Source organism: Argiope bruennichi, chromosome 11 (assembly GCF_947563725.1).
Source record: "Argiope bruennichi chromosome 11, qqArgBrue1.1, whole genome shotgun sequence".
NCBI lineage: Eukaryota > Metazoa > Arthropoda > Arachnida > Araneae > Araneidae > Argiope > Argiope bruennichi.
Window position 1 is genome coordinate 100,139,712 of NC_079161.1, and position 72,089 is coordinate 100,211,800.

General features: G+C 29.9%; 1 protein-coding gene across 1 annotated transcript in view; it reads right to left on the reverse strand.

The window, feature by feature from the left end:
* Positions 1–71,213: 71,213 nt before the first annotated feature.
* Positions 71,214–72,089, reverse strand: part of LOC129957229 (TD and POZ domain-containing protein 5-like) — a 4,737-nt gene continuing 3,861 nt past the window's right edge. The window contains exon 2 of the mRNA XM_056069466.1: positions 71,214–71,446. The gene's annotated coding sequence lies outside the window, so the exon portion shown is untranslated. The remainder of the gene's footprint in view (positions 71,447–72,089) is intronic.

Here is a 72,089-nt window from a genome sequence, read left to right on the forward strand (position 1 = left end):
TTTGGTTTGTTTTTAACATCTTAGTGTGCAATTAAATACTTGCTGTTTTAGCGATTTGAGCACTTGATATGATAAACCTTAAAATTATTCACTTGACATTTTTTTCAATCTGTGTATTGATATATGAAGAGATATTAATGGTGCTGCAATTGAATTTTATTAATCTTTGAAACTACGTGGGATGTTTCTTATTCCTTTAGTTAAAATATTTCATTTTTATAAACTAAAAGATGCACCTACTTAAATCATTATGTTTGATTTAAAAGCAAAAGAAGCTGAAATTGGATAAATTAGTAGTTTGTAATTAAGTGGAGGTCTTTCGTGCGTTTCCGGTTCATTTTGTATCTTAATTATGACAAAGAATAAATGCAAGAAGTGAGGATTGTGAGATTTCCTTACAAATATTAATATGGCAAGTGAAAATAAGGGATGCTCAGTTTCGAAAAATCACATTTGTGCATGAAATACGATCCATTTCAGTGAGAAAAATATTATACAAAACATACCATCTTTCTATTACAAGTGCTAAGAAAATATGGAGTAACAGAAACTTTTTATTCTTTTTGTGTACAGCCGATCACCCTGCCACCATTGAACGAAGCAGTGTCGACAGGATTGTTGGACGACTTCTTTCTTTGGCATAACCCGTCCATAATACCGGCCGATTAAGCGAACTGTCATTTTCATCAAATCGTTTGACTCCCCCCCCCCACGCAGCCACAAAGGGGTCAATATCTGACCTTCCTCCTCGTCTTTCTGTACATTATCCTATTAAACGCGTAGGGGGCCATCACTTACTGAAAATCTCCTCGAAATTCTCCATATTCCTCCAAATTCTCTGTCCACAACTAAAGAAATCGAAACCCTTTAAAACTTTCAAATAGCTCGTGAAAAAACTGACAATTTTTAAGATCCTATCATTATCTGGTGCCATCAGTAATGTATTTAACACATCCTTTTCGAATTTCAGATTCTTTCTTAATTCCGAGTATGCCTTCCATTAAATAATGATATAGGATTAACTGAAATTATTGGGGCCCAGAGTGACTCTAGGAATGCAATGCTGTTTAAAAAAATGGATGTGTTTGATGAAGGGGCAGTCTGAAAAGAAATTTGGTGAATTGCCTTCTTTTTCTTAAATGAAATTTATAACAAACTATATTTCGTTCTCTTATTATAAGACATTATTCATGGAGCCATTTACCCAGATAGCTTGCTCAGAAGTGAGCATTCTGTATTTTTAAAGGTCAAAGGCTTTTAAAAATAATCTGGAAAGAGATAAAAATGCTTCGCTTATTTATTTCATTAATAATTATTAAACAAATTGGGAAGCATCCCTTGTGGTTATGAAGAAATAAAAGCCCATAATCAAGACTGGTTCTTTTTTTTTCTTGAATCTCTCAGTTCTTTTGAAAACCAGAAGCTTTTAAATGCATCGTAACATTATCTGAATCTCTACCCTAATTAGCATTGAATGAGTACTAGCACATTTTTTTAAGTATTCCGAATGAATGCAGAGTACTCAGTTTCTATGCAAATTCGAGCTGGCTCAACTTTGAACTAAAGTTTTAAGAGAAGAAAACTTTTATTTTCCTTTTGGAACATTTTGCTTATTTCCTTCAGCAAGCTTGTCGCATTTTCTTTTAAGAAAGTAAGTGAAGTAGTTCTTAAAACTTAGCTATATAACTTTTACTTGCTGAAAGCTTCGAGATCAACGAAGCTATTGACAAAGACTTTGGCAAAATAAAAATTGGGAAAAAGATTTGATGGTCAAACTTTGAAACATGTGAACTTTCAACTCATGAAAGAAAGTAATGTGGAAAAGTTTAGAAATGTTCTTAAAATGACAAGTATTTGAAACTGAATAAGAAAAGCTAGTTATAAAGTAAAATATGGGTGCGATCTGATTTGAGATTTCACAATATTTCTGTTGTAATTCCTCTTAATTTTTCCTGGATGATAATTCTTTCTTCAAAAAGATTCACTTTATTAATATTTTAGGTCTGTATTTATAATAATAATTATTATTTTAAATTTCATAATAATAAAGTAATATAAATCTTGTTCAGTGAATCCATTTACTATATATTTCGTATATATTATTTTAACAAAGATGGACTTTTTTATCGATTTCACTTTCACTTTTTGATGAATTAGAATTATAAAATTCTGTATATGAATGCGTTCTTCGGAAAAATATAAGTTTTAGATGTCTTCAGTATTAAGGTATGAATTAATCTATTATAAAATTAATTGAATCACAATCTAATAATGACTTTGAGAAAATTAATTTCAAATTATATAGCAATGGTTTAAGAAGAACGTTAGAGTATAAAGGAGAGCAAATCTATACTTATAATAAAGCTCAATATGTGTGTATGTGTGTTGGCCCTCTATAGGCCAGACGGTTTGACTTACAGCTCTGGAATTTGGTACACTTATACTTTGGAGGTCGGAAATGTACACATCGGAGCGAGTTTTTTGGAATTTTTAATTAGAATTTTAATTAATTAGAAATTAGGCGAAATTTCGGCGTTTTTCCGCAATAACTTCCAGAAATATAATCGCATAAAAATGATTTTTACATTAAGTTAAAGTGTAAAAAAAATATATCTTTTCAATGACACTACTATTTTAACGAAAAGGTAAAATTACTATTTTAATGAGTTTTTAAGAAATAATTTAACCATATTTTTCAATAGTTTATTTCGTACAAAGTAAAAATAAAATTTAAGCTGAACGTGCATGTTACACTCCAATGGGAAAAATTAACTTTTTTCAACGCGTTGTCATCTATTAACAAACGCTCAAATTAGAAAGTAGGTTAACAATCATTGCAAATTAAATATATAAAACTTTAATTTTTCACATGTTCTCGAGTGTGAATAAAATGAAAAAAAATATGAAATATGATATTTTTTGAAAAATAAATACAAGGAATACAATTTTCTATGATATTTTACAATACCTATATTTCTAATTCAATTAAACAGTTTTATTTAATGCAAATAGGGTTTGATATGTACAAAATATCTATTCTAATAAGAGCCCAGCAGCTAATTTATAAGCCTTTAGTAATAGATAAACATCTACTAACAATTGGTTTAAATGAAATAAATAATTATATTTTATGCAAATTGAGTCAATAAATGATGATGAATTAAATTTTTACATATATCCTCTGCCCTGTAAATCATATTTAACAAAATATTATTGAGTCGGTTTTATTTAAACAAAAAGATTTGTACTCCAATCAACTAAAGCTGACCGATTTATGAAAATTTAAATATCACGATTCTATAAAAACGGGCGATTTTAAATTACTTCATCGACTATCTCAAAGAAGCAAATAATCTCCCACAGTTTCTGAGAGTGATTGGCCTAGATTATAAAAATATTGATTGTTGTTCTAAAATTGCAATATTCAAAACTTAATAAATCGGTCAGATATGATACGCAGAGGTTAGATATGTTTATTTATTTCTTAGAAAGTTGAAATGTCTAGAAAATTTTGTAGAATATGAATCCTTAGGACCAAAAGATTGTCTAAAAGTTAAATTTTATGATTTTTGAAGCATATTTATAGACCGTAAAAAAATAAAAGGTTAGTATTGACATCATTTAAATTCTTTTGAAAAATAAATCTAAAAATTTAATTTTGCAATGAATTTTATTGAATAATTCTTTTTACATTAGGAATTATGAAAATTATTCTGTAGTGCATATAAAACTTCAATGACGAACGACTCTGCTTTCAGTTCTTATATTTTTCTTAAGGACATGTTTGAATTCAGTAAAAAAACGTCTTTATATTAATTGTAGTTTCATCATATCCACTTTAATTTGAAATTGAATTTTACTGGAGCTGATAGAAATTTAGAGAGAGATGCGAAATACAATGAACAGAACGGTTTAAGACTTACATAATAGTATAAGAGAATTATATGACTATCAAAATGTGTAGCTTATAAATATTTTGCTGAAAACTCTATTATGAGACCAAGTTACATAAAATATTACTTGAACATTGAGCGGCAGTAATATCGGCGAAACAGTTGGTCGTCAAAGGCGGTTAGTAAAAAATAATATTTAAGAGAAAACTGTATGATTGTTCTAATAGGTAAAATACTATTTTTATGAAAAATATATCGGTAAGCATTAAAACGTAAATGTGAGAAAAGCTAAAGCAATATTATATGATAACTAAGGTCCAATAAGTATTACAATTCATTGAAAGATGAAAACTGAATGAATTATTATTAATTTACAACTACGAACTCAAATGATTTTTCAGATCTTCTTTAAATGTCACTATAAATTATAGAAATATAAAAAAGAATTGTTTAACACATCACTTCCAACCTTTTACTGGGAGATACTTTTAATCCACTATGTTCCACCGAAGATCGTATTTTTATTTTAAAAAATTATATTTGGCAGTAAAAATGTATAATATTTTAATTATATTTGAACTGAAAGATTTTTTAACTAGATTATGCCACTGTATTATCTCAGAGAAGCTTCATTTTGATTGCTTCTAGCGTTAAATTCCTTTTCTATATATTTGTATTGTAAAGAATTTTCTAGGTCTAATTCACTTCCATTTTATGTGAATTCACAGATTATGTTAATAATATTTCCATTTAACTCGATGATAATATTCAGTATTATAAAAAAGACGTTCCATTTGTTTAGATTTAAACTCAATTTGAATTTGCATTGAGTGAATAATAATTTCAATTCGATGATTTATAGAAATAGGGAAAAAAAGTTTTGGGTGAACAATTCCATTTGAAATAAAGCAGCAGTGTAACCGCGTGACTTATTATACCACAGATTTAATATAACCATATCTAACACCCATATTCATAAGAGAATAAAAAATTTCTTGAAACCAATAAGGAATATTTTCAACATTTTTTTCTATATCAGTCAAGAACATGTGTTCTCATGTTCATTCTAAAAACGAAAAGAAAAGTCAGAACCATTTGTTATTATTTGCAAACAGTTCGATTTTGTTTCCTGTTGTCGAATTTATAAAGTTGAGATGTTTGGCGTAGCTTGTTAAGAATGGAAATATTTTCTAAATGGTTTTCGTGAATCTCTATTATTTTTTATTTACGTATGCATTGGTTTTGGAGTTCTTGGAAGTCTCCTTGACATCATTCTTCTTTTGGACGTTTCTTCCTAAATCTGAAAGAAATATCTCCAATAAGTGAAAAAAAATGATTGAAAAATTCAACTAAAAAAATCGAAAAAACTCTCATACATGTTCTTATTTATTTGGGTGTTTCTTCTTTTCACGACTAGATTTTTTTCCTGAATAGAAATGCTGCTGACTAGCATTGGGATAAAAAAAATAAGGGAAGCAGAATTTTGGGGAGAAAGTCACAAGCTCTGCTAGTAAGTTTTCATTTGGTTGAAAGGGCGGTTCCAGAAAGGAGAAAGGAGAAGAAAAAAAAAAAAAAATAGAAACGCTCGCGCGCGCGTGTGTGTGTATACATATTTTAGAGCAGTTACGTGGCCGAAGAAACTTTTGAAATTTTAACTTCGATTTATGTCACCCCGACGAAAGCCTTAATTTAAGTACAAAGAATAAGCTATAAGAACTATGTCAGTCTAGATTGCAACGCAAGAGCAAAAGAGACCTACATTTTTTCCTTCAATCATTTTACTATGAGAAATTGATAGGGATTTCTTTAACATGTGTCGATTTAAGAGGGAATTTTAGGTGTCTTTAACAGAATGTGGTAAGCAGTAGGGATATTCACTCGAAGCGTGAGAACCTGCTAAATACATTAGTTTTCTAGAGCGTGTGTTAAAAAAATAAAAAGTGGAACTGGATCAAGAAATAAGAGAATATTTTAGAATGAAGTTAATAAGGGTTAAATTATGATGAATTATTTTAAATTATCAGGAAATAAATGGAAATTTAAATCAGATGAATTAGATGTAGAAGAATCTCTCTCTCTCTCTCTCTCTCTCTCTCACACACACACACACACACACACACATTCACACACACACACACATACACACATTCACCCACACACACACACAGAAACACACACACACACACACACACACACACACATATATATATATATATATATATATATATATATATATATATATTATATAACATTAATTCATCTAACATTCTACATCTATCATGTGTAAATTATTAACAAAAAATGAAATATTTTAAAGATAATAGCTAGACAATCTGTCGTGTCTGATTGAAAATATTATATATTAGATTATCTGATCTTACAGAAATCGAATGATAACAATAGAAGGTATATTTGAATTGCATGTGTCAAAATCTAAAGACACGTAGAGATAAATCTTCTGTAATCAACCCATTAAGACGCTGACTCACCCCAATATGTGTTGTGAAGTTTGCTCACTACTGCTTAAACAATTTAGATGATAAAATCTTCTTCGTTTTGCTAGATAAGAATACTACAAAGATCGATGGAACTTGCCCCATTCTGCCTGGGTATGAAATGTGGAAATCATTCAAATTTATTTTTTAAAATAATGATCTGATTAGCATGATATGAATTTTTCGTCTTGGTACTGTTTTCATGAAATTTGATATGCATGCCTTTCATCAAAGCCTTTCATGCCTTTCAAAGAATATTTATCTGCATGATTGCAGATAAATATTCTTTTATTAATTCATTAAGTTTATAATTATCTCTAATGGACATTGATTAGTATGCTCAAAACTTTAAGACAAACTGAAAGAACTTTATTGAAATTCAACAAACAGTTTTAACTTTTTATAGTGAAGAACAATAAATTATAATTTAAACTGTAATGATAAATGAGACTTAACTCAAGATGTAATAAATTTGAATAGTTCAAACAATGAAATTCGCCTTATATGTTTTATCTTTTAGGGATTTTTATAGAGCTTGGCACTTGTCTCTCCCATTCGCCATCTCAAAGTGTTACGGTCGTGCCTATGTGCGATGCATGCATCGAATGACTGTTTTTTTCAAACTCATAAACTAATTTGCATCGTTCAAAGGTTTTTTAATATAGTCTAAAAATAGCATGTAATCCACAGAAAGCGCAAGCCATTATTTGAATTCTTATATGAATAAAAAAAGATAGCATCATTCTGAAATAGAAAGTGTCAGCAATAGAAGATGAATGAGAAAGAAGAGAAAATAACACAGACTAGAGGGTCATTTTAAAATTATTTAATAAAATTTTGAATTTCATGAATAATATCAAAACTATAATAATGCGTAACAGGCCATTCTATTTTTTATTTTAATAACTTCATTTTTACCTTCCTAGAAAATTTTAATATATCCCGTTGCCCTTTTGTTGAAATATAATCTCCGTTTCTTAAAACAATAAATTTTAAAAAATCCATTGGAAATTTCATCCTTATTAGCCTCACCACAGCAGAAGATAATTTTCTGAAATTCTTTTAGAACTAATGGAGAGGTCTCTCCAAAACGTTCTTGCATATTCTCTAATAAAGAAAACGTTTCTTTGTATGTTTTTTTTTTTCCAACCGATTGAAAACAATCTTGATTCGGAATTGCATTTGAAGACTTAAAAGGACATATTCAATTTGATATATTTAACTCAATGCCTTTTTGAGTTATCGCGTTTGCAAGCTTCTAAGAGAAATGAACGACAGGTGTTCAACCACTTGCTGGATTTGACTCAAACTTTAATGGGTGTCTGCAGTATACATATTAAATATGCGTACCGAATTCTATCTATCAAGCTGCCTTCGATTTGTAATGATCGTGTTCACTTACATTCGATCAACCGGAGATATAAAGGATTTCGTTCTAAATTTGCCAGAAATCTACAAGTTTGGTGCAAACTCTAATTTAATATTAAATTTCATTCGTTTGGCTCGAAGTATTTGTGAGTTGTCTATGTCATAGATAGACCAAAATAATGCAAAAATTTGTTTTAGTGAGGTCTAAAACGTGGAGATTTATCCAAATCTGGAGTTTGAAGTTTTCAAGGATATATTAAAATTAAGTTGATAGGAAAATCAAATAAACCATATAAAAAAAGAATCCGGCCTGAAGATTTTTTCAAGGATCACCCTCAGGCAGGGATTAAAAAAAAAGGGATTTTTTCTGTGAGGGAATGCAGACAAGAAAGTCCAATAATGATTCCTCGTGACCCGAAAATCCCCTGAAATTAGGCCCAAGAGATATACCATTTTAACTGAAAGGACAATACAAAACAACAAATTAGAAGAAAATAACCACTAATAAGTAATAAAAACAATAACAAAATAACAATAAACACTTAAAACACTTAAACCACTAAAGAAAAACAAAAAGGAAAGGCATAGCAGCAGCAGGCAAGGAAATTGTAAGCTATCGATTGTGATTCCCGCTTTTTAAAAACACAAAGCTAACGTATTAAAGGTAAAGGAAGTTTTTCTGTGAGGGAATGCAGACAAGAAAGTCCAATAATGATTCCTCGTGACCCGAAAATCCCCTGAAATTAGGCCCAAGAGATATATCATTTTAACAGAAAGGACAATACAAAACAACAAATTAGAAGAAAATAACCACTAATAAGTAAAAAAAAAAACAATAACAAAATAACAATAAACACTTAAAACACTGAAACCACTAAAGAAAAACAAAAAGGAAAGGCATAACAGCAGCAGGCAAGGAAATTATAAGCTATCGATTGTGATTCCCGCTTTTTAAAAACACAAAGCTAACGTATTAAAGGTAAATAATAATAAATAAAATAAATAATAATAATTATTATTATAATATATATATATATATAAATATATATATATATTGTACGAGACTGTAAAATGGCCTGAAATTTAAATAAATGAAGAGATTCATTTGAAACTTACATCCTCATATATTTAATCCTTAAATAAAATGAGTTGAAACTTATATGTGGCAAATGCAGTAGTACTTTGTAGTAATGCGTCATAAGGTAGTGTTCTTTAAACGCCTGCTTAAAAGAATATTGGTCTAGTCTATTTTTGCAACTACTGTTAACATTTATCAGCTTTTATTCATAACAAATGCAAACAGCGGAAAGCTTGTAATTACTGTTAGATTCCCTGAAACTCTGAATATAACATATTTGCTTCTCTTTCTTTCATTAGTTGCCCATAGAAAATTTAGCCATCTTTTTTTATGTCGTTAGAATTTTAGAATTTTATTTCAGGAAAACGTCATTTATTCTAAAAGGGGAAAAATTTTCCAATAAATGAAAAAATATTCACGAAAAATTCAACAAAAAAAAAAAAATCCAAATGACGAACCTTATATTTTCTCATCTATATAGAGTATTTTTTTTTCTAGAAAAAAATGTCTTTTTGAGTATTGATTTTGAGTATATTATTGATTATAAAAACTACGAAAGAATTACCACAAAAATAGCAGACATCAGTGACATTTCAATGCACGTATGAATCTGTATGCAATATAGAAAAGCAGTTTTTTTCTTCTAGATCTAGAAAAACTACAACAAAACACAGTTCATCTAGAGAAGTCGAATGCTTTTATTTCATTACTTTAGATTTCGTCTGTGTTCCGTTGAGAACTATTCTTTTTTAAAGTTTGATTGTAAATAGACTTAAGTAAATAGTATAAAAAAAGGAGCAGACTTCAAATTCAATCCAGATACATAGATTATTTGTCACGGAGCTTTGAACACCAGACCAGGCAAAGAAGCTAGACGCTCTATCTATGGTTACAGAAAAAATGGCACAAACGAAATATCAAATTAGAATGAAAATGTTATACAAAACAAAATTATGGCGCAGACATGAGACGCCGTCGGAGAAGGAAAAAAACACCTCCAGTCTTATATAAGAAAAAAAAATACTGAAACATATTTACCTTTAAGTGAATCTTTTGATTCGTGAAATTTTTCAAGATGTAAAATATTGGATTTTTTTTAGAGAAAAATGGAATGAGTTTTAGATTTGATAGCAAACTTTCTAGATTTGTTTAGTGACAGTAAAGATTCTAACAAAAATGGATTCTTAATGAATTTTGACACATTTGTAACAGAGAAGACGTTTTATAACAATTTTATTTCATGTTTTATTTATAAAATTTTGTATGCATTCGTAAATATATTCTGTATATTATTTTAAATAATTTTTAGAAATTTAAATTCTATTAATTTACTTTAAAATGCTAAATATTGTTGAATAATTATAAATTCTTGAAATGGTCTAAATGTACTGCTTTTCCACCAACTAATAGACGAGCATGTGTAGTGCCAACCAATTTAATTTTGTGTTCCATCTGACTTAATATTCATCAATGCATTTGTGCAACGTAATTCTAGTGGAAGAAGACGTCCGACTTAATTAAATATATAATTACAAAATTTTTTAACAGAAAATAATGAGCGCTATTATAATTTTTTTTTTATTTTGCCCCCAAGGATATAAATTTAATACAAATGAAAGTTAGATATTATATATTTTGAAAAATACAGAATATTAACTTTTATTTAGTTTGAAAGTTAGAACAATATTAACTTTATATTTTGAAAATTTCGAAATAGAACTGCATTATACTTTTCATGGCTAGATAAAAATGATGAAGGAATAGGATTAATGGAATTTATTGAGCAAATAATTAATCTCCACTTTCTTTTTAGAAAGGTAAAAAATATACCCCAGTGTTATAGACTATAAGAAAGAATTATTGTTGGTTAAAACCGAAAACCTCAGTCGCTTAATGAAAAAAAGGTTTAACTGAAAAGTGTGCTCGTTTCAAAGTACTATAAGAGTTATATTCATTTGAAAATTGAAATTTAACCAGCGTTGTTAAATAACAAGTCTCATTTTCGAGTACAAATTCAAATGATAAGTAATGTCTAAGAAATGATGATGAATATTCAAAATTATAACTACTTTGTTAAATTACATGCCGATATTTGATATACTTGAACATAAAGTGAATCAACAATCAACGGCAGTAATACTTGCAATGTACTGTACAGTGTAAGTGTCTTGATCTGTTATGAACAACATCAAATCAGTCATTAGATTCTGATAGGTATTTCTTTACACGTGTCAATTTAGATCAGGTAAATTTAGATATATTTTAAAAGAATTTGTTTAGACTGGCTGATTATTATCCTTTCACTAGGGGCGTGAGAACCGCTGATTTAAACATTTTTACAGAGCTCGTGTCATAAAAAAAGGTAATTTATGTATACGTAAAAAAGGTGGAATTGGATCAGGAAATAAGAGAACATTTTAGAATGAAGTTGATATGGGCTAAATTAAAATTAAACTTTACAAGTTAATTAGGATTTAATTTAGATTAGTAATATATATATATATATATATATATATATAAGATTTTTGAAATTTATCATTTAAAATAAATAAAGGTAAGGATGCATTTTTTGAATTTCGATATCAGTCGCTTAAAAGACAGCTGAAATGTTATTTATTAAAATTTCAATCAGTTAATGAGTCAAAAATATTCTTCAAAAATAATGTACATGGGTTACACAAGAAAAGTGTAGTAAGAAGGTATAAAAGTAAATTATTTATCAAAAGAATTAAATAAAGTTAAAGAGTGAAGTTACGTATTTAGCAATTTAATTGAAATATCGTTTCATGCTTCACAGTTTCAATAAATCTTTCTTTTAGAAGTATGAAATAAGAAATTTACTTCTCAAAAAATTCCTAAGAGGAAAAAAAAAAAAAAAAAAAAAATAGTAATTTCTATTTTAAAATTAAAACATAACAACAGAAATTTTAATTAGTATATACATTGTCTTACATATTTATTTAAGCTTTAAAGGTATACTTTCATGCACATTTCATATAATTTTTTTCCTAATAAATAGAAAAAAATGACAAAAAATTTTGCTGTTTCAAAATAGTAGGGGTTATAATCTACTCTTTAATATTCTAGATGGATTGAGGAAATATTTTTCTCGACTTATGCTCTTTAGCACCTACATGAAGCATTTTTCAAAAGGATATAAGTGATGTATAATTTTAATCCTTAATTTTCTGAAATACGCAAGGCAAAAGTTTATACCTAATATTCCTTATAAATATATTGTTGTAGTTTAAAGTTAGAAAAACTTTTTTCTTCATTTCTACTTTTTCTTATATAAAGTCTCTCCGGTGGGGGGCACCTCGAAATGAGAATGAGAAACTTCTGGCATGGTGGTTGGTTCTCGTCAACCTCGAGGGTGTACGAAAAGGCGGGGATCTGTCTCCTCCTTTCGATGACGGGGCGTACTTCCATAGAGAAGGTTTGGGCAGCGATGGCCGTTAGGATTCAACCACAATTCCCGACAGTGTTATTTATGCGGCGGTCATTCAGTTTTATTTATTCGTGTGCTTTCGGGCGGGTTGGAGAGTCAGTGATATGACTTTTCTTGGAATTCTCATTTCCTTTCCTTTATACAAAGGACAAACTAAAATATATGTCTTCGAGATTTGATGAATTTCTGAATTCTTAGAATTCTCAAAGTATTAAAAACTTAAGAATAATGTATGTCTTTATGTCCTTCTGTCCATGTGTATGTGAACACGATAAACGAGAAACTAGATGAGCTAGACGAACAGAGTTTTTATCTGAGGTCTTAAACTCAAATGATCTATCTTTGGAATAAATCTGTATCAAAGAGATGGACATTTAGAACCAATTTTTATAACTTTAATTACCATTTCAAGTGGAATAAAGTCTTTCTTTTCTCAAATTCACTATTGGGGCAAATGAGTTAGCTTTAATCAAAGTGAAACCATCAATAATCAATTTTCAAACATACAAAAAATCTTTTCTTGGTTCTAGACGTTCAACATTATTAACGATTTTCCTCAAATGCTTGGTGTGATAGTTTTGAAAACTCTTTGATTGGTCCTATTTTGTACAGTAAATTGCTTAATGGTTACTCCTTTTACAGTATTTCTACAGATCCGATTTATTAGTAATAAGTTACTCTCATAAGTAACATATTTTATTATCGAAGCACAGTCATTTATTAAGCCTATCATTACTCTAGTCATCTGTTTTGTCCGGAGGTTAAGAACCTTGAGTTCAAGAACTCCGTGACATCTCAAATGGCAAATCGATACTCCTCTCAAATGTAATCTGAAATAGATGGCACATCTTATCACCATCTGTCAAATGCAAGTCCTTAGTTCAATTCCTTACAGATGAATTGGCTTACAAGGACCTGTTGAATGTTTTCAGTATCACATGATTACACTCCTACTGATTTTTTTTTATTCAAGCCTTAAAAAAACGTTCAACTGCGTATAACACACTTTCTGTCGACGAAACAGATCTTTAGACATAGATTGAGAGATCTTTTCAGAGACAAGAGAAAGATTGGATCGCATGTATGCAATTTTTTTTTTTTTTAAAGAACTCGCTTTTTTTAGATGTAGAAGCCATTCATTTTGCAAATGCATTATGATTCCACCTTTTAAATAATCCTGATGTGAAATTTATTCCTTAAAATGTCTATGAAAAACTTGTTTAAACACAGGTCTGAAATATGAAAAAAATGGTATGAATCAAAATTTTGCCTTTTAATTTCTCGGAAAATTTAATAGGTGAAATAAATGAAAAATTTTATGCACTGACAGATAAGTTTCGCTTTTATGTACTGATGTAATCTGATACTGATTTTATGTACTGATGTAATCTGATACTGATTTTATGTACTGATGTACTGATTTTATGTACTGATAAAATCGCTTTTTGACATTTTTTATGAGCCCGTGTAAAAATATAATTTTTGCAACTTTTAACCTCAACGTTTGAAAAAGCCAATGTATTTTCATGCATTTGAGTATTTATTTGATGAAACTTTTGAAAATCGGAAGTATGTGCCTAATTGCAATAGTTAAGGAAATTTCTAATTCTTACATCTTTTGAGGACATCCTGTCTATCTGTACAACACTTTAACTATGTATTTTTGAGAACATGATAATTAGAATGATTTTAATTAATTTTAATAGGCCTAACATATGTTGTAAGGGGGCAAATATGCCCACAGACTGGCCAATCATCTCAAAGGAGGATAAAAGCGGTGAAAGAAGGGGGGGGATTTTCTTTTCCTCATAAGTTATTTTAATAAATAGAAACAAATACGATAAATTACCATCTCAATAAAACATAAACTTTGAATAGCTGCAATTGCTGGAACATTAGGAGTTGGAAAATGAGTTTCAAACATTTCATCGTATTTTTCACATGATTTATATTACCAATTATGGATAAAAATTCAACTACATTTCCTTCTTTTTTTTTACTTTGAAATTATTTGGACATAAATCTAATAGCTGAAAATAATAGCAAAAGAGAAATTTGGGCTTTACAGTATTCTGAAATCTGAACTCGAATGATCTTAAAAATGAGAGGGTTAGTCTGGCTGTCCTTCGCTGTCTGTCTCGTTATTGAGAGATTGTCTTATCCGCCTCGTTATTTTTACACTGTATTAAAAATGAAGCGTTGTAACCTTAGTATAAGTGCATTAAAAAAAACAGATGACACATTATTTTTTTTTTCAACTAAGCTGAGGAAATCAGTTTTTTTTCCAACTAAACAGATAAAATCAGTTTTTTTTCAACTGAAATATCCAACAGTGCAACAGATATGGTCTTAGTTAAAATATTAATTTAGAAAAGCAGACGCTTTTTTTCTGTGTATAGTTGAAAAATAAAAAAAGGTAGTTCTTAACTTTTTTAAAAAAAATCGCTATTTTCAGATTCAAATGAAAGAACAATTGCAAACCATGATTCATTTCTTTAAATATGTTTAAATGGAATGTTGTAAATGTTTAGTTCTTGCTGGTAATACATTCTTTGGACATTCGTTTAAAAATGACTTTAAAGCGCTCCAATAATATATTTTAGACTGAAACAAAGTTGTTTGTGTTTTAATTTTATAATATTTGTTAACTTAATGTTGTTTATTTTGCAATAAATAATGAATTCAGCGATAACAATTAAATAAAAAACTATTGTAAGCCATAATTGTATATTATTGCCAAATTTAAAGCCAAATCAATACATAAAAAGTACACAATCGACTCCTTTCGAATTCAAATAAATTAAAACCAAAAGGTAAACACATATTGGAAGGACACAAAAATGTCCAGAAACGTAAAATTTCCATTTTTTTTTCAATGAGGCATTCACCTACTTTATTATTTCTTCTGTGAATTTTAAATTAACTTAAATGTATTTAAAACCATACAGAAATACATATTCATATCATAATGGAGATGGAGACCCGTATATATACTTTGCAATTGAAATATCAAAAAGCACATTGAATGCGTTTCACAAAAAGCGGGATGGGTCTTCCAATAACTTTTCTGCATACTCTTCTTATTAAGATGAATTTGTCTTTAAGGTATGCTTTTGAGATGGGATTGAAACCAAAATTCAACACAAAACTATAATTGTAGTCAGAAAATCACATACCAAATTGAAAAACTCTGAGTCTGTTTTATGATTTATCAATTTTAAATGTTTATGAAAGAACTAGCAAACAGATATTCCACCCCTTGCTGGATTTAGCTGAAAATTTGATATGTGTCTACAATACAGAATTTGAATCTGTGTGCTGAATTTCACCCATCTAGCTTTCTTCATGTTGCAGTTATAGTGTTAATTTATATCCGTGCAGCAAGGCTGTTAGACTATCTCTGAATAGATTTTGCACAACATTGGTCAGAAAGCTGCAAAGGCTATAAAAAATATCATCCGTCTAGCGCAAATATATGTATATATAAATATATGATAATTATAATATTTTTGGTATACTTGGTATACGAGAAAGTAATAAGTGATATACGGAAGAGCCGACTATTCTTTCTATCGATTGTAATTGAGAGAAAAGTAGTGTAATATTAGTTTTCTGTTTCTTCATCTATAATGAAAAAAGCAACTTCACAAACTGATTCGTCCATTTGTATATTCACTATAATGAGTTGACTTTAGAGCGATAACTATAATTTTGAATAATATTTCCTTTTTGAAGCCATATTTGAATCTTTTTTCATAACCAGGAGTTTTTAATCTTCCAGTTCCTTTGATATGCGTAAGAAAGCAGCAACACCAAAAGATTAACCCCCATCCTATGCGTGGGAAAAATTTTAAGTTTTTCTAATAAGCGGAAATGGGCAGCCCTTACTCAAATGAAACTTGATTCTTTCCAAAACGAAAAGTTTTACGGATCAAGAAGAATTTTTTCTCTCTTTTCCAAATGTTACTTACTTTCTTGGAGCTCTAACGCATTTCCTAAAAGTACTTCAGGAAAGAAATGTAATTACTTGAAGGTAACTTTTCTTGGGTGAAAATTCTCAGTTCAAACTGATTTGACGCCAACTAAAAATGTTGGCGAATAACTTGAAAAATGCGTTTCTGCTTTGAGATGTGTGAGAGAACTAAATATGCAGCCAATGAAAAAAAAAATAGAAGAAAAGAAAAAATAAAGCAGTTAGATGGAAAATATCATAACCATGCATTAACTCTGATTTCAAATTCAGTGATGTCCAGTTACTTTGATGCTATCGAAGTATGTGAGCATATTTTTAAAAATATCTATAAATTTAGATTCAAATTGATTTAATTTACAAACAAAAAAATGTGTTTTAGCAGCAATTAATTTATTATCGGAAAGCTGAAATTAATCACTTATCTAAATAAAATAAATATTATCGAAGATTGTAATACATAACGTTCAGTGTTTTCGTTATTTATGGGTACGAAAACAAATGGTTGAAAATAATTGACAATTAAAAGAATTTCATTTATTGATCGAATGAAAAATATTTTCCTAAATATATTGACTATAAATTATTAATAAGTAAAGAATTTAAATTTTCTTCATTTTATAATTTTTCTGATTTTAGTTAATGTAGAGTTACTATTAACTATGAGGAAGACAAAATTATATTAAATGATTACTTTTTGCACATATATTTTTGGTTATTATTAAGATTAATAACGATTTTATCTATAAGTTAACCTTATCATGATATTTCTGAGTTTGAACTTTTAAACACGTTTTCTTTATTTAAATCTTTTTTTTCAAAATAATGTCTATTACAAATTGTTAAAAGTAAGCATACATTTGATTTAAATTCTCTGAATTTTTTTTCCAAAAACTTAAACTAATCTAATTCACAGCATTAAGGATCTATTTGTAAAAATATTGATAAGAAAAAAAAATTAAAACTAATAAAAGTTTTTAAAAATTCATATTTGCAAAAAAAGAAAATCAACTCATATTTTTTTGGAATTTTTTTTTCAAAATTGGGTATTTAGAATTAAATCCTTAATTATACCAAGTTCATCATGAGCATTTTTCAAAAGAAAAATGATGAGCAAAGATTGAAAATTAAAGGAGAAGAAATGCTTAAAAATTTTTTTAGCTTTACATTTCTAAACAGGAAAAATATTTTACAAATGTCTGTTAAAGCATAATTTTTATCCACCCATAGGAAAACAAAGAAATTTTGTCAAAACTGTACAAAAATGTTTGGGTCATTCTGTGTCCTTTAAAGACTAGTTTACATATAAAATCTTTAATCGAAACTTTTATTAAACAGTATTTTCTGCAACCTACGTTGCAGAAATGAGCTGAAATGATGCTGAAAGCAGCTCATTTTATAATAAGTAGACACAGTGTGATCTTTAAAATTCTTTACTAAATTATTCAACAGCTGGAATGATGCATTATTTCATGACTGAAATGATATATTATGTATGATGAATTGAGAACATTCCATATGTTTCTGCAGCTTATGGAAGAATTAAAGATTGGATCTCAGTTCCCTACAAATAACATTTGAATCTCTCCTGTTTTGGAGGTGTCGCTTTTAGAAGAAGTCTTGCATTATTTTTCGTTTCAACTAGAGTGAAAAGAAATGTATTGCTAGAGTGAATGAAATACATACTAGAGTGACGCGTTTTATATTTTGAGGCTTGTCATATATAATATTAAATTCTGTTTGTTAATCTGAAAAAAAAAAGTTTTTTTTTAATGCTGAATTTGATTTTTATCTAATTAAAGCATTAGAGCTAAATTAGAGCAAAAGATAAAACTTTTTTTTCATAGAAATGTTTGCAATTATAATATGTTTGGAAAACTACTGTAATAATAAATTATAATAATCATCATATAACTCATGATCAACTATTAAAAGACACTTGCGTACCGTTGTAAATTAATATAGCTAATCTAAAATTTATGATAAAGGATTATTATAAGTACAACAATGTTGTTATCGGTATCGAATCAATTGATTGATCGTACAAACCTGATACGATAATAATGATACAATTGTACTATTTTACAGTGCATGTAAGCGTAATATTGGGTTAACTTGCATTGTTATATATACAAATATATTAATTGGCCATTAAAACTAAATGTGATTGGTTGTTATTCGCATCCGGAAGCATTATTCTAGTGTATATTGTAATTGGTTGTCATATCACATTAATGTTTGTAGTCTTCTTTTTTTGTCTTTGTTATCTGCAAGAAATATAACATAATCTTTTTTTTTAATTTCTTTAGTAAATATTTTTCTTATATTTTAACTCTCTGGTGTTTAAATTATGCTAAATGAAACTCAGTATACCAAAATGTGATACCTTTAAAAATGTGGTACAGTCGTTAGCAAAAAAAATTGAACACCTTAGTATTTTTTTTATTTATTATCGCATCGTCACAAAAAATATTGTTAGATAGAAATGGTTCAAATGGAGATCTACTTGGTTTGTCAAGATAGACAAGGAAAGAGGAAGAAGACATAATGAATAACAAAGTGATATTGTTTCTTTCCTTCTTTTTTTTTTTTCGACAATTGTACGTTACTATAAAATATTATTTTGTTCAAGACTCAACTGAACATCCCAGTAGCAAAGAAACACAGAACATCTAATCACAGAACATACAAAGTTTGAGGCGCATGCAGTTTTTAGATATTTGTCGCCGGCGTCCTGGCATAGGGGTAGCGCGTCTTCCCCGTGATCTGGGCGTCCCGGGTTCGAGTCCCGGTTTGGGCATGGTTGTTCTTCTATTGTTCTATCTGTGAGATGTGTGAATGTGCCCTCCTGTAAAAAGGGGTTGTGCAAGCGAATGAGTGATGCGTGAGTGGCAAAGTCGTACTCTTGGCCCTAGTTGGCGCTGCTATAAAAAATAAGAGACGTTCCCCCTCAGGCTTAAATCGCTGTCTTCGTAACAGTGGGCTTGTCAGTGGCAAGTGCCATAAGAAACAAACAAACAAACAGATATTTGTAAGTTGATGGAAGCAAAATTTATCGTTGAATGCAGGAAGTTTTTATAGGTTAAACATTTTAAGCAGCCAAATGAAACCATCATAGGGTGATAAAAATAGACGAATGGATCTGAAGAATGATTAGAAGTAAAAAAAGCTGAACAAGGCCTTAATACATGGATAACAACTGCTCAAAAGTCCAGCCAACTCGATATTTCATTTATCCGGAGCTTAAAAAAATTTAGGATAAAATCGCTTTGCTGATCAAAAAGATTTGCAAATCGTCGTTCTAGAATAATTCAAGAAAATTCTCAAACCGCAGTATACTGAGATATATGTTTCAATATTTCGTGGGATTATCTAGATCAGGGACGGTGAACCTTTATGAATCAGAGTTCGATTTTTTTTCTAAAGAAATGTTTAATGAGGTATAGATATGTCATCAAATAATTTTGAATTGTGATTATTGGAAATATAATAAAACTTAGTACTAACAGCACAAAACTCTTTATATACTACGAAAAAATACATTTTGCATTATATAGTAGTAAGTGTTTTGATTATGCGTATAATTCAAACTAAAGTAACATTCGTGTGACTTCTGATGTTGCAGATTAGATGACAAATCATTTAATTTATATTAGGGTTGTAAGATGTTACTTTTAGCAAAATTCATGCTGAATTGGAGTCATCTGACAAACAGTTTCTAATCGAGGCTTTAATGTTATTCATCTCTGAAAATGATGACTCGCAGGCATAGGTAAATGAAATATGATTAAAATAGCCCGAGCCAGCTTTTTCAAACAGTTAAATGTGTCTGAAATCGAATTCCATCCTTCCAAAATTTCGCTATTGGCATTTTTACATATATTGCTTGTTAATCTTTCTGTTTCAATCCATTCCAACTTTTTCTTTGTTTCAATAAATTTTTGAATCCCTATTGAACTAGACTGGAATTCAGTAAGTTGCATTTCAAATTCTTCAATTTCAAACCAATCGAATTGGGACAAGTTCGGTTTATCAAATGAAGTCACATCAGGGTAAATAATAAACTTGAGCGTTTCTGATAATTCTTTGAACTGAGAAAATCTCGATGAAAATTCCATGATTGAAGAATCAATTATAGAAATAAAGTCCTCAATAACTTTTTCTTCGTCTAAGTTCTCATGTACATCTAAATCTTTGATTTTTTTCAAATTTAGGAAATACTTGTAGTTTCTTGTAATAACAACGTTTCTGAAAACATGCATTTTAGCATCAAAAACGCGAATGAAATACTCCATGACGATAATTGTTTTATTTGTGTCTTGAAGCTTTACGCTCAATTCATTGAAACGCTGACGCATGTCTGTAAAAAACATTAATTTTGAAAGCCACATAACATCCAACAACTGTGGGTACTGTTCTATTTCCCCCCTCATTTTGCAGAAATAGTCTGATTTCTTCCAAACAGTCAACAAATCTTTGAAATTTGTTTCCTCGGCTCAACCAATGAACTATTATACATTAATAAGCCATTATACACCGAGTTAACTTCATCCAACAAACCTCAAACTTTTGCTTATTTAATGCCTGCGATGATATGAGGTTGACTATTTTTGTCACTAACGCCATTACATTAACAAGAGATATTAAACCACTCGTTCATAATACTTCATAGGTAACTTTGTTAGTTTGAACTAAAATGCAAACCGTTTTGATCAGTGGCATGCCCAAACTATTGTGTCGCGTGTCATCAAAGGCACCGCGAGCCATTGGTTCGCCATCCCTGTTCTAGAGAAATAGTCAAACGTATGCTATTTTTTTTAAATGAATTTCTTGATTTACGTAATTTAGTGTAAAGTAAGCTCTTTACCTTTATTATTTGTCCTATATTAACCACATAACTGTTTTATTTTCTTTATTATCAAATAAGATGACACCTTCTATTTTGGGAATATTTTCTTATTTTGATTCAAATATTAATCCATTGAATACTTGGCATCTATTTAATCGAAGTAATTTTAATATTGAATTATAATCGTTATGAATGGTTTATTTTTTGCTTACAACTATCAAAATTCGATGAATCGATATATGTATGACACTCGGGAGAAACAGTTAAGCGGTTTAAGAAATGAAGAAAAAAGGATCTACTATTTTTTATTTATCAATTAATAATTGAATTTCCACCACAATTTTTCCTTACTCATATTATGTTCTTAGAATTTTTCTATAAAGTAAAAATACAAAAAAGATTGCCAACTTTAAATATATGAAGAAAAAAACTTATAGAATTCTTTTAAATAGGGAAGATTGCCTTAATATTTAAAATGTTCAAATACAGATTGTGCAGTTCCTTTATAATAATAAAACTTACATACTTTATGTTTTCTAATATTTATTTATCATATAATAATTATAATTCAACTATTAAAAATAAATTAATATAATAAAAATTCAATTTTCTAAAATTTAACTCTCGCATAAGCAATAGTTTTTCTTCAGTACACTTAAATTCATTTACCTTCTGCGAGTTTCCTTTCCTTTCCTTTCTATTCCCAAAGTTCTAGAATTTAAAACAGAATTGAAGTGGGGTTAATTATGTTCCCTGGAAGGAAGTTCAGAATTTTCCATGTTCTTTTTTAAAGAACTTCATGAACAAGAAAAGAACGTAAAAAATTTCCCTCTAAATATAATAGATTTTCAAAAAACAAAAACAAAAAGAAACTGCTTTTTAATCTGAAGAATATTTTAAGAAGGATTCATCTCGCACTTTGCATCTAATATGTTTGAAATGTTTTTTTTTTAATAAAATAGTTTTTTGAACGCAATAACTTATTGCATTCATGTTAATGAATCATGTAATATGATTAAATATATAAGAGATAAATTTTAAGAATATATGTTGCTAGATATTCTTATTGTTGAAGAAATAAATTGGTCTCAAATTAAATTTATGTATTTTAGAATATTTTAATCTATTTCAGGTTTTAGGGATTAAAAAGTTTCACATGTGTCTGTTTTCTTTTCTTTTTTCTTTTTTTTTTTCTTCTTACTGTAAGATATGATTTTCTTGGTCCAAGGCCAACTGTATACAGAATAAGATTTAAAATGCACCTTAATTGATATTTTTTTAAATGAAACTAATACATTTAATAAGGTAATAAAATACCTTATTCAATCAATTAGTTTCAATCAAAGAGATAAATTGAAGTTAAAAATATATCTGAAATAAGATTCAAAGCTAATTCCGGTGCATATTGTTTCTGTGATTTTGATTTGATAGTTCTGGCAACTTGGCGGTCAGATTTAAATCTAACTGCTAGTTTGGAAAATGGAAAGACAAAGCAAAGCTTGTCTCTTCAGATAAGAGGAAATTTCCAGGCAATTTGATCAACTGACTCTAAGATGCGGGCACTTGCACTGAAGATAAGTTTTAGAGTTGGTCGATCAACGTATGTGGCCTCGCTTAGTGAGATCTGCGAGAGCTGAAATTCTTGCAATTAATTATATAGTTCGAGATCTATTGCAATTGTGTTTTGAATCATATACGCTTATTTATTCATACGTATGAATAGTTATTCAATTTTTTGCTGAAGATTTTTTTTTAAATTTAAATAGTTTTCAATTCAAGGAACCTGCTTCATGATATGCGTCGCCCTTACCATGCGAAAATCCTGTATGTTGTAAAAATATGTGAGTTATACAGAGTTCTTTAAGCACAGAGAAGAAATCAAACAAATGCTGTTTCAAACAACTTTTCACAAAGATTTTTGTAAAATAGACAGGAAGAAGAATTCATAATATTTATCGTAAATTCACACACACACACACAAAATAATATAAAAAGACGAAAAGTATCACTTTAAAATATAACAATAGAAAAAATAAATAAAGAAAACTGGAAAAAAGAAGAAATGCGAGTAAAACATATGAAAAAAAGGGGGAATTACAAATTCGAAGTGAATACGTAAATGTTATAATTCAAGAAACGCTGTGGAATCATGAATCAATGGTAAAAGTGGAAACAGAATATGAATCCTGGTGAACGAAGCATGAATTTGTTTTTCAAAAAATCTTTTTTGCGATCCATAATGAGCAAATTAATACATTCTTTTCTCACTTTTAATATTGGTTTGCAATATGTATTTATAACAAAAACAGAGGAAGCGAATACAAGAACGGTATTTGCGAAAATCAACAACATCCAAGCAGTAGAATGCTATCAAATAATCGTAACAATGAAAGGAATTCTAAAGAATTCTTTATTTTTGATATTTTACTTTATTTAAAAGTCTTTAAATACAAAAAAATTTAAAAATGCTTGATTTTTTAAAGAAAGAAAAAAATCACTTTCTTATATATTAGACATGGACCCTTTTTGTTAATATTCGATTTCTTCAAAATTAAATTGCTCCAAAAAGTTTGTATGATATATTTTAAAAACTTTATAATGTCTGTCTACCAGCTAAATTTCTTTGGAAATCATCGACTGATTAACGAAAACTTTTTTTCTGGTAAATTTAATTCGTTGGAATTAATTAAATCTTAAGCTTTTATTAAAAAAATAGTCACTTTATGAAAAGTAATTTTGTTGGTTTACCGTCCATATTATAAACAGAAGAGAAGTTGGCAAAATAACATTTATAAGTGAATGCGATTTTTCGATTAAAGTCTTTTAACCATACCAATATTTCAATTGCACATTTTGCAAACTGTTTTAGTAGCATCTTCAAAAAAAAACTTTTACAGAAAATCTTAACAAATCCAAGGAAGAAATTCATGGGTAAGATTGAACGCTGTTCGCAAAGAGACGAGAAGTAACTTTTTCCTGAAGAAAAAGGAAAGACAATATTTTAATCAGTACTGGTATTTTTTAATTTGCAAAATAACTGAGATTGCCCGGAGTAGGAAAAAATGAGTTACAAAATATAATTTTGTGAAAGTGAATACTTTATGATTACAATTATTAATGAAAATAATCAAATCAAAATAATTGGCTCTTCTCCGTTAACACCATATTAGTGCCAACGTGATAAAACATGAAAGACATTATTATTTTTTGACGGTTATTATTATTTTTGTAAGTTTTTTTTAAAAATCTTATGATGAAATTTTATTTCATTTTTTTTAGCATTTGAGGCAACTGGAGTCGGCATTTTAGTTTAACCATGTGCTATTAAAAAAACTATGAAATTTTTTTATATTCATATGGCATATTTATTGTGTATTATTATAATGATGCATACACCAAATGTATTAGCTAACATTATTTTTAAATTTTATTTGCTATCTTACATTTTTCATTTTATTTTATTGCTTCACTCTTCTGTTGTTCTGTAACTAGTGCCATGTGTGACTGGTGAAACGTACTTACAGAATGTCTATCCTTCCTATATATATAACAAAATCCAACGGATATATATTAGGATTATATATATATATATATATATATATATATATATATATATATATATATATATATATATATATATATGCACAAATTCTCAATGAATGTCTTCTTGATGGTGTGGTGGATACATCCTAACATGGAAAGAAATTAAATGTGTTGTATCATGGTATCATCATGCAACGGATTACAGTGACGAATTCTTTCAGGATGATTACGCCTACGGCTTTAAAACTATCCAATACTTTCATGAAACCAAACTAGATTATATATAAATAATTCTGAATTCATGAGCAAGGGAAAATGAATCATTTTCACAATGAGAAAGCCTTTTTTTTAAAACAAAATTAAGGCAGTTAAGTACAAGCCTGAAAATAATGTTCAATTTTTAATGTATACAGAAAATGCTAAAAAAATCATTATGTTTAGAGAAAAGGGCAATTAAACAAAAATCCTGTTTACGTCAAGTGAAACAGCATTCCATAATTCATGAATTCTTCTGAAATCGGGAACTTGTAACCGGAGGTTTTAAAGAAAGATTATTTTTGTGCTTTAATATGTTGCTCTTAACTGGAAATTTTTTTCTCAGATCTCCGAATAGATTTTTTTTCTTTCTTTTTTTTTTTTCGGAATGCTCTTCTATTTAAAGAACTATCCGCTTTTGTAGTTAATCTTCTTTTACTTTTTCTTCCAAAGGGTTTCTAATATAGTGAAGTAAATAAACCTAATTGTGTTTGGTCCGTTTAAACAGAAAGTTAAAGAGAAAGAAACGGGATTGTATCCAAAAAAAATTATTTCTTACTAGTTGTCTTTGGCTGCATAATATTACATTTTTTCCGAGTTCCATGCATCAGGGTTTTTATATTCTTATAACTTGCGTTATCAAAGATAATTAATTATATTGTTACAAAAGACCAGTCCTGTGAGATGTCCTACAAGTTTTCTAGCAGATATCAATGCTTTTTTAAATAAGAAAAATATAAAACACAGGCAGCAGAATACTACCGATGCGCACACAGAGATAATGCGTACATAAATTATCAGCAGACACAGGTATACATTAATGAACAGAAAAACTAGAGATCCTGATTCGCTCTCAACTCTAATAAGACAGAATTCATTTCAGTGATTATTACGATTTCAGCTCAGGAAGTTTTTATGTTTTTTTAACGAGGCTTTGAATGTTCTAAAAGAAATTCGGGTCACAAATATTAATACAGTAATTAATCACTGAAATTCCCACATACTCGAATATCTTCATTTTTGACACTAAATTCATCATCAGTTCACCAAATAGTCACCAGTTTATCGCCAAAGTGGTGGGATCATTTATATGGTATGCTATAAAAATATCTGTAAAATTTTTCTTCTCTATTAGACTAATTTCTCAGACTACTAACTATTAAGACTAATTTCACAAGGAAGCAATATTACATGTTGTAAGCAATATATACATCAAATAATAATGTTATGCAACTATCCAAACGTAATCGATTTCTTCCAAACATTTCTCTTAATACAATTTAAAATATGAAAATAATTCAAAAACTAAAGGCAGTATTTAAAAAATTATTTTGTTTTTTATTTTTAAGAATTACATTTCTCATTTTTTCACATATGTCCCTTTGAAGGCAATATGCTTTTGGTATCTTGCAAATAGTTCTTAAATCCACGAAGACAACTTTAATTATAATTGCCACATTTGTTAAAGACAGAATTTGACTTCAATCGAGTGCCTGGCATCTCCTCTATCAAAAGAATAAAGAAGAAATAATACGATGGAGAAAAACCAAGTCTATATGGAATATGTGAGAAAAAAATCAACTGATGTTGTCTATGCATGTCAGAGTTTCATTAACGTTTCTGATCTCATCATCTTTGACTCACTGTAATATTTAGTATATCATTATGGATTAGCCATATAATAATCATTATTATCAGTCGTAACTTAATTTATTGGCATTTGCATTATGTAGATAACGCTCCATGAGATGCTGCTCCTTCGCATTTTAAAGCAACAATAACACCTATTATCTCGGACCCCTTGGAGCACTAATTTGAGGCCTATTCCCTATATTCAGGCCAACCTGAAGACACCAGATCATCCCTGAACTGGTGTTTTCAGGTTGTTCATCTTCGACCATTTGGATGAGAAGTTGCGTGGTCGTCGGCTATCAAATGATTAATTAAAGCAGATGCTGTAGACGTATCTTTCTAAGCAACTGAAGATATTCTTTGTGGACTGAGGGAAGTAATTGAATAAAACCAAATGAGACTTTACATAGAAAAGATAACATACAAAAGTGATGAATATACTTTTTGAATGCAAATCAAAATATTACATGAAAATTGTCCAAATTATCTTATTTACTTTTGTGCTTATGTTGTAACGCATTTTTGCACTGATATGGAATTTTTCAATGAATCGTCATCGAAAAAATTTCAGAACAAATTAAGGATGCATTATGCCTGGATATCTAGGACACAGGACAATCGCACCTTATCTTCCTGTCTGTGCAAACATCTAAACTATTAATAAATGGCAGGAAATTGATTATTACATGAACACATGCACAAATGGCACACGGTGAAAGAAATCAAGGCGAATAAAAGATCTACTTTATTGAATGGAATAATGAAATTTGTAAGCCATTTTAAAGAAACTGTGAGGCTGGAATATCGTCCGAGAAGTGGAGGCCCATCTTGCAGTGCGGATCACGTCCCTGTTATTCAAAGTGTCATGGGGAATTTGGCAGCCGAGACAGCAATGAGGAATAGCTTTACACGTGAAGCTGAGAGAGTAACTAGGATTCTGGACACTTCGATCTAACATACTCTACACGGAATATTGAAACTGCATCCGTATAAAAAAACATGTACATCACCAATTATTACATGCAGATCGCATTCGAAGACAAGCCATTGAAACGTGAACACTTCCACAAATACAGCGTGATCCACAATGGTTGCTGAACATCATGTGGGCAGATGAAGCCCATTTTTCTATGCATAGTGTTGTCAACATGCAAAACAGTCATATCAAACTCTCATGAGTACACTACTGTTCTATTCTGAATAGAGTTGTCATGTATCCAATTGAAAAACCTGTTCCATTACTGCAGAAAGTTATCTTACGCTTTTTCGAGACTGTTTTGTGCCTACCTTCAGCAAGACATGCGTTACCTGCCATCACTTCATGAAGGACGATGCCTTATCTCAAGTTTCTCGTTCCGTCAAAACGTTCCTCCAAGATACATTCATTGAGGACCGAGTGATAAGCCGAAAATGCAAGATTAAATGGCAGTTACGATCACCGGACTTTACTCCAGAGGACTTTTAGGTTCTGGGGATAACTAAAATTTCGAGCCTGTCGGGACTGTCCAGCTGCTTTGGTGTAACTGAAAGATGCCATTCAACGGATCGTCAGCAGCATCGATGCCGACATGCTACTCGCAGTTGAAATATCTGCAGTTACGAGCCTCATTTGCTAAATACCTTGTGGTGGTGGTTATGTTGAACATCTTTAGATTAAAGATAAAATACGCTGTGTTCTGTTTTTCTGATTTGTATGAACCATCTCAGTTTGACGCATTAACGCCATTTATTTTCATTTTAGAATCACTTTTTAATGGAAAAAAATCCAAAGATTCCTTGAAGATGTTCCCTAAAACCGCAAATTTTTTCGAGTATTATTTTTATTATGATTTCTTTTAAGTTTCAACGAATTTTTAGAGCACCCTTTACAATATAAACACGGCGAAATTACAGGAGAACCACCTATTTTTTTTTCTTTGATAGTAAAGTAAAAATTATCGAAGTAAGTTTCATCGCATGAAGTTTACAACTTAATCCTGAATTCTCTTTTCCCTTCAAACTTAAAATTTAAAGAAATGATTTAAGACCAAACATGCGGGAAACCCTCTAAAGAAATGCTGTTTCACACAGATTTAGACAAAAATAAGAATTTTTCAGATATTCATACAATTATCATGAATATCATTACTTGCTATAACGTTCTTTTTTACATGTGTCCTCCTTTACCATCTGCTTGGCTCAGCATATAAAAATATGGCTTTTGTGTCAATAAGTTGCGCAGACCAACAAATACATTTGCACTTCATATAAAAATGAATATATGCCTTCTGAATAGATAATAGATTGTTGAAAAGAGTAAGTGGCGTTCGTTCCCTGTGAACTTCTCTGTAGGTAAACGTTTCTTCTCAATCATTCGGCTTCACATGAAACACACTGTAGGCAACTGCTCAATCCCCTCGTCTGATACCGAAGAGATACATACGAACGACTCTCCTTTAGTTTAATAGTCCATTGAAATTGCCGAAAGTAAAATTATTACTAGGGCCAATTTAAATTTGCAGCGTGTGAGTCGCATCCCTCAATCTCCTGTTTATCTGTGAGAATTGATCTGACGCTGTCTGGTTCAATTACTAGTAATTGGTGGTAGAATGACTGAAGATCGGTCATTTGCATGGGATTCGGTTGCTGCAACACTCGTGGCATTAAAATGGACAGATAAAAGTATCTTTGTAAATACCTTCAAGATAAACTGTTGTTGTAATCCTGAGACACTAGTAAAGGTGCAGGTACGAAAAATAATAACCTGTTGATATTATACTGAACACCTTTTGAAATTTAAAATGCAATGCTTACTTCTTCCTTAATTTTCTATCTATATCTATTTTCTATCTATCTATCTTCCTTATTTGTCGATTTCTTATTTAAATAGTATATCTTGCTGTGAAATATAATAGAATACATTCTGAAGTTTCAGTGATATACAGTACTGTGAGAATTAATTGGGACAAGCACAAAAATTTTCGCAAATGTTGTTTAATTAGTATAGGTTAATTTACATGCACAGTATAGCAATCTAATGAAAAATATGTCCTCCTCTAGCTTGATTTTCCAACCTTAACTGCTGCAGCAATATCCCTCACAGTCATAGAAGTATGCTGACTAAGGGTAACAATTCTAGTCCTTTTCCTGGGAGTGATATCCGCTTTTTTTAATATACGTCAGAAGGAGACAATTCACTCAAGCGACCACCTCTTACAGCAACTGAAGGTAAGAATTTTGGCCATGTCATGATCACGTGGTCAAACCGGTTTAGACTAATCAAGAGCAGACTCGCGTTCTAAGAAAATGCTGTTGAAAATGGTTTGAGGCAAAAAATCTCTGAGAAAGGAACAATTTTCTTAAAAATTCTATTTGTTCTAAATAATTCGTTCAGTACTGTATTATTGCATTCACTAATAAATATGACGGAATTCGTTTGATGAGTAAACAGCCTAAAATGGAAGGCTGGAGGAGACATTGTTTTATTATTTTCCCTAATATGCAGATTTTTTGAGACACATGGCTTTAGTTTTTTCAGTGTCTTACTAGAAAGAGCACTTTATGTGTTTCAAGAAAGGATTTAATAAACTTTTAAAAGAACCTGTAATGTATTTTATTATATTTCACGGCAAGATATACTACTTAGAAGTAAATTACACAAGGAATAAAATAGTATTGTATTTTAAATTTCAAAATTTGTTCAGTATGATATCAACAGGTTATAATTTTTCGTAAAAGTGAACGCAAAGGAAGGAAAATCAAAAAGTTTAAGAATCGCAGAAACGTTAAGAAATTTAAAACGATATCTTTTAAGTGTGTAACTTACATAGTGGTTGAAGAAACAGGAAAATATATAAGATATGGGCTTTTCAATGACTAAATAAATCATTGATGAATGCAAAGGTTGAGTCATAAATGCATAGTTTTGATGTCAAAATTTCATTTCGTCAAATGAACTTTCTTCGTAAAATAATGAGTAAGTATATTCTTCAGGATAAAAAAGGTATTTAAAAATAAATCGAATTTAAATTTGGCTTTAACAAAAAATGGAAATAATAAAATTTTAATAGAAAAAATACTTTGCAAGCAAGATAATTTTTTACATGTTACAGTCAACATTGAGAGCCTCTTAATGATGACTGCCACCTGTACTGAATTAATTACTTATGACAATGACAGTGACTTATGACAATGACAGTGATTTATGACAATGACAGTGACTTATGACAATGACAAATCTTTAAACGTTTCAGAGCAAGTTTTTCAACACCAGTGATTGGGGGTTTGTCGAAGCACCCGATTTCAAAGTATCACGGACGCCTAATATTTACTTAATTAAAACATTGTTGTTGTTGATTTGACCTTATGATCGTGAATATTAACTATTATTTACATGTTATAAATGTGCTAGAAAGGAATGTTTATTAATATTTAGCACAGTGTATTCATACATACAATCACTCCACATCTAATATGCTTTAGTTTAGTTATATAAATGTCCCTGTTTAAAGCACCACTAGGTCTGTTTTGGGACAGACTTAGTAATTTTGAACCATGGTCAGATGAGGAGGATGACACCTGTTCTGGAACCCTTCTCCACGCTTCCATACCACATCAGCTGGAGGGCATTTGGTACCGGCGGATGGAACGTGCACCAGACCCACTTACACGACAGTTCTTCGGTTGAATCGGGTCTCGTACCTGAAACCCTGCGATTCCGAAGCCAGGATCTTATCAGCAGGCCACCACGGCCCGCATCATTTAATATGCATCTATATACATACCGTCTTTCGTGTTACAGCAAAAAAAAAAAAAAGGTTATTTGCTCACCTGTGCGTAACATGTGGTGTGTTCAGCTCCGCTGATCAGGTTCACAGGGCTGCCCTCTTGTTATCACTCACTTTCTTGTAAAATTCTGTTTTCTTTCTTCATTTTGTTAATCTCAGTCGCAAAGTCAGACAATCTTTGTGCCTTTCGTTCATTTTCTTGTAAGTTAAAACAGCATCAATCACTTCTTTTTAATTGCAAATTTCATTCCGAATTTGCAGGCGTTATAAGATCATCCAGTGCTTTTGTCATTCCCTCATTGTGATTCACAAATATATTTTTGAGTTATTTTCATCTGATTTTACTAGAAATCACTCTTCTCTGGTTTTTTTTTTTTTTTTTTTTTTGGTTTTTTTTAATTCATTAGATATCTTGAACTTTTATTTTGCGAAAATTCTTTAAAATCGTTAATAATTTCTGCCGACGCTTTTAAAACCATCACAGATGATAGACGTTCTAGCTTTGGAGAAATTAAGGGAATAAAAATTGAGATAACATGTATTTGAATTGTGTTCTGCAAATCCGCACTTGCAAGGTTTACAATAGCATATACTTATGCATTAAGATGTATAGAAATTATGTATATACATATGTAAAATAGTATATAAACATAACTACGTAATATATGTAAATTAGTTTTGCAGATGCTTGGACAAAAACAAGTCAAATTTGCAATTAACTTCAATTTATTTTTTTCATGGGAGAGAATGATTTGCAAAATATGATGAACCGTTTCTTTTGCACCCAACACACAAGTGGCAATTGTGTATAGTTTTTCCTTTAATGTTTTCACTAAGATATTCCTATAGGAATTTCTTTATCAAGTGTCGATTTATGAAAATGAATATTAGGAATCTTTGAAAGATATGCTGCAGGTGTTTCGGATTTTAATATGTTTGCTTGTAGCATGAGAGTTCGGATTTATTAACTTTTTAAGAGTGCGTGTTAAAAATAATTAAGTAAAAAAGAAGGGTTGGATCTAGAAGTGAGAGAAAATTTTGGAAAAAAAATAATATGTACATATTTAAGATTGAAAATAGAAAATTAATTAAAATTTAAATTAGATTAAGATATATATCTATTATATCTATATATATGTGTGTGTGTATACACACATATTTGTATGTATATATATATAATATGTGTGTGTGTGTGTGTGTGTGTGTATACACACATATTTGTATGCATGTGTGTCTATATATACATATATATACGTGTTTAAATTTTATAGATAATAAGACAATAATATACATTTTTAAATAGAAAATTTATAAAATTATATCAACTTCCAAAATAAGTGATAGGACTAGTGATATAAATAAAAATAATTGAATTATTCAATTACATTTCGAAATACAATTACTTAACTGAAATAAAATTTAAAAAATTCGTTGTTTTCCAAATCTAGCAAACACTTACATTCACAAATGGAATAGAAAAAATTAAAATATTAAAATTCTTCATTAGTTAAGCACAAAGGAGCAAAAAAGAAAAGAAAAAAATAAAGAAAAATGCAATCATCGCCATGTTTCCCTAAATTCGGAATATAAAACGTTTTATCTCATATTCCATGGTAGCCTGTATGAAAAGTGTATCATTTCTTTTATTTTTTTTATTATGTCTCAGCTTTCTTGGCAGTTATACGGGGGAGGTGTTATTCATTTTCAAAAAGAACATATATTTCTTCTAAAAGGACATATAAAGTAAGAAAATATTCATGAAAAATTCATCAGAAAATAAAAATGCAGTGAATCACATTCTCCTATCTATTTAAAGCATTTCTTCCAATATATACAGCATCAAATATTCTTTCGTAAAATATTATTGATTTCAAAAGTTGTGATAAAAAATATCAAAGAAGTCAGAAATACCAGAGGCAATGTTTTTTTTGGAGCGTACGTGCGATTCTTTATACATAAAAAAACCGGCACATGATTTTTTTTCTTCTGAACAATGAAAAGAGGCAACAAAGCATTCAGTATGCAGATGACGGAAGCTCTTACTTCATTACTTTCGATTCCGTCTGTGTTACATCAGCCTCATTTCTTTTTTTTTTTAAATTTTCAAAAGGAAGCAGTCAAAAGTAGAAAAAACGATAAAAGAAAATGGGACAGATTTCGACTTCGGTACTGTATTACGTACATTATTTACCTCGGAGATATAAAAGTGGCAAAAGAAAAATGACCAGACATTTGGCGTTGTTTGAAAAAAAAAGATACAGTGAAATGTCAGTTTGGAATTAAATGTGATACGAAACAAAATTATGATACAGATGTGAAAAGTAGCAAAAAAAAAAAAAAAAAAAAAAAACCTTATTTTAGAAAGGGAGAAAAGATTTTGCATTACATTTTTTTTTGTAAATATTCTAGTTCATTAAAATACTAAAAAAAAGAAAGAAAAGTGATTGATGATTATTAAACTGAAAAAAGAGAATGCTATATTTTTCAATATGTTATTTTTATTGGAAGAAAATGATTTAATGGACAATAAAGGATGTTAGCAAAATGCTTTGCTAATGAATTTGGAATTAAATTTGTCCATATTTGGCATCATTAAATGTTAATCATTTGATAAAAATTATTTACTAAAAGACAACAATAAATACAATGTAAAAATTTTATAAGTGACGACAAATATCTATTAGAAACTGTTTAAAATCCTTTTTTCTTAGAATCATTTTTTTCCATAATCATTTAATCTTTTGGTTATATTATAGTTACCCTGAATTAGTTAATAATTCTATATTATTTACGTTTTCAAATACTGATGGATAAGCCTGTATTTAGTTTACATATTATAGTATGGAAGATGCGTCTCATTTTTAAAAGATTTTCTGCCGGATTTTATTTTTCTACAGGAAACGGTCAGTTGCACTAAACTTCTGTCTTCATATCTACTGTTCGATCCAAACCGAAAGTCTCTTTCTATGACACTTCTTTAAAGTATGAAACAATTTAAAATATGAAAAGGCCGTAAGAGTTCATAAAAGGTAGATACTGTGTTTTTCTAAAATTCTGAAAATCTTTATTGATGCTAACTTAAACTTGGTATATTTTTATTCAATATTTTCGTGGATATCGCTGCCTTATCGACCGACAAAAGGAAACTCATTTGATGCATTTGAAAAGCTTAGAAGTTTTGAAGAAGAAGTTTTTGTAAAACTTCTGTTATTCTGATGATGCACTGCTTATGCGATTTCATACACCTAGATCATTGCAATTTTGAATTACCACGCTCATGTGCGAATAAAGAAATTTATGAGTTGAAAACATTTGTTGAAAATTACATATATTTTGTAAAAAGTCACACTTAATGCATCGTAATAAACGTGTTTTTTTTTTTTTTTTTTTTTTTTAACTGTCGCGTTCTGAGATCGACATGTGTGATTTCAAAAATGTTATTTTTACTCTCAAGCTCCTCTAATTAGTAAATTACTCTAATTTAGCTAAATTTAGAAGTAACATTTTATTAAATGTAATTTTTCTTTGTATATGAAATCTTCAATCTTTTCTATGTTAATGTCAATTATGTTCTTGGAAGAAAGTATAAAATGGTAAAGAGAAAGAACATTCCTTTTTTCAATAATGGAACTTAAGTTTAGTTTAGTTATATTAACGTCCCGTTTCAAGCCAACACTAGTCCTATTTTGAGATGGACAGCGTAATTTTGAACCGCGGTCAGATGAGGAGAACGGCGCCTTGGCTGGCACTCCTCTCTCTGAGCGTCCACACCAGCAAGAGGTTCTGACGGATATGACGTGCACCAGACCCGCTTACACGTCGGTTCTTCGGGTCTGGAACCTGAAACCCCCTGGTTCTGAAGCCAAGACTTTACCACCAGGTCACAGCGGCTATAATAATGGAAGAGATAGGAACTGAAATTTTATTCTTTTTTAAACAGCTTGAGTGTAATTTTGTTTTTCAGTACTTGAATGCGAAATATTCTGGTCACTTTAAGCTTTAGTTCGCACCGTTTGCAAATTTGTCTGAAAAGGCTGCAAGGAATTTATTCATTTCAACCATCCAAGAAAACATAATTCGGAGTTCAGTTCTCTCACCATTCGATAATTCTTACTTCCTGCACGCGGTTCATTTGTGCTACTTTAAAATTCCAGTTTGTAAAAGCATGATGATGGGTGTGACGCTGCTACATATTGTTACGAACCTGTGAGGCGGCTTCACAGCATAGTCAATTCCATAGGAGGTTCCAGAGCTTGGCGACAAACTTGGTGACCATTTGGCGACTTGGCGACGAATTTGGCGACTCTGGCGCCAAAATAGATTATACCCGAAACATCGAGAATTTTCCCGATCCGTCGAGTAGGAATGGAGATACGGCTCGAACGTTCCTGATTGGTTGAGAGGCGTCTAGCCTCGCCTCCTGAGACCTATAAAAGGAAGCAGCCGCAGCTGCCGGGCAGTCGTGAACCGGGACGGTGAATTGAAAAGAAGTCGGAAGCGGCAGAGCAGAGTAGTGTGAACCGGTGGTGAGTCGAGTCGCGAACCAGATCGAAGAGTTGTAGTCGGAAGCAACAGAGTGAAGAGTAGTCGGAATCGACGTGGAAGAACTCGTCTTCCAGGGACTAGCGGAGCAGCGACGGAGTCGAGCTGCTGTGCATGCTGTTGTATGCTGCACGTCTCGGCTGAAGATAATCGTCTTCTGTGCTGTATATAGTTGTCGTCTTTGTGCTGTCCTGTGTGTCTTCGTGTAAATAAACGTCGTTGTTTTATTTTGTACTGCCACCTGCTGATTGAGTGTTCTCCACACCATATAACTCCCACTATCCAAACGAACCCTGGAAATTTCGTAACAATATAATGCAATTTCGGTTGCTAATTTGCAGAAATAAAATATTTTAAGTTGTACTTGTATGCTCAGAAGTTTTGATTTTTCTGTTATTTGTATTCAATGATTTATTTTGCTAAGTAATTTTTGGAGTAATTTATGCAAACATATATGTGCAATGGAACAAAAATTACTTATTTGTCTTACAACTGCCATTATATTTCATTACAAGAATGTTCAATATATATACATATATATGAATAACATTTAAAATATTTTTATTATTGTTTTGCTAATTGTAGTTTGCAGTAAGATTATTATTATTTAATTTCTCTAATAAGGTTTTTATTACCGTTATAGCCTAGAAAATGATTATTATGCTTTTTAGTCATTACAAATTTTATTACTGTGATGATGATTCCACATCTACATTGTATTTTTATTAGGAATATTTTCTTACAAAGGCATTCAAAATGTAATAAAGTAGCGAAACTTATCAAAAATAAATACTCCAATACTACCAAGGTAATAATTCTACAGCTATATAAATTTATTATCTGCCATATTTAATTCTCACTATATAGAGTGATTCTTTTTGCAATACATTAAAAACCAAATGTCATTTCTACAGGATTTAGCCTGGATAAAATATAGAACTCATTTTCTATTTTTTGAATTCAAGAATGAAAAAAAAAAATCCATGAAGTAAAAAGATGTTAATTACTTTCCTTGAAAGAAAGTACAAAAGTTTTTTTTTATTCGTCTTCAAGTGTCTGCTTGCAAAGAAAAAAGGCTTAGCAAAAACCTCAGAATGATGGTTATAGTTAGAAATATAATCTGCTATTAATTTTAAAATTGCCTGAAGGAAAACTCTTTTCATTTTATGCACAACAAAAGTGAGTGGAGAATTCTTTACAATGTTCTACAGATTGTATGTTTTTTCATCCTTGTAAAAATGTGGAAGGACTATGACGAAATTAAATATTTCATGAAAATTCTAAAATCTGTGATTTCCGAGGCTTTGTTATTTAATTTCAGTAGCTAGAAATGAGACAAAAAAAGAAATGAATTAATGCCTGATATATATGTACTTAAATTTAGATTTCACTATCGAACGTTTTATCCGATCCGAAATTTACTGAACTAAGACTTTTGTATTTCAAAATATTTTTGATATAAATATATAATAATTCATTTTAGAATATGTTCCAAAAACGCATTATGTGTTTTTTAAAAAAATATCAAAAAATTGTACACAGCATCATTTGATCTTAAAAAACTATGTTGAATATATGTTAAAACTATGGTAGATATCTATGGTTTTCAAGTCTTATTGAAGAACATACATCTAATGTACTTCTTCCTAATAAACTAGTTTCTTTTTATTCCCTTCTCAAGGCTTACCGCAGAAGAATTCTTCTTCAAAAATTGAAATAATGGTTATAGAAGATTGTTTTATAAAAAATAAAGGTCAGATTTTTGGGCGGATTTGTAAAATCCTTCCTCCGTGATAAAAATAAAGTACATAAGTTAATATATACTTAATAGAAAGTTTTGGGATATCTCTGGACAAAAAAAATTTCGTCAATTCGGAATTGAATTTGGTGCAAATTGTCTTGAATTTATAACATTAAATTCTGGACATTTTTTTTTCAAAACAATGTTGAATTTTTTTCCTATTGAAAAAAACTGGGCTTACTGTAAGTAAATTGTGTCATACAGTAACTAGTTTATATATTACTAGTAAACATTTTGCGGACGAAAAGCAATTTTCTAATTTACTCCAGGATTAAATTCACATATGAATAATAAATTATAATATTTAAAAAATGGTAGAAAAGTTTACTGAAAAGTAAATATTTCATTTTCAGCCATACCATTAGTAGAGCACAAAACTTTATCAAAACAGAATCCCCATACGAAATGGTGCAAGCTTTATAAATTTGGATTATTTGATTTAGTTAATTTTCTTAACTTTTCAGTGGCTCTAGACATGAATAACCAGCAGACGATTTATTCTAAATGGCAAAAGCAGGAATCTTTTTTTTAACGTGACAGGAAACAATCAACTCCATTTCCTTATCATGTCGTTCAATGACGTGCAATTTGCTTAGTCCAGGACCTTTCAGCTCTTTTCTTGCATCTACGCGGCATTTATTCCGTATAGATTGGAAAGTGAATAAATCTGTATAAAGAAAAAGGCATGCTAATTTCCATTTAGTCGAAACAATAGACATTTTAATTTGTCTCTTATTATCTCTCTCAACTAGAAAAATGTGACTTATCGGTTAAAAGTGACAATGACTAACGTGTTTAAAATATAGCAATAGCAAGGCACAAGCATGGTATGAGGTGCTTATTTTGAATGAATATTTATTATGCTTCTGGTATTTCATTTTAAGATGACAGGTAGATTTAAAATTCAAACTTTGTATTGCAAGCAAGATCTTGTTGAGGTAACAATAAAAGCATTTGCTGCTTTACAAGAAATTAGATGAAACGAGAAATTTTCATTTTCTTTTTCAATGATATCTGAACCTTTATACGAATCTGTCCATATCTGAATATTCTCGATCAGTCCATGCCATGCGGGGGCTTTCTAAAATCGATTTTCAATGCAAAAAACCGGTCACAATTGGCATTGCTTAGAAAATAAAACTCGACAATAATTTCCATTAGTCTTCCGCTTCATATAATGTCTTAAAATGGGAATTGGGAGGCGAAATAAAGATACAATAGTTTGACAGATGGTGCATATATTATCCAACAGTCTGTAGATGGTGCATGACTTTATTCCTGACACAGAAATAAAATTAAAAACATAAAATCCACTAATGATCCAAATTATATGAGGGAATGGGAGATTTCCCGTATACTTCTAAATATTTAGAAGAACGTTGGAAAATAAATGCATCGTTGAGGAATTGGGACAGTTCTTCGTATTTAAAGGAATATGTAAAAGTCTTTGAATTAAGGAAGCATCTGAAAGTGGAAAGTCATGACTTAAGGCACACTACTAATGGTACCAGAAAATCTTATAACTTAGAAAGACACAATGTTGAAAATAGAATTATTTTTGCTAACTATTTAAATAGGTTTGTCTTTATTTGTTGAGGAAGGCACATTTGGGGGAATATAAAGAATTTTGAGAGGATTTTCTCAAAGTGGTGGTCTGCTCCTCATAAAACAGGATGATAGGTACATGGTGATGAGGAAGGATGCCAGAGGTTGACCACTTTGTCGCTATGGGCCAACAGCTTCGAAGACGATCCAGTTTGGCGAATTTACCACTGATATGGATGGATTATGATAAAGACAGCAATCGGCCAAAAAAATACTGTCAATGCTACTTTTTCAGTAGTGACTGAGTAGTCGGTTGTACACATGAAGAAGAAGTCTTCTTTTCCTTTCTGTACATTGCTTTAGAGGCAGACGCTTTGAATTGAAGGAGAAAGAGAAAGTTCTTTTTGAATAATATTCACCGTTAGACAGCTGATCATCAAATAAAATGGAATGAATCTTTGAGAAATGCGAGTGAAGTGGATAGATTGAGAAATACAGTGGCCCAGCGGGACGTCACTGTATTGTCGTGGCGTGGAATGACCGTTTTGGTTGAAACGGATTAACTTCCTGAACTTCCTAAACAGCGATTAATCGGTGGAATTGGTTTTCGAACATGGAATCTTCTGGTTTAGATTTTACTTTCAGTTGACCCAAACTCGGATCAGATTATTATCGTCAGAGATCCTGGTGTCTTCTGATGCAGGTCGAGATTTTACTATCAGGTGACCCAAATCCGGGTCAAATTATTATTAACAGTGATTCTGAACAGCTCTCCATAATGGAATCGATTTTAGACAGAATACAATTAAAAAAATATTTTCTGTATGAGCTGCTGCCTATAAGCATTTCCACAAGTAGACGCTTTTAAATTAACACCTTTCTATTTCAAACTGGTTGTTGATAACAAAAATGTGTGGTAAAAAATACTAAACATATCTAAATTTATAATTGCACATCATAGATTTCTTCTTGATTTGTTGGTGATTTGAAAATCGAAAGCATTGCAATCTCATGAAATAGTTGTGGCAAAAAGAAGTGAAAATTTGAAAACATAATTTCAATGCAAATTCTTCCTGACTTATATCTAATGCATAATATTAAGCTATATTCTTTTCATAAACATTTCACAATAATTTCTTTGTGGTAATTTTTCACATATTACTCATGATTAAGCAAATGCCTTGTTAATAGTTTTTTTCTATCAGACATATACATCTTAAAAAATAGATGTTTACTATTTAGGAATGCCTTTTACAACCGTATGGAAATTTCTAAGGTTCTCTTAGAATAAACAAAATAACATTCGCATTCTATGTTCTTGCTGTGGTCTGTCTCAGAAGAAATCCCTCCAACTGTCCGATGCCGCTGGTTGCACTTTAGGAAGCGCGGTGCCGTGTTATTTATTCTGAAGGCTTGATCCATCTCTTTCCTAATCTGAGGAATTGCCTGGCCCGAGAAAGAAGAACGCTCTTCCATTAAAGCTTGTCTCCTTGCCAAAAGGGGGCGCTATCTAGGGTTTTATAAATGACACGAGGGATCTAGCGACTATTGTCTATTGGTTTTGTGTCTATTTTTTTTCTTGTTATTTCTTCAGCATTTTGCCCCTTTCATTGTGGTTTCAATTATTATTAATGGACAGACAACTAGATTATAATTATAAAACTTATTTTATATAATATTCATTGAATAAAATATAATAAATTCTTTTAAACTTTTTTTCTATGTGTTTTAATATTGTCGCAAAAGAAAGATTTGAGCATAGTCAGTATGGTTCAGAGGACGAGCTAGAAAAGCTCACGGTCAAGGGCTCGAACCCCAGCCAAGTCGTATAAAGGTTGTACTTCAATTTAAATTTCTTATTATTCATTTATTAATGTTCTAGAACTTTCTATAACCTTTTTTATAATTCTAGATTATTTAGTAAATGTATAAAGTCTGAGTTCCACAAGCAGTGGGATCAATTCTTCGCCTGCATGTTACAAGTTGCTTAAAGCCAATAAACTTGATAGAGTGTTACTTTGTGACTTGTAATTCTTTGCATCTTCATGACAGTATTATATATATGCGTTTTTGAATGTAAGAATTAACATCTTTTTAGAACGAAGTTTCTTTTTTTCTTTTTGAATTGTATGGCATACACAATCCGAGAAACTTACAATTATCTACACAGAGAACTGAAAAACGAAGATATTAGAATTTAGTTTCCTGATGGATCTACTCTTACCATTTGCCTATTTGCATAGGAAATCATATGTATAACAGTATTAGAAAGTATATATATATATATATATATATATATATATATTAGTTTTTGTCATTCTCAAAATCAAACTTTATTTCGTGAGTTAGAAGTGGTCTTTAACCTTTTCCACGTCATCTATGTGCGTCATACCAGCATCACATTATCGTTTTTTTAATATTATAAGCAAAATTTAAATCATTCAGAGATACTATATTTCGATGCAAATATCTTTTATTATCCAAAATTGTTTCAAATGCTCTGTGAATGCTTAATTGAATCAGTAGAACATACCGAAAAAATTATGCTCTTTTATTTTATAGTGAAAAGAACATAATAGTTCACGAGCGGAAACTATTGTTTATATCTAAAGCAAAATTGAATTAAAAAAACTATAAAAATTTATTTTATAATATTTTAAGATAAACACAATTTAATGAATCTTCAGTTTATTTCCAAAACTCGCCAATCTCAGGGAAATAAAATGCTTTGTAAACTGTTTATATTTAACATAAATTGGTCAAAGGCAACTTTAAAATGTATATATTTGCAAAGAACAATATAAATTGTTCATTTAGTCTGTCTGCACAGATATGCAAATTTGAACTACGAACACTAACACACCAAAGGACCCTAGATTGAATAATATTCAAAATTCAACAATTAAAAAAAATCTTTAAAAAATATATAAAAATAAAACAATGCTAAATATGAAAGTTATCCTGGTGAAAATTAATATTTGCTCTCTTATGCACAATTTTATAATTAATTGCTAAACAACAATAAACAAAAACCATATAAACGTATTAATCTTGTGAATATAACAGTAAAAGGCAACAACTCGCAAAATATGCAAAGGCAGATGCAGCTAGCACCCCGAAAACAGAATATTCACTTTAAACTGGAAAATGAAGGTGAAAATATTACAATACGATAGTAATATGAAAAAATTGTATATATATTATATACTGTGGCTAAATAAGAACAAGGAAAAAAATGGGCGTATGTAAATGTTGGTTTATAATTTTAGCATATTAACATCGTATAATAATTTCTCAGATCATTTCTAAAGTTTAGTTATATTAACGTCCCGTTTGAAGCGACACTAGGGCTATTTTGGGATGGACCTCGTCATTTTGAACCGCGGTCAGATGACGAGGACGACACCTGAGTTGGCACCCCCTCCCTCTCCACTCCGCACCAGCGAGAGGACGTTTGGTCAAGACGAATTTAACGTGCAACAGACCCCCTTACACGACGGTTCTTCGGTGGAATAGGGTCTCGAACCTGAAACCCTCCAGTTCCAAAGCCGAGACCTTACCACCAGGCCACCACGGCGCCAGATCATTTTAAAATAGAGCTATACATTTTAATTTTTACTTATATATCAAGACGTATATAAACCAAATTCAAAATTAGATTAGATCATATTAGATATATTTTTAGAACATTATTAATTTAGTGAATATATGAAGGAAAAGTTTAATGTGGAACTAAACCATATTAAGAAAATTTATAACATTATAAAACAATACACACCCTGATTAGCTTTAGTTCATTATCCCTATAATGCTTTCACCAGTCATTTTCTAGTAAGACTGTTTTAAAATTTAAACTCATGAATCAATTTTGATGATAATTAATATTATTTTTGCCACACGAATCATCATTTTTATGTACTGCAGTACATGAAATAGTAAAATTTAGTCAATTTAAACAATAAATGTCACAAAAGTGCAAAAAATTAATACATAATTTTTCAGTCAAAGCAAAGTAGTTCTTAAATATAGAAATTGTGGTGGAATGAAGATCATTATGGTCCTTTCAGTGGAAGCAACAGGACGTATGTTTTCGGGCACATTTCTTTAATGATCATATTTCACACAAAGCAAACACAAAAAGACAAGACAAGACATTAAAGCGCGCACCTAAACAGAACAGCATCACATCTTATTCTTTACAATCGCAATTCTTTACAATGAATTCTGGGATGCGTAACTAATCAGGCATCGCCATCTATTGTCCAAAAGAGAAAATAGAGTAATGCAACTGCTACAAAATAAAATAAAAGTGGTTCCAGACATGTGAAATGATAAACAATTGAGTGTTTTCAACGTTTTCAAGCATTAAACGAACTTTGAAAAAATACAAGCGTTGGACAGTTTATGGCAGACTGGGATAACGCATAACCACTAAGTACATTGGCACATATTTTCCAAAAAAAATGTTGATCATTTTGTCAGGTGTGTCTGCCTTGAATGAGTCCTTACCCATAAAATGTTAAAGCAATCATCGGTTTCATGGAACACATCGACATCAGCACGGTATTAGTCATATAGCTCACTTTACACTAATGTGAAGCACAAGCAAATCCTAAGAAACATTTCTGCTGATCAAACTTATTAGAGGTTCGGAGACAATCCGATATGAGCCAATGGGATGCAGCATTAGACATTTGCAATCAATCTACTTAAAGCCACTCACTCCTTCTCTGGCATTTTATGGTACATTTCAGACACAAATCTCATATGTGCTCGGAACCTAACATTTTTATTCTTCTATTGCTTTTATAATCTCAACTCGATCGAAGGAAAAGAAAATAAGTTTTTTGTCTTTGCAAAAGGATGACAACCTGCATCAGAATATTTCAGTAAGTTGACCACCGCCATCTTATTACTAGATCTTATTGTTCTTAATCTTACCTTAAATTTAAAGCAATTCATTCAAACAAAATTTGTAGAAAACTTTCTTTAAAGTCCTATTTCACACAGAGTTTGATCCATTTAGTATTTTTCAGACATTTATAAAGTTATCAGGAATATTATTACTTATTGTAGCGTAATTTTGCATTTGTATTCTATATAATAATAAACACAACCTCCTGAATAGACAAGAGATCGTCGAAAAGAGTTACTAGAGTCCCTCCATGCTGAACTCTAAATGCAGGTGACCATTCCTTTTCAATTTCTTGGATTCATAGGGAACACAATGCCGACAAACCGTCCAATCCCATCATCTGACACCGACACAAATGTTCCATCTGCCTATGCCTTCACTTAGCTGCCTAATAGTCGATTGAAATCGAATCCCCGCCGGTTGCAAAATTGTTCCGAGCGCCTATTTGAATTTGCAGCGACTGAGTGGCACCCCTTAATCCCTTGTTTATCTGTCAGAGCGGATCTGGCATGGCACGGTGTTGCTCAATTACCGGTAATGGGCGGAAGGCCGACTGAGGACCGGCCATTTGCATGGGATTCGGTTGCTGCAACGCTCTTGACATTAAAATGGACAGATTGAAGCCTCTCCGCTAATGCATTCAAGGTGAACTGTTATTGTAATCCTGAGACACGGGTAATGATTCTCCAATCTTCTGTGTAATGTCTTGAATCTAAGGATTCTGGAGTTTCAGTGATTTGGAATGAATTTACTGTATCATATAGCAGAATTCAGTTGGTTCGAAAGCAGCGTTGCATGGAAGGATGGGAAAAAAGATTGTTTCTTTTTCTCTCTCATCTACTGATTTTTCTGTGTTATGTGGCTTTAGGATTAGCAGTGTCTCAACGGAAAAGAATTATGTAAGGCATTTTAAGAAAAGTTTACATAGTCTAATAAACATCTATACTTATAATAAAGCTCAATATATATATATGTGTGTGTGTGTGTGTGTGTGTGTGTGTGTGTGTGTGTGTGTGTTGGCGCTCTACAGGCCAGACTGTTATATCTACAGCTAACAAATGTATACCTTGGAGGTCTAGAATATGCATCTGGGAGCGACTCTTTTGAATTTTTAATTAGAATTTTCATTAATTAAAAATGAAGCGAAATGTAGACATTTCTCCGCTATAACCTCCGAAAATATTATTGCACAAAAATTATTCCTTACATCAAGTTAAAGTTCAAAAAATTATCTTTTCAATGATACCAACGCTTTAAAATATAAATTAAATTTCTATTTTTAACAAATTTTTTTAAAAAAATATTTCAACCATATTTTTCAACAATTTATTTATCTCAAAATAAAATTTAACCTGCACGTGCAAGTGACGAGTCGATGGGAAAAAATTAGCCTTTATCAATGTGTTGCCATCATATTGACAGAAGCTCAAATTCAAAAAATAAATCAAATATTATTGCAAATTAAACATAAAAGTGTCATTTCCAGCACGTATCTCTAGAAAATGATATAAATTTAAAAAAAAAAACTCCAATAAAGTTACATAAAGCAAAAACATTTAAATTTAATCCTGAAAATTTATAATCATTTAAGAAAATATGAGAGAAATAAAATGGACATCATTGAATAGTAAATTTTTTATCTGTATAATAAAGTGTAAAATGTTTTCCTGTGATAATACGCTCCGACGTTATTGTAGAGAAATTTTAATATTTAGATCAATTTTAAATTAATAAAAGAATTTAAATCTACTATTGTAAATATCGTGTTATTATGTGAGAACGCTAATATTTTTTTTTAAATCATTGTTTGTCTTAATTAATTTAAGTCATAAACCAGCCAGTTTAAACTGGTTTGAAGCAATCACGTGACTATGAGATTACACATGCATCGATATTTAGAAAATGAGGGTGGTTTTGTTTTTCCCATTTTAAAATTGTTCGGGCTCCAAAACTTTTTCATGCCCCCCCCCCTTTTTTTTTTTACTGAAATTGGTGTTTGGCCGCATCATTAAAAGCCGCATCATACTCTTGTTTTCAACTTTCCTATTGAATTTGCATTTGTTGAAAGATCATCCAATTCAATTTTCCGATAGTGATTTATGATTCATTATTTAACTTCTGTTTAGTCCAATAAATGAAAATCTTTCCTCGCCAATTTCTTTGAGGCTCCGAGCAATTTTTTTTTGTTTTATATTTAATCAGCGAAAATCTATTAAAATAACTATTTTTTTCTGATAATTCATTGTAGATAGCATGTATTTGTAAACAGGTGTTCATAAAATCCATACTAAGCGAGGCGTTCTTGCAGCATATATATATATATATATATATATATATATATATATATGCATGTATTATAAAAGAATAAAAGAAAAGATTTAAATTATTTAGTTACATTTTGGGATTCAATTACATTATTCTAATAATATTTAATAAATACGTTTTTTCTCAAATCCAGCCAGTCCGATATTCATAATCACAAGTAAAAATATTATAATACGAAAAATATTTACAAATTATTTCCAAACAAAAAAGAAAGCAAAAGAGGGAAAATACAACTGTCACCATTTCTATCCCCTTCCCTTCTAAATTCAAATTGTTAAACATCTGATACCATTTTCTCTTGGATTCTTGTTCAAAAAGTAAACACATGTCTTTTCACAAGAGTCTCAGATTTCACGGCAGTTTCAAGGAAAAATGCTATTTATTTACGAAAGGGAAAGATATTTCATCAAATAGGAAGAAAATGTCCATGAAAAATTCTTCAAAAAAAATTAGATTGATGAGCATCACATTCGTCACTCTTCTTTAAATCATCTCTTCCATTTTGTAGAGCATCAAATATTTTTTTTGCAAAATATCATTGATTTCAAAATTTACGATTAAAAAAAAAACTTTTGAAGAAGTCTTGAAGAGCACTGTGAATGTTTTTCTGATGTGTCTCAGATTCTTTAAGCATAAAAAAAACCGAGAAATGATGCAGCAAAGCATTCAGTATGCAGACGATGAAAGATCTGACTTCATTACTTTCGACTCTGCTCTGTTACATGAGTCCCATTTTCTTTTAACATTTTAAAAGAAGTAGTCAAAAGGATAAAAAAGATAGAAGAAAAAGGAACAGTGCTATATTGCGGAGATTATTTACTTCTGAGATTGAATTTTGAAAAAGAAAAATGGCTAGACAATTTTTCTGGTTTGATAAAAAAAAAAAATGACGCAGTGAAATGTCAGTTCTAAATGAATTGGAGTACGAAATAAAATCATGACATATAACTCTTCAAAGCAAGAAAAAAAAACACCAACTATATTTAAGGAAAGAAGAAAGAAAATTTGATACATGCTTGCTTTATACAAATCTTCTACTTCATTAAAAGGTTTTTTAAAATATAACGATGTTCGATTTTATTTAATTGAAGAAATATAAAGAAATTTTTTAAATGTTATCTACATTGGTACGAGATGGTTTAATGAGTAGTAAATACATTAGCCATCTGTCTAATAACTAAATTTTTTTGCTAAACATTTATTAAATAATTCTTTTATGAAATGTATTTACTGCAAGGCAATAAAATAATGCTATAATTGAGGGAAATATCTTTAAACATCTCTACAAAGTCCTTTTTCATCTGAATGTATAATCATTTTATCTTCTCCTTACATTACAGCAACTGTGAATTAGTGAGCACGTCTTTACTATTTGTGAAAACATGTATTAACTTTACAGTATTACAATATGGGAGCTTGTCTTATTAACTGCAACCTTGTTCTGGATTTTACAAATGGTTTTGAATCAATTTCTCAATTTAAAATGAAGACTTCACACTTTACACTTTACTATTCTTTTTACACTTTATTCTTTTTCTTTCTAAAAAAGAAGACGTTGTGAGCGCTCATAAAAGATAAGTACTATTCTTAAAAGAAATGAAGATTTAATCAAAACATTTAGAGAAACAAAAGAGAAAAAAAGGAATATATTTTTATCTCCAAAAACAGTTGCAGAAAAAGTACTTATTTATTGAAAAATGAGTTCAACATTTATACAATTTTGATAAAATGAATATAGATAAATATTAGAAAGAGTATGATGACGGACACTTGCATTACTTACTATATTATTTATAATTTAAACAGTACAAAAGAATAAACTAAGAAATAAAACCAAACGATTTTCATCCTACAGATTCAATTATTTCAGCGTAGAAGTGACTTACAGCTGTTTTTATATTTTTGTTTATTTTCTTTTTTAGCAATTCATTTCGATAGTTTGTGGTTCGTTGAAAGACAACTTCATCAATTTTGCATATTTGATGAATAGAAGATTTGCAATTCTCTAATTTTGCTTCGTACTTGCCAAAGAATTGAATGCCTCTTTTTAAAACTTTAATAAAGTTTGTCATTGATTTTTCCTCTAATTTAAGTAAACAAACGGCAGAATAATCTTTAATAATGCTGTTATTGCATTGTTTTCAACATCTCTATTTTCAATGTTAAAACGATTTCAAGTCTTTATTTTTCAAATAATTCAAGTTTTCAAAATCTAAATATATATTTTACCAGTTACCTTTTCATTTCTTAAGTCAGATCTTTGTTCCTTCCAAATTGGGGTCTCGGCTTAGGAATTACATACTGAATATGAGACTCAGTAAATTTTATGTCATTTTTTGCGTCATTTGCTTAATGCTTCCACCATAACTTCTTGTTTCAACCTACATAAATTTGTAGCATTTTAGAAGCTATAATAGCAGGTTCCTCCAAGCATAATTTGTCCATGAATATATTATTGCAAATGGACTAAACTACTGTAATAACATATTTTGGACCCAAACTCATACTATTAAATTAAATTGCATCGAAATTGCTAGTAATCTGATGTTGGTATGGCTTAAGATGTTACACTATTTCAATTTCACATGTATGCATCCATTCCAGAATAGCCCATCGAGTCACTGTTTTAAATAAATAGCTTGATAATTACAATAGAATAATATATAAAAAAAGAAATGTTCACGGAAAATCTGAATCATCTTTACCACGGAGATGAGTATTCTTTAATATACTCAGATATGCAATACATTAAGGACAATTCCTAAGGTTTCAATAGGCCCTTTCTTTTGGAGGTACATCCCATCATCGGAATGCAGGTAATTCCAACTTCCAATATTATTTTATTCCCTGAATATGTGAGAAGCTGCTTATTTATACACCAGCTTCTCATCGACGACCACATGATCACCACCTACGACGGTATATAAGACAAATAAAATTTGGATGTTTAAACTACGTTCGTATTTTAAATCAGAAAAAAGAAAGATTATTTCTCGAATTAGGTGGCATGCGATTCAATGGATGATGTGGTCAGGTAAGTTTGCATATAAAGTTGTATTATTTGAATCGATTTTATTTTTACATGTGCATAGTGAATATAATTAGACAATGAACAATATCAATCGCTAGTTTTAGGAAATGTGAAATAACAAAGCTTGGATTTTTGTCAAAGTTTAATGTTTTCAGAAACATTTTGTTGTGGGAATTATGAATGTCACTTTATACATAAGAAATCCAATTAAAAATGAATGCAAACTACATTCCCGGACAAAACAGCCGTTAGATGTTTTTATTAACTGTGTAAGGAAGAGAAATATTTATCTCATTATTATTAGAAATTAAAAACAAAAAAAAATTATTTCCCTTTTCTTTTGCTACAAAATATAAAGCAAAAAATATTAATTACGGTTTATCACATACGCTGTATTTTCTAAAGATTTTTGCGAATACATATTTTAAAATTTATCTTCATTTTTAAAAAAATATGCTTGCAGTTATAAAATTGCGAGAAATTTTATCATCCATTAAATTTTCTTAAGAATTTAGAAAAAAAAAAGGACATTCCAGGAATTAAAAGTTTTGCTTCCGCTATATATAAAATACTTTCTAAAAACATTTCGCTCCACAAAATATTAATAATTAATTTTCGAAGCTCTCCAAGATTAACAAAATATTTTTGTTAAATTGTATAAGAAAATTATTTTAGAGTAATCTTATTTATAGAACTGAATAATTTTAAAGCAGAATCAATTATTTTTTAAACCTGTCTTTACATTGCAAGGAGAGGGCACTGGGTTGAAATCTGAGATTGGAAAGAGATTTAGTATAATGATGGTATACATTTAGAATGTTCATTCATAAAAATATTAAAACGCAATGGTCAGTCAGTTTGGAGAAAATGGCCCTCACATTTTTGTTAAAGCTTATATACTTATAACTTGACTCCCGCTGCGATGATCCCGATGGTTTATTAAATTTAAACAATTTTATTTTGTTTAAAAAATGCATCTGTATTTATAATTTTAAAATATTATTTTTTTATTATGTATTTAAATAATAAATATTTATTTTGGATGAAAAAAATTAAAAACATATTAATTAAGAGTATTTGTAAATTTTGAATTGAATAAAAGATTAAGAAAGAAAAAAAAAATCCTAGCCACATTCGAACCCAGACCTTCCGCATACGAGACGTTTACCTAGACAACCATGCCATCGGGATCATCGAGACGGGAGTCAACTTATCAGTATATAAGCTTTACCAAAAGTTTGAAGACCATTTTCTCGAAATGGACTGACCATTGTGTTTTAATATTTTTTATGAATGAACATTCTAAGTGTATACTATCATTTTACTAAATCTCATCCCGATCTCAGAATTTAACCCAGTTTCCTCCCCTTGTTGGACCTATGTCTACAAAGAAAGATGCCTGCAGATTTCAAGATTACCGACAAGTTCTTAATAAATCTCTATATTTCAGAATTGTCTTTCAGAGTTAGAAAAAAATTAGTTCTAAAATTGTGCCAGTTTATCTGTTTAACTTAAGGGCATGAAAATTTAGGAAGAGGGTTAGTTAATGACTGGACGCTATTTGAAAATAATTACAAAAATTTAAATGTATAAAATTTTAATGAAATCTATTTAAGAGATGGTTGCTCATCCGTCGAAATGCAAACGAGTATAATAATTGAAAATTCTAAAAAGCATGGGAAAATGCAATTGATAACTGGTTCTTACATCAAAAGTGTACACCTCGGTCAAATTTGAACCAAATCCATCAATTTCCTCTGTTTATTTGTTATTCTTCTTTGTTTTGCATTCTTTTCTATTCTTTTTTTGTTTTTTCTTCTGTTTATTTGTTATTTGTTTCTCACGATAAATTAGAACTACAACGAGAATCTGGAAGATTGTTTTGCAGCTAATAAGTTAGTTGTGTAATGAAAACAAAGTTCACAAAACTCCTGTCGATTATCTTTGTGTAAAATTGTTAGGGTTATTCCCAGTTCCTTTATATTATCCCTTTCGGTATTTAATTGCAAATAATTGCACTTTCATACCTAAATAAAAAAAATAAAAAGAAAGCAAAAATTAATCTTTATTCTTTGACAAGCTTGACTTTCAGAAATCTAAAGCCAGTTGAATTTCCAGAGTTTTCTTGCCTTTCCGTCTATTTCAAATAAACAAAATCCGGTACACAGTCATTTAAAAACAGACTTTAAAAGGGAAAACAGCACATTAAGAAGAAGAAAAAAGAAAGGTGAATTAATGCATTTTTCCTGTTGTAAGATTTAATTTTATGAAGTTCAAATGAGCGAATGAAATACAACAAGCGATTTATTAAAACGAATAGCGACTACAAAAAATAATGAAAACAGAAACAAAACGATGGAACAAAAAACAATTACAGTAACAATTGCAGCCAATTTTTTATATCAATTAAAATTACATTTAAACATCTTCTTTCATAAGTATTAACAAAATTATAACTACACGTCTGCTTTTATCAGTATTAGCATAATTACAACTACACGCCTGCTTTTATAAGTATTAACAAAATTACACCTACATGTCTGCTTTTGTGAGTATTAACAAAAAAACAAATATACGTCTGCTCTTCTCTGTATTAGCATAATTACAACTACACGTCTGCTTTTATAGGTATTAAGAAAATTAAACGAATGATATGGTTGGTATGGTGATAGTGATGATTATCTCTCGATGAAGATCCAATATCTCTATCTTAAGTTCACAAAATAATCTAAAAAGACAGTTATCGACTAAGAAAATTGATCAATTTTCCTAGGACTTCAGCATGCTCTAGATTTCAAATATTTTCTATTATCTCCAGAATGCTTGTTTAAGATAAGAAAAGAACGAAGTTTTAACCAAAAATCGTGGTTCTTAGTTTCTGAAAAACATATTCACGACAAACATATGCATTTCCTGGTTGTGTTTCGAAAAAGGAAATGATGGAGATGCTCATCTGTAAGCACTTCTTTTATATTGGTAAGAGTTAAGATAAATAAATTGGAAGGAAGAATAAATATCAAGCAAATGTAAAACTGATGTGAAAATATTTTCTTCGGTAAAACAAAATTTTTATTTTAATTTTGTAGATTTTTTGCTAGTTTTTTAAGAGTGGCAACCATGCTATTATTATAGGAACATGTAGTCCTGAAGTAAAATAGAAAAATTAAAATAAAATTTTATGAGAATTTTTTAAGTCTTACAAGTTTTCTCTAATTTTGGCAGTTTATAAAACAAATCTTTAAGGCAACTATTTACAATTCTTAAGAGTTTCCATTTACCATGTCTGCGAGGGTTGTAGCCTTCATTACAATGCTAAACCGGAAGTGTAACAACTTCAATTATGATATTTTTTACTTTATATATATAATGTATATATAAAGTACACAGCATATATAGTATATTCTATACATACTATATATGCTGTGTACTTTAGTATACAGAAAGTATAGTAATCGTACAAAGAAAGTATAGTAATAGTTAAAAAATTCGATCTCGAGATTTTGACCAATCTCCACTACTTCACTTTAGATCTTCCTGAGTTTGAAAAACACATGTTTGGAAAATGTCCGTCTGTCTGTTTATGACAAAGATAACTCAAAAACGCCATGCGCTAAACCGATGAAATTTGCTATACAGGCTTAAAACCAAGTTTGTAGATTTTTATCACATTTTGAGCAAAATCTTTTCAGATGAAGTCTGTCTGTCCTGGTGTTCGAATATAAGTTAACGCGATAATAACAAAACGAAGTTAATTATTAAAAAGTTAGATATATAAAATTCAGTACACAGATTTAGCATATTTATTATGGACGCCAACCAAATTTTGTGCACAAATCGAAAACGTCAGATGACTGTCTGTCGCTCGGTTCTTTCAGAAGCATGGAAACACGATAATTCCAAAATATAATGAGTTAAATACATCGTATTTGGTACATGATCATTTTTGGTATCATTTTGCTGCTTTAAGAGGAATTTTATGTTAAATTTTTGTTTTAATCTGTTTTGAAGAACGCGTGTGAACCCAAATTCGATTTTTGGATAGTTAGACCTCATGCCAAGATTACCAAAAAACTCGCCAAGGATGACACAACAGATTGAGTAAAAACGCCAAATTCACGCCAAAGGTTAATATTTCGTAACTGTTGTATGTTATTGCTATGCAAGGCGTTTTTTGGGATAATGCTTTTATTAGAGAGCATGAGAGAAAGATGTGGGGAGATCAAAACATTCCATAAAGCTGCTGTTCCATTAAAGCAAAACTTCATTAAACTAAAAAAAAAAAAAAAAAAAAAAAAAAACAATAAATTTTGTTTCTCAGGAATTAATAAATATTGGCTTCGACTAATTATATTATGTTGCATTCGAAACAGAAAAGAAACAGTTACGCAGAACAGGATCACCAAATCTTAAAGAGATTCCAAGCCTTATTCCGTAACTCATAATAATTAGGTCAGCTCAAGCGATCACCGCAATTTTAAATAAATATTTTGACATATGCTTTGAGAGAAGTGATTTACTCTTCTAATCTATTCATTCCAAAGACATCTGAAACGCTTTATCTTTCCAGTTCTTTCATATATGCTAGAAGTAAATGATACCAAAAGTTTATCTTCCATCATTAGCTACAGAGTATAATTTTAAAGCGTTCCGAATGAAGTCCGAACGCGCAGCCTTTATGCAAATTAAAGTTGACTCTCCCCAAAAAGGAATGTTTTACGAGACAAGAAAGATCGTCATTTTTCTCTTTTCCTCATCTTGCTTATTTAGTCAGAATCCTAATGTATCATCTAAAAATGTTTCAGTAGATAAATGTAATTTTTTGAAGGCAGCTTTTCTAGGGTGAAGAGCCTCATTCGAATCTGCTTTGGAATTCTCCGGAATAATTTAAAAGATGTGTTTTCTGCATTGCATTGAGTGAGAGAACGAAATATGTAATTAGATTAAAGAAAATTTGTAGAAAAAGAAATTTAGTAAGATATGCTGAAAATGTAATGTTGAAATTGTGGTTTTTCGGGAACAAGGTAAGGGTTTTATCAAGGAAATGTGACTAATGTATTAAAGATTTGCAGAACTGTTTATATCAATAAAACTTCATAACTGTTTTCTTTCAAGAAGTCTAAAGCCATTATTACTTTGATTACTGGTAGCAATGGCTTAGTGTCATAAAATGCAAGAAAATTGTTTGAGGAAAAGAAAAAAGAAAAAAATGTTTAACAAGAAATTCGTATATAAAGATTTAATTTACTCTATGCTTTCCAACTCTCATTAACTTAAAGTGACTGCCTACTTTCGAGACCTTTCTTAAAAAAAAAAAAAAAGTTTAGCTTCCTGATTTTTAATTAAATAGCGCATAAAAATAATAAAAATCTAAAAAAAAAATTGTAAATGCCTTATTTTTTATTAGCTAATTTGAAGTACATTTTAACAAAATGATACCAAAATAGTTAACACTCTATAAAAAATACTGAAGAATAATCATAATTGTCTCTATATACTAAGCATATAACATAGTTATTTTCAAAATGAACTTAAATTTTACGGATTGGTTAAAATGTAAGTATACTATTGAATCGTTCCCCGTTTCCCTCACCTAATAATTGGCATTCTGATCAGAAGTAACATCACCTGTTTCCCCATTCATCGTCAAGTGCCTCCGGATTGCCAAATGGGGGATCCTCTTTACTAGTGGAGTCATTGTGTCTGGTCATTAATTGTATCCAGATAAAGGACAACATATACGAGTTTGGTCGTTTCAGAGAGATCCATCACATCTTTAAGGGAGAGGAACGTCAGAACATCCAGGTGTTAATGTTGTTTCCCATTATGAAGGGATTCCTCACATCTTTCATTAGCAACCGTTGTCATTAAGTATCGATGTCAGGTGAGTTCAGGTGTCACCTGTGAACTGAATACAATCAAATGTATTGGGGAAGGGTCAGCTACAAATATGAATCATTAACGGACATTCCCACGTCAACTGGAGACCATTGAGGGAGCATTGCTGAGCAGCTTTTGGGTGATAAGGAAATCCAGTTCACCAATGAGAAACAAGAGGCGGATATCTGGCGGAAATAAAATGCGGTATGTTTTGGAGAGAAGAAGAGAAGAGCAGTGAGAGCCGCTTTGAGGAGGAGTCGGAGAGATGTGGGTGTTCAAAAGTGTTCCTGATTTTATGAGAAGCTCCGTGTGATTCGGATTTCCGTGTTAAGATCCAAAAAAGATCGGTGGATTTCTGGAATGACCCCTGGAGTAGCCATATGGAGTAGCCAACAACCTGTTCGCGTTTTTTTTTTTTTTTTTTATGTTTATTCTCTGAATTGGAACAGAAACTATTTCATGATTAACTTTCAAATGCTGCGTGAATTTTGTGAATAATATTAACCTAAATGAGAACAAGTTGTTTTTGTGTACATATAAAAGGCTGTAAATAAAATAATTGTTTGTTATGCTATTCTCTTATTTGATTGGTCGGGATCAAGACATGACGCTATGAAGATTTATACGTTACAATATGGATATTATTTTGGATTTCCCAATTATTTTCTAATGTAAAGGGTTTTAAATAAAAAAATATTTTTATGCATATCAAAATTTTTAATTCAATTTATTAAAAACAGTATGCAAAATATTCCCTGAAAATTTCTTTAAATATTTTTAATTAGTATTAGTAAGATTTTATCCATTGAAATTTAAATGTTTCAGTAATAACAATTATTTGGGGGGGGGGGGAGGAAATGAAAATACCATCTGATAAATGGAAAAAAAAAAACATACCAAACTATATAGAAAAGTAATCTGCATGTAACAAATACTAAATAATATAATTCAAAATCTGAACAAAGTAACTGACATCCATCTAGTGAAATGATGGATCCCGCTAAAAGACAGTTTCATAATAAGTATTTCCTTGGATAGCAAATTATTGATAAAATCATTCTGACATTATTTAATCATATTTATAGAGGAAATATGCAACCCAGAAAATACATACCTGTCAAAAATACCAGATTTCTATCTTATATATATATATATATATATATATAAAAGAGAGCATTATTTCCCTTTTATATATATTGTCATGAAGAAAAATTAATTTTATAAAAAAAAATATTTTATTTTAAAAGGTGAAATAATGACCAAAACAAACATGCTCACACGATCGTATTCAAGATAGAAATTGAATAAAACACGATCAAAAACACTAAGGCAAGCGGAATCTCTGAATTTTTTCAAAATGGGCCATTTTTCCATCATTTTTTTCAATGAATCTATCCAATCTTTTAATTTAATTTAATTAATTTTCTCCGAACGATTAATCTTTATCCAACGTACATTAAAGGAATTGCAAAGCAAAGTTAGAAGGTAAGAGTCGAAGTTTTATATCTTTTTTCAAAACTAGTAAAAAAAAAATCATGTTAAAAATAGTTTGGAATGAAAAATGCTTCTCAGGCCCTTATTTTAAGCAATACAAAAATTAAAAGAAAAAAAAAAATTTATATAACGGTTGTTTGTCTTAATGAGACGTTCTTTCGTCTCATTGGATTTGTTCTTTTTAGTCTTTAATTTAAAGACAATGGAAAATTTTGACCTCCCATTATTTTCACACACTTTAAATTCATCTACAAATTCGCTCTAGTTTTTTACATTCTTTATAACAAATCTTCCTTATTAATATCCTAAAACATTTCTCTAATCCTTGTGTTAACGAGATAACAAGACGATATATGTGAGCTCTCGCGCGTTTGCATGTGTGTGGTAATTTTGGAGATTTGGGGGCAATGTGCGGTGATGGTCTACAGAAATTTTCTTTCAGTCGTGTTTTGAGAATTATTGCAATAGTTAGTTATCCTATAAAGAATCTACCTAAAACTGTGCTTAATACTCAAATAATTATATTTCAGTTATTTTTATAATGTTACAAAAGAATTTGTACAAAGCTAAAAAAAATGAATTAAAATACGATCGGAAGGTGATGAGAAGATATGAAAAAAATTTTGGAAATCCTATCCGACTATGGAAAACTTTTTATTTTCATTAAAAACTACTAATTAAATGGTTCAGTGCTGTAACCGACATACAACATGAGCTTACAGATTATTATTTTATTTCAAAATTTAGCAACATTATTGAAACCAATCAGCTCAAACAAAGAGTTAAAAATTAGCATCCATCCTTATTATTATTCAACCTGAATAAATTCTTCACTTATAGCCTTAAGAGCTCCGAATATAGATTATTAAATAAAAAGGTTTGAAGACGATAAAGACGACCAAAAGAAAACGGAGAGAAATATAAATATAATAAATAAAAAAAATTTCTGCCAGAAATCGAAAGGCAATGCGGCTTACAGGTACCAGACATGAAATCAAGTTTTGACAGAATATAGTAATTAGAAAGTTTTATTTACTCTGAAAGTTATTACCTGTAAAATTTTACAGATGCTTTTAAATTATATTCTATTAATCTTGTGCTATGAGTGGCACAAATATATAGTTCAAAAATGTATAAAAACAATGTATAAATGTATAAAAACAAATATCTTCTGAATTTGTAAGTAGTTTGAAAAGACATATGTTTTAGTTCTATAAAATAAGCGTGGCAAAGAGTGGCAAGATTGCGAAAATTTAATTTTTATGAATTCTTCTCAATAGTTTAGTTTAGTTATATCAATGCCCCGTATATTAGAGCAACACTAGGGCTGTTTTGGGACGAACCGTCATTTTGAACTTCGATCAGATGACGAGGACGACACCTGAAATGATACATCCTCTCAAAACTCCGACACCACACCAGCGGGTGGACGTCTAGCCCTGACGGATTTTAGGTGCACTAGAACTGCTTACAGCATCGGCCCGTTTCACCGAAGAACAACGGTTCTTCGGTGAAACGGGCGTTGAGTCTGAAACCCTCCAGCCTAGAAGCCGAGACCTTATCACCAGGTCACCGCGGCCTAGATTCATCTGGAATTTGCCTTTAGATTCGTTTCGTAAATAATTTCAATTCTTCTCGTAATTTTTTTCACAAACATTACATAGAGTTTCCGCTGTGTAAACAAACCCCATATTTCCTGTGAATAAAAGACACCACGATGTTCTTTTTAACGCACGGCTCGTTTTAATACAATAAAAATTCAACATTTTTTGTAATGCCTTTTACAACCGCTTGAACATTTCTAAGGTCCTCTAAGAATAAACAAAGTAACTTTCGCATTCTATGCTCTTGCTGTGGTCTGTCTCAGAAGAAATCCCACCAACAGTCCAATGCCGCTGGTTGCTCTTTAAGAGGCGGCCAGCCGTATTATTTATTCCGAAGGCTTGATCCATCTCTTTCCTAATCTGAGGAATTCCCTGGCCCGAGAAAGAAGAACGCTCTTCCATTAAAGCTTGTCTCTTTGCCAAAAGGGGGCGCTATCTAGTTCTTTGTAAATGACACAAGGGATCTAGCGACTCTAGGCTTTGTGGTTATGTTTTTTTATCCCTCTCTTTCTTATTTGTTAGTCTTTTATACCTTCTATTTGAATTACTTGAGAACTGGTGGTATTTTGTTAATGAAACGTATTTTATTTAGTAAAAAATATTCCCTAACTTGCAAATTATATTTCTCTCTCTCTCTCTCTCTATATATATATATATATAAAATTTTACTATCTTTTCTTCAGTGATTATTTAAATTACTATTGTAAAAAAAAAAAGGTTCATCATAGAAATATTTCTAGTTTTGCCACACTATTAGGCCAATAACAGCAATCCACACTTTCTATTCAATTTTTCTAACCATCATTCATTAGGTCATAGTTTGAGAATAATTATTTTCTCTCATGATTCAGTCTATTTTTTGAGGAGACTTATTACTCATGCCATCTTAGAATCGTAGTCATCTAGAGAAGGTGTCCAATCCTTCTCAAGGAAATATAAGTTAACACAAGTGAATTCATCAAAAGACACAGAAATGGATCCTGGTCATAGAGATTACTTATTGCAATATTTTCCTTATTTATATATATTATTATATGTACACCTGTCAAATGATTATAAAAATTTACAGTAATTCAGGCTCCTCGTTCTTTTCCATTCAAAACATTAACCCTTTGCACTCGAATGGTGCCTCTCACTCACCAATTGACGGTGCATATTTTTTATTTATTTATTTTTTTAATTTTGATTAATTACCTACAGAATAGTCAAAATGACGTAGATTCATTTTTGGGGAAAATTCAAAACAATTATATATATATATAGTAACCAATATAAAGTAAGAAATAGTTAGTTTGAAAACGAAACAAAACAGTTTCGAAATCGCAACTAAAATTTATGACCTATTCAAACCAAAACCAAAAAAGAACTTCATAGTATTTAGAGAGCGCAACTGCAGCTACTTCTAAAACACAGATGAATTGATACAAAAGTATTAAAATCAAGTTAATATGAAAATAAAAAAAAACAAATAAAAATTAAACCAAAAAATATATATAAATGATTTCTCAGGTCACGAGGAATCATTATTAGACTATGTCTGCATTTCCTTTACAGAAAAAATCCCTTTCTTTGAATCCCTGCCTGAGGGTGACCCTTGAAAAAGTCTTCAGGCCGAATTCTTTTTTATATTTTTTTTGGTTTTTTTTCCTATTAACTTGATTTTAATACTTATATATATATATATATATATATATATATATATATATATATATATATATATATATATATATATATATATATATATATATATATATATATATATATATATATATTTGGAGCAATAAACAAGCCCTTGTATTACGTGAATAATTATGCATCAAATTACTTTTTCTATTGCCATGGGTTAATAAAACCTATGAACATTCTTTTCTGAATTCTTGTATATTGATATCAATCCCCTTGTAAACAAAAGTCCAAAGAAAAAATGCTATCTATGAAGAAAAGACAAGGTTTACTGTGAGGCATCTCCTACATGTTAACTATACAGTTTACTAAAATCTAATCCTCGCCGAACATGATAGTGTCGCCAAAGGTAGATTTAAATAGGCGACGATTTAGTTTCACCTCTTAAGCTCCTGTTTATCTGACAGAACGGATTTGGCGCGGTCTTGTTCAATTATAGGTAATTGGCGAAAGCCGGCTGAGGACTGATGATTTGCATCGAATTGGGTTATTGTAGTGCTCGTTCCTGATGTATTGAATTGGCAGCTTCCATAGCTCTCTGCTTATTCATTCCAGTTGGATTGTTGTAAATCTGGAGAAATGGATAACGATTTTTCCATCCTCTATGCAATGCATCCATTCTAAGGGTTCTTAAATTCCTGTGATTTAGTTTCAGATTCTGATACACATCTGACAATATTCATTAAGCAAGGAAGTAACCTAAGATACAAGTTGAAAATTAAATTTGTCTGCAGTAGCCAAGTGTTGACAAATGTGTTGTCACATTAAGCACCCTATAATGACTTTTGTAAAATGTTTGTCAACTTTTTTTATTATTGACTCACTAGAAGATTCAGTTTGATGAATTCGGTTTTTTAATTACCTAGACGAGCGTCATTCCAAAGGAACAAAATTCTTTTGAATGAATTACTTATAAGCTCGAAATGAATGGCAATGAATGCGTTTTGTGACATACTTAAAATTGGAGCGTGAGGTATGTAAATAATGCTCTAAATTCGTTTTACTTTTAGATGAAATTTCATCTGAAAATGTAGTTTGCGGTTTTCCATTGAGATTTATTTAAATGCAAAAGTAAAATTCGACTCAATTTTAAAGTAATGAAATTGTTAAAAATTCAATAAATGTATTGTAAATTCAATATATGTAAAAATTCAATAATACAATATTGCCGCATTGAAGAAAAACAGTCCATCCATGGCCGAATGGTCATGGCACTGGTCTCATGATCAGGAGACCTGGGTTCGAATCCCGCTAAAGACAATGCGATTCACAGTCTGTGTAAATATTTAATTCCTCGATTTTATGTTTTCCTTTATTTCATGTTCCAGAAGATTCTGGACATTTCTTTAGTTTACCAGACAAGTGTTCTGTACTTTTCTTACTGTCTAAAGAAAAGTATTCTGGAACTTTCTCTGCTTGTATAAAAACAGAGGATTTGTCAGTTACTGTATTCTCAGTTCTGAGTTGAGTTAATAAATTGGTTTAGTTCTATCCCTTGTGTGTGTCATTGAGTTCTGTATCATAGTATCAGCGTGACAATATTCGTTCATAATAAAACTTTTATGTATAAATTGAAATGTAAAACTTCTGCAAATCAATTTTTTCACTGAATGTTATTCTAATTTTTTTATTCAATATTGTAGATATTGTCGAATAGGTACTCTAGTGTGGAACTCAATGACACACACAAGAAGTAGAGCTAAACCGATTTATTAACTCAACTCAGAACACAGTGACTGAGAGATCTTCTGCTTTTATACTAGCAGGGAAAGTTCCAGAATAATTTTCTGGAGACAGTAAGAAAAGTCCAGAACACTTGTCTGGTAAACTAAAGAAATGTCCAGAATCTTCTGGAACATGAAATAAAGGAAAACATAAAATCGAGGAATTAAATATTTACACAGACTGTGAATCGCATTGTCTTTAGCGGGAATATAACTTTCGATTTCTTGATTAAGAGACCAGTGCTATGACCATTCGGCCATGCAGAGTCGATTGCCTCATTTCAATGCGGCAATATTATGAATAATCAAGGTTATATAACTATTCAAGTAATAAAAATTAATTTTATCATTCTCTTAATTGCTGTCTAAGACATACAGATATTCAAAAGAAGCATTTAAATCTATAATACAAAAGAGCGCAAAATGACAAAGATCTAGCTCACCTGGAAATGACAGAATAATTGATTACGAAAATTCATCCATGCAAGCATGAAACAATTCAATTTAAATAAAAATATAAGAAACGAAATTCATCGATTATATTTTAATCTATTCAAAATGAAATAATGACAAAAAGAAAATCTAGGTAATGACAAAGGACATTGATGTGTTTTTAAACTGAGATCATTTCTGTATTTGGAGTCGAATTGAAGTTTGAAGGTCAAATTGTTGTATTAAGCATGACCTAATTGGGAGCTAAGTACATTAAATTTCTTAGAAAATCTTAATAAATCAAATCATCTTAGAATATTATTCAATTATGTAAAAAAGTTACAGATCCAAAGAAAGAGAAATGTTTAAACAGCAGAAGAATATTTAAGTCTTATTGGAAGAGATAATAATTTAAATAAATTTTTTTCTGCGTGATTTTAGGGCGGGGATGTTCAGAAATATAAACAGAGATCACTTACTGTAGTTTTCTTCTTAAATTTCCTTCATGTCACAAACTATTTTTCTATACTCAATTGCAGTTAAATTGGCCCTCATTTTAGATAATACACTGAACCCATTACCAATTTCCAGCAAAGCAGAATGCTAGAGGCAACTTCTTAACTCCTTACCAATTTCCTGCACAGCAGAGTGCTAGAGGCAACTACTTAACTCGTTACAAATTTCCAGAACAGCAGAGTGCTAGAGGCAACTTCTTAACTCATTACCAATTTCCTGCACAGCAAAATGCTAGAGGCAACTTCTTAACCCATTACCAATTTCCAGCACAGCAGTATGGGAGAGGCAATTTCTTATAAAATTACCAATTTCCAACAAAGCAGAGTTACTAGAGGCAACTTCTTAACCCATTACCAATTTCCTGCACAGCAGAGTGCTAGAGGCAACTTCTTAGCTCATTACAAATTTCCAGCACAGCAGAGTAGTAGAGGCAATTTCTTATCCAATTATGAATTTCCAGCAAAGCAGAGTGATAGAGGCAACTACTTAAACCATTACCAATTTCCAGCACAACAGAGTGCTAGAGGCAACTTCTTAACCCATTACCAATTTCCAGCACAGCAGTGTGGGAGAGGCAACTTCTTCCACACTTATCTGATTGATTTTATACAGATCGGTTAGGTATTTATTATGAGTTTAGCCAAATATATTAAAACAATCGTTTGATTATGAATATCAGTAACAAGTTTATTCTTGGATTATTTTTTTCCTTAGGTGTTTACAGCTGTAAAATCATAATGCTAGAAAGTGTTGCACATGTAGAAAATATTTCATAATTCATCAGGAAATATTTCCCACATCAGTGGTCTTGGTACTAATTGTAAATCAAGTGGAAGCTCTAGAATCTAATTTAGGTTTTCTTTTAAGTTTATGAATAAATTAAAATAAATTTGAGAATTGCAGATGAATAATTAAAGACCCAATAGCACTAGACACATTTGTTTTAGGGTTTGATGGCAAAGGAAAATATTTGGCTACGAAAGAAAACTCAGTATATGAAGATACCTTACCAATAGGTTGATATTTAATTACTTTGATTTATTTCATCACGGGAGGCATAATTTTCATACAAGGAATAAGCAATGCGTAATTATGTCAGTTTAAATCGCGACACAAGAACAGAAGATATAGAAATGTATCCCTTCAGTGATTTTACTATGAGATTTGAACCTCATAATGAAATTTTCTTTGACACGTGTCGATTTAGGAAAGGGAAATTTATGTATCCTTAAATGAATGCTGTAAGTGTTAAGGATTTTTATCCCTTTACTCGGACCATGAGGAAATGTTGAAGTTATCATTTTTCTAAAGCACGTGTTAAGAATAATTAAATAAAAAGTAGGAATTGGACCAGGAAAAAAGTGTACATTTTAGAATGATGTTAATATATATAAAGTGAGATAAAAATTTGGAAATTAGTTAGTATTTGAATTTTATTTATATATCTATATACTGACATCATTCTAAATTTTTCTCTTATTTCCTGAACCAATTCCTCTATTTTTATTTAATTAATGTTACAGAAGATCTGTAAAAATGCTTAAACTATATTCAACTATACGTTGAATTAACAAACAGTTTAAATTTTCTATTAGTAACATCCTAATTTTCGAAAATAAAACTAAAAATTTAAAACAAAAGATTCCTTATTGTTTCTCTATATCTAACAGGTTACCACACAACTTAAAATTAGCAATAAACAGTAATAATTAAGTAAACTAAAAATATACGTGTAAATTTACAAGCGGAGTTTTCGTTAAGTTTAAATATTTACTTAAATATTTTAAAATATCAAACACAAAAGACTCTTTGAGAAAAGCACATACTTCAGAAAATACATAAAGATTTTTAGTAGCTTCAGCTCAGGCTCGCCAGATATACTTTGCATAATATATAAACAAACATGAATATGATTTTCTAGGTGCGATTTCCTGGTCTTGAAAATTATTAAATTCAATAAATAATTAATAATTTCCCTCTGATAATATGACTGAATTCTCTTTCTGAGCATTACATCAGGGTTGGACATTAAGTCAATAGCGATTGACCGGTGGACCACCAGACATTTTGGGGTGACCAAAAGTCGCGCATATTAAACGAAACATATTTATGGAACACCGACGAAAAATTTCAAAAATATTTCTAACGAGTTATTTAAAAACGGAGGTACATTAATCAAAGAAAAATAATATAATGAAGTAATAAAATTTAACTCCAATTTCGATGAACGTTTTCAAGAATTTACTAGACTAGAACCAATAGTTACATTCATGTGTTACCCATTTGTCAATGTCGATGGGGAAGACATACCTGAAAATATAAATTTTATATTCTTTTCGTCTCTTGAGGAAAACGAAGTTTTTTTCCTTCAAAATGGCTTAATTTTAAAAGCACGTAGTTCAGATCTTAAGAACAACTTTTGGAATCTAATAGACGAAGTAAAATAAACTAATTTAAAAAAAAAGTTGCATATTATTTAACATCTTTTTTTTTGTTCTACCTACCTGTGTGAATCTGTATTTTCAACCATGAATATAATTAAAGGGACACATCGTTCCCGTGTCACAGTCGACCAATTAGAAGCCAGTGCAAGATTAGCAGTTAGTAATTATGTACTGAAGATTGGCGGACAATATGCAGACTACTATAGCTAGGAGAACTAACTTTGGATGAAAATGTTTTACTTTTTAATGTATTTTGAATTGTTTGATATTAAATGCATCATTTGTTATTATAGCTATTTGTAGCTATTATTAATATGTTTGTAGTTATGTAGGTAAGCACATATTCCTTAATTATTATTAAGTTATTATAATTATTATAAGTACTGTAGAAACATTTTTTTAGCTCACAACATCTACACCCCTGGGTGGACCGCAACACTTTGAAAAAATTAGAAGTAGCCCGTGCCCTGGAAAAATCTGCCGACCCTTGCATTACATAAATAATTCTAAAATGTAGTTCAGAAAACTTGGTATCTTAATTTGTATATTAATGTTCGCATTTATTTATTTCTACAAGTGAATTAAAATAAGTCAAACATTTTGCATTCTCTTATTGGTCTCTAAATTCGTATATTGCTGTTTGCATTTATTTATATCTATAAGTCATTCAAAAGGAGTTAAATAGTTTACATTCTCTTATTAAGTGGCAACACAGATTAAATTATTCATCATTTCGCTCCTTAAACTGACCACTTGGATGATCAAGATTTGCTCTGAATTTTCATATTCTTATTTGGTTGCATTTAATACTGATCGTTTGCGGAAAGCCAAATGACTATTTAATCAATAAATACTCTGTAAAATATGATAATGAATAATTTAAGTTGTAATTGCTTGAAAGATCAAAAACCTTTTTATATAAATAATCTAATGATATGAATATATGTAAGAGCTAATTGTCCTTAGCGTTGCCAAATCATTACTATTTGTAATTATTCTATCTATCTAACTTTTTTTGCTCTATAGGTTCTTAATGATCAGAGAGGTACAAATAACAGCAGTATAAAGATAAGGTGTGGTTGCACAGTTAATTAAAATTATAAACAAAAATATATCTATTTTGAAAAATCAATACATTTAAAGACAAAGTTCGCAGAAACAGCCATTAAAATATTGATACATAAAAAAAAATGACTTTATTTTAAGTGACATCAGCATAAAACTGCAACTGAAAAGAAACTTTAACCAAACACAAACTTATATTATAGAATTTAAAATATTTCAGTCTAACTTAAAAAGCAAACTTGCAGAAATCAGACATAACATAACATATAAGCAAAATAAGGAAAAATAATTTTGTAAGTAATTAGAATCATAAATGTAGAAATAAGAGAATAATCAAATAAAATGTTATACTATAAAAATAATGAGGGCAAATACAATTAATATAAGATATTTGAGCATGAATTTAAGCAAATACAATCATGGTTACAATTACAAAATTTTAACAAATGTTGTATTTATAAAAATGTAAACATTCAGAACTTTATGCTATGAAAACCTCGAATGCATTTAAATATAAAGTAGACACTGCTTGTAGTCATCATTTTGGGTCCAAACCATTGTGATGACTACATCCGAATGACCAATACAGTCTAAACTCAATTCTATTAGTATTAGGACAACAGAAAATACATATCATCCGTATGATCAATATATTATTCAAAATGTTTTAAAAATTATTCAATTCTATAATTGACAAGAAAAGCAGGTATCATACAGTACATAACATCATTCGTATAATTCATTAATTTAATTATAGAATATAGAATATACAGGATAGAATATACAGGAATCGATAGAATATACAGGATTGAAAAAATTCACTATAACTAATTTTTCGTGCTTTCTTTAAAAATCATTGAAGCAACTAAGTTATGAAGCGTTCGTTGGTCTATCCCATGGATTACGCTTAGAAAAATATTCAGAATGATACAGGATAAATCTTCTTAAGAGTCGAAGGGTTTGCAGAGTTGCCTGGCGGCAGTTTCTCTTTTGGCTCCTCTTCATCGTTATTGTCCTCATATTAAATGCTGCCATCTCTTCGATTTGTCTGTGAATGTTAAATTGTTCCTTTTATAGCTTTTTAATTGTCTCCTTATTTATGCCATACTCTTATTTGGAGTGTACTTTTTCATTACTCTTTCTACTGACACATTTCTATAAATCAGGGTCAATCACTAGATTGCCCCTTATAAATAAATCTACATCGAGCCACTTTGATATCGAAATCAATCGCTTAAGTCGAAATAGCGATCACTAGAACCAGAAGATTTTGTATGCGTTTAGACAATGCACGATGCGTTCCTCTCTATTTTTATTGCAATCCATTGATAATTACATCCGTGATTACTACAAGCAGCGACTATTGTATAAATTCTCTTAGACAATTCATAACATTGCAAAAAATGGAGAAAAGGGAATATTAGGATTAGTAAAAGTAATTTGGAACAGTGACTGTACACAGCAGCACATTGATAAGATCTTGGCAAACTATGAAATATTTACTTTAGTTCACATTCTCTACAGGAAGAAGCAAAATACTTTTTCATTTTTGGCAGTATTATATGGCAGTATTAATAAGGTTCAACTGTATTAAAAAAATAAAATAAAAACTTTCATGAATTTAACTGATCATTCTCTATTGAGTTATAATTATGTAAATTATTAAGTTACATATTTCTTGAACCTGAAGTACATAATTATTTTGGATGTACAATTGGAAATAAGATATAAGATGTCTTAATGTCACAATATATATATATATCATATATTTGGAAAAGTTTGTTAAATGATTGGGAGCAAAGTTGAATCTAATAAAGCAACACTGTTCCATTGTGCCATTAATGCTTATTTTTTTTTTAATGCCAAGTCACCATTTGCCCTTAATAAATGTATCTTGTAAGCTGCATATATATTACTTCTTTAAAGGAATGAAAGTTAGTTGCTAATAAAAATTTCGCGTCACGTTTTAAAGAACTAAAATGACAAAGAATACAAATAAAGGAATTATAAGATGATAGTACTGATTTTTTTATAAACAATTGCGTCGGCATACCACTTTTCTCGAATTATCCATGGCTCTTAAATAAATATGCCTACTTTAAAGGATTACATTGAATGCTCAACAATCAATATAAATGGATTGTACGTCTACAGGATTGATGTAATTTACAATGAACAATTAAATGTGGCAGGTTTGAAAAATATCAAATTGACTAAATCAAAATTTGTTTAATTAATGACAGTTTTTGATTTCTTAGAATCATTTAAAAGGTTTACTTCCAAATCCAGTTGCTGAAGGATATGGTATGAAAAAAGAATTGATAGAATTAAGTATCAAATAAAGCTGAGTTGAATATTTGATTGAAAGTGGAAATTCTATGTTCTGCTACTGCAGCGTTGAAATACTGTATTTTAAAATAATTTTGTATATTTCTAAGTCGTAAAAAATTTTCCTTTTTATTTATCTTTCATTTTTCTTAACTTTTATTATCGGTAAATGAGCTTTTATATGTCAATTATCATTTTTACAGAATTAATTTTAGATAGAATTATTATAAGATATTCTGAAATTAAATGCATCAAACAGTTATGAAAGTTCATATTATCCATAAAACAGAAGGTATTTTATATAAAAAAAATAGTAATAACAAAAAGGGAATAGATAATAAAATACACTATGAAGAGATATAAACTATATCTGGTCATTTCAAACATATTATGAATGTTTTATTGTAATCAGATGTCAAAATGCAAATTCTCAATTATTCCTATAGTCATAGCTAATAAATTATTTTAGATAAAAGCATCATTCATGAACTTTGCAAACCACGATTATCTTCTCACAAAAAATAAACTTTTTATTCATTTCGTATAACTATTTCAAATTGAAAAAGGGATTAAGTCAGCATATTTTGTTTCCAATTATTTAATTTATCCTATATAAGATAAGAAAATACATGTGCGAAATGATAATTTTTTTTATTTATTGCAGGGAAGAAAGAATTTTGGAAATGGCAAGATTTGAAAGAAAGAAATGACAGGTTATTCAGTTTATTGATTTTTATATATAATATATAAGAATAATTCAGATTCGATTCTCTATTTTAACAATAAGAGAACCAGATAGAGGAACCACATTACTGATAGCCTGCGTCGGCTTTTTTTTTAATTTTTTCCCACGTGATTGAAGTTTTAATTATATATTTTCTTTTACCATATATAAACTGAAAAATTATGTAAGTAAATGAAGTATAACGAAAGGCAATGTAAAATAATGTTTATAGTGTTATAAATATTATATTCTTTAATGAAGTGTTCAATCTAATCGTGGTTCAAAAGCTAGTTTCTAAACCTAAATTGCAAAGAACTATATTTTATGTTATTAGTAAATGTACATTTGAAAAAATTATGTCTAAATTGTTTACAATCCCCTGGTTCTAATTAGTAATATCCATAATTTGATAAACATATTTAGTAAAATATTCTAGAAATCCGTTCTATTAGTAAATACATTTTTTTTTACTATTAGTAAATATATTGTTGAAAAAATTATGATATTTAAATGTTTTCTATTCTATTATTTTCATAATAATCTTATTAAATAAGCTATAGTAATAATATTCATGTTTTATAGACTTATTTAATAAAATATTACTAATCATAATAATTTATTTTCGTAAAAAAATGAGTAAAATGTTCTAGAACACTATTTTCAACACAAAAGAATTGGTCTTCCCCGACATAAATTGAATGAGTTATAAAGTTTTGAATTTCATCGATTTACACAAACAAACAACCATTTAGAGGAATAATCATGCATCGATTATTGAATTTTCATTGCGGTGACCATTAAAATGATCTAAAATCGTGAAAAATGGAATGGGTGTATTTAAATCTTTGTAACTCAACCAATTTGGATGCTATAACATTGTTTTTTTACACAAAATTTTGTAATGTCAATAATATTTTACAATATATATAATAGGGAAATTTAATTCCTTTTTAAATTTTCATCTGCGCTATTTTAGACACGAAGAACATAAACAATGGTTTTTTTACTTCATTAAGTTTTTATCCAACTGAAAGTACGAGTCTTTCTCCAACGTTTCAGAAATTAACTGTTGAGTTATGTTCAAAGTAACTATCTTGTTCAAAGTAACAATGAAATAAGATTAAATTTATTTTTTTAACTATGAGAATTAAATGCAATGACAAGCAGTATAAGCGTGCACAAGTAACAACGTGCAATCGTTTCGCACTCGGGATTTTTATTTTCCAATCTCAAATCTTATTTTCCAAAACAAATTCAATAACATTTTTTTTTTCGTTCTTTTGAGACAAAATGCTCAATAAAAATTAATTAATTTAAAACAAAATTTTAAGATTAAAATCTTTTGACAATTCAAATGAAAATTATATTATAACAATCCATGTATAATTTTCAGGATGTATTAATGATGATAAACGATTCATTTTCGAAAGCAGAAATGTTACTGTTGCAAATATGAAAATCGTGCAATGCAATTTTAATATTTAAATAAACGTTAGAATAAAAAACGGAACACGAAAGTTTTTTGCATTTATCACATTTCTTTTAAAAAAAGAAATTCAGAGAATGTCCTCGAAGGGGTGTAAGAGAATTTTGATTTCTTGCTGTTCGCAAGCAATAGAGAATGCGCCTAAAATACCAATCATGATAATAATCATATTTAAATGCTTTGCAGTGTCAAAAAGAAAACTTATCTCAGACTCATTTCGGATGGTCACTTTTATGCATGTACATTAAATAATAACCAAGGATCTGTTTATCCAGCTAGATGAGGAAAAAAAAAACTATCTTGATAATATTGAAGAGAGATTTATCCATTGCACATTATTAGTTAACAAATTAATAAACAGTTGAGAAACTTTTCTTACATTCATGTTTATTATATTTCTAAATCTACAAAAACTGATTAGTAAAGGTTAACATAAAATAAATGAAAATAGGTTAACATAATATAAAATATAAAACAAAACCTAATTAAAGCATGATTTATAGGGGTCGTAAAAATGACATAAATCGAATCAATACTGATACAACAGATACCACAGTATTGGAACCTTTCCATCCCTGCAAATGATTCTAATTTCCTTTTCAGCAAATTTCTCCTGAAAAGAAAACTGGCTTTGTTATTGCAATTGTGACTTATAGGAAAGAGTAAGATATGATTTATTAAGGATTTATATCAGTATGTAAACTGTCAGTTTGAAAATGTTGGCAACGGTTCTAAAGAAATCACAAGGCAATGGCAATTTTTGATAAATAATTGCAGATATTGGTGTCTATTTATAGTTTTCTTACCTTTTTGGTGACCCTGTAATTTTTACTTCGATTATTTCAGTAAAATGATTCAATGAAACTTATTTTTTCCATCATCCAAAGTTAGTTTTTCTATTTGCCAGAATAAAATTTAACAGCCATATCACTCTTTTTTAAGCGGTATATTACAATAATTTCAGGACTTAATTTTTCAAATGTAGATTTCATCTTACCTCATAATAAAGGCGGGGATTATTGCTATTGTAATAGTAAAAATGAGCATTTATGTAAAGTTAAATAATCTCTAACGACAACAGAAATGGGTAAGTCGCTATTTTCTTCAATATGGTCGGATTTCATCAATTCAAACTATATTAGTTTAAAAATAAATAATTTTCGCTATCGAGTATTATTTCTTATATAACAGAATATATTTTAATATTTAGTGTTCATAATAAACTTACTTTCATGAAGAGTATAATATTATAAAAT